At 44.3% G+C, this 72,089-nt stretch overlaps 1 protein-coding gene and 1 pseudogene across 2 annotated transcripts; both read left to right on the top strand.

Annotated features, from left to right (window-relative positions):
• The first annotated feature begins 35,229 nt into the window (after positions 1-35,229).
• Positions 35,230-45,863, top strand: LOC123110439 (probable serine/threonine-protein kinase PBL15). Of its 2 annotated transcripts, XM_044530944.1 has the most exons (10): positions 35,230-35,533; positions 35,666-35,734; positions 35,821-36,015; positions 36,195-36,323; positions 36,668-36,929; positions 37,035-37,260; positions 37,357-37,510; positions 38,567-38,752; positions 39,504-39,771; positions 45,445-45,863. In XM_044530944.1, the coding sequence occupies exons 4-10, from the start codon at positions 36,219-36,221 to the stop codon at positions 45,846-45,848; spliced, it is 1,605 nt and encodes a 534-aa protein (XP_044386879.1). In that variant the 5' UTR covers positions 35,230-35,533; positions 35,666-35,734; positions 35,821-36,015; positions 36,195-36,218; the 3' UTR covers positions 45,849-45,863. The 2 variants fall into 2 exon arrangements, with proteins under 2 accessions (XP_044386879.1, XP_044386880.1); XM_044530945.1 differs by lacking the exons at positions 39,504-39,771; positions 45,445-45,863 and adding an exon at positions 38,906-39,311 and having other exon boundaries at positions 35,232-35,533.
• A 4,120-nt stretch (positions 45,864-49,983) lies between these two features.
• Positions 49,984-51,821, top strand: LOC123114642 (disease resistance protein TAO1-like; annotated as a pseudogene).
• Positions 51,822-72,089: the final 20,268 nt, after the last annotated feature.

Raw genomic sequence — 72,089 nt, 5'->3', positions numbered from 1 at the left:
TCCTAAACTTGGCAAAACTAAACTCATGAGACGTACCTTCTATGCCAACAGTGACAACCTTTCTCTTACAATCAATCTTAGCACTAGCAGTGTTCAAGAAGGGTCTACCAAAAATAATGGGACAAAAGTTATCTTGTGGGTAAGCAAGAACAAGAAAATCAACAGGGTATTTAATCTTCACACACAAGACTTCAACATCTCTAACAATCCCAATAGGTTTAATGGTGTCCCTATTAGCAAGCTTAATAGTAACATCAATGTCTTCTAATTCAACAGGTGCAATATCGTGCATAATTTCTTTATAAAGATCATAAGGTATTGCATTAGCACTAGCACCCATATCACATAAACCATGATAACAATGATCTCCTATTTTGACAGAAATAACAGGCGTGCCTACAACAGGCCTACGTGTCTTAGTATCGGGTCTAGCAATATTAGCAGTTTCACCACAAAAAGAGATAACATGCCCATATAAGTCATCATCCAAAAGATCTTTAATCATAGCAATACCAGGTTCAACATTAATTTGCTCAGGAGGTGTATAAGTCCTAGTATTACTCTTACGAACAAAAGTCGAAGCTTTAACATGATCTTATCCTAACAGGAAAAGGGGGTTTTTCAACATAAGCGGTAGGAATGATAGGATCACTATATGTAATAATCTTTTCTTCGACTGTAATAGGTGCAACTACTTTTACTTCAAAAGGAGGATTATATTTAAATCACTTCTGTTTAGGGAGATCAACGTGAGTAGCAAAAGTTTCACAAAAAGTAGCTACTATTTCAGAGTCAACTCCATACTTAGAGATAAATCCACGGAAAGCATCGGTATCCATAAAAGATTTAACACAATCAAACTTAGGTGTCATACCTGACTCCTTACCATCGTTGGAACCCCAATCTTCAGAGTTGCATTTAATTCTTTCCAATAAGTCCCATTTGAAATCAATAGTCTTCAACATATAGGAACCGGCACAGGAAGTATCAAGCAGGTTGCAATTATCAAGAGAAAGCCGAGCATAAAAATTCTGAATAATCATTTCCCGAGAGAGCTCATGATTGGGGCATGAATACAACATTGACTTAAGCCTCCCCCAAGCTTGAGCGATGCTTTCTCCTTCGTGAGGCCAGAATTATATATGTAATTACGATCACGATGAACAAGATGCATAGGATAGAACTTCTGGTGAAATTCCAACTTCAATCGCTTATAATTCCAATATCTCGTATCATCACATAGCCTATACCATGTTATTGCATCTCCCTTCAAAGATAAAGGGAAGACCTTCCTTTTGACAACATCATCGGGAATACCTGCAAGCTTAAATAATCCACAAACTTCATCCGCAAAGATGAGGTGTAAGTCGGGATGCAATGTTCCGTCTCCTGCAAAAGGATTAGCTAGCAGTTTTTCTATCATACCCGAAGGAATCTCAAAGTGAATATTTTCATAAGGTTCAGTAGGTTCAGTAGGTTGAGGAGCATTTCTTTGCTCTTCTGGCTGGGGTGAAGATACCCCAAACAAGCCCCTTAAAGGATTAGTTTCCATAGTAACAAGTAACAGAAAATTTCAACACAGTATGTAAATGTTTCCTTACCAAGTTCCACTCACCAAGAGCGCTACACTCCCTGGCAACGGCGCCAGAAAAGAGTCTTGATGACCCATAAGTATAGGGGATCTATCGTAGTCCTTTCGATAAGTAAGAGTGTCGAACCCAACGAGGAGTAGAAGGAAATGATAAGCGGTTTTCGATAAGGTTTTCTATGCAAGCACTGAAATAGTAGATAATAGATAGTTTTGTGATAAGATAAATAGTAACGAGCAAAAGTAAATAAAGTAAATAAAGTGCAGCAAGGTGGCCCAATCCTTTATGTAGCAAAGGATAAGCCTGGACAAATTCTAATAATGAAGAAGGAGCTCCCGAGGACACATTGGGAATTATCGTCAAGCTAGTTTTCATCACGTACATAAGATTCGCGTTCGGTACTTTGATAATTTGATATGTGGGTGGACCGGCACTTGGGTACTGCCCTAACATGGACAAGAATCCCACTTATGATTAACCCCTATTGCAAGCATCCGCAACTACAAAAAGGAGTATTAAGGTAAACCTAACCACAACATTAAACATATGGGTCCATATCAACCCCTAACAAAGCAATGCATAAACTAGGGTTTAAGCTTCTGTCACTCTAGCAACCCATCATCTACTTATTACTTCCCTATTCCTTCCTCTAGGCCCAAATAATGGTGAAGTGTCATGTAGTCGACGTTCACATAACACCACTAGAGGAGAGACAACATACATCTCATCAAAACATTGAAGGAATACCAAATTCACATGACTACTAATAGCAAGACTTCACCCATGTCCTCAGGAACAAACGTAACTAGTCACAAAGCATATTCATGTTCATAATCAGAGGGGTAATAATATGCATAAAGGATCTGAACATATGATCTTCCACCAAGTAAACCAAATAGCATCAACTACAAGGAGTAATCAACACTACTAGCAACCCACAGGTACCAATTTGTGGTTTTGATATAAGATTGGATACAAGAGATGAACTAGGGTTTTGAGATGAGATGGTGCTGGTGAAGATGTTGATGGAGATTGACCCCCTCCCGATGAGAGGATCATTGGTGATGACGTTGGTGATGATTTCCCCCTCCCGGAGGGAAGTGTCCCCGGCAGAACAGCTCCGCCAGAGCCCTAGATTGATTCCGCCAAGGTTCCGCCTCGTGGCGGCGGAGTTTCGTCCCGTAAGCTTGTCCACGATTTTTTCCAGGTAAAAACCCTTCATACAGCAGAAGATGGCAGCCGGAAGCCCACCAGGGGCCCGGGAGATAGGGGGGCACGCCCTAGGGGGGGCGCCCCCTGTCTCCTGGACAGGGTGTGGGCCCCCTGGCCTATTTCTTTTGCCCAAAAATTGTTATTAAATCTAAAAAGTTGTTTCGTGGAGTCTCAGGTCTTTTGGAGTTGTGCAGAATAGGTTTCCAACGTTGGCTCCTTTTCCAACCAGAATTCCAGCTGCCGGCATTCCCCCTCTTCATGGTAAACCTTGTAAAATAAGAGAGAATAGCCATAATTATTGAGATATAATGTGTAATAACAGCCCATAATGCAATAAATATCGATATAAAAGCATGATGCAAAATGGACGTATCAACGATCAAGATCAAGGACTCACAGGAAGATATCACAACACAACTCTAGACACAAATTAAAATAATACAAGCTTTATATTACAAGCCAGGGGCCTCGAGGGCTCGAATACATAAGCTCGAATACACAAGAGTCGGCGAAAGCAACAATAGGTGAGTACAGACATGAGTTAGACAAGTTTGCCTTAAGAAGGCTAGCACAAAAGCAACATCGATCGAAAAGGCAAGGCCTCCTGCCTAGGAGCCTCCTAACTACTCCTGGTCATTGGCGGCCTCCACGTAGTAGTAAGCATCGACGGTGGCATCTGGCTCCTGGGCTCCGACATCTGGTTGCATCAACCAGAAAGAAGAAGAAAGGGGGAAAAGGGGGAGCAAAGCAACCATGAGTACTCATCCAAAGTACTCGCAAGCAAGGATATACACTACATATGCATTAGTATCAATGAAATGGGCTGTATCTGTGGACTGGACTGTAGAATGCTAGAAGAGAAGGGGGAAGCCTAGCCTATCAAAGACTAGCATCTTCTGGAAACCACCATCTTGCAGCAACAGGAGGGAGTAGAGTAGCATAAAGTAAAGTAGTAGTAGTGTTATCAACCTCGGCCAGAGATCCTTTCTCGACTCCCTGCAAGAAAGCAATCCCAGAGCCATACTATCCAGTTCTCATCACAATCCATTTCTCATCACAAGTATCCAGTTCTAGTTGTATCGATCAGGATACAACTCCAAGTGTCCGTTACTGTAGGACAGGCTATCGATAGATGTTTTCTTCCCTACAGGGGTGCACCAACTTACCCACCACGCTCGATTAACTCCGGCAGGACACACTTTCCTGGGTCATGCCCGGCCTCGGCCAAACAATATGCCGCAACCCGACCTAGGCTTAATAGAGAGGTCAAGCACGCCAGACTAAACCTATGCCCCGAGGGGTCATGGGCCATCTCCCCGGGAACTCCTGCATGTTGCGAACGCGGCCGGTGAGCAGACCTAGCTACCTCCTTCAAAAAGGCAGGTGCTTACGCAGTCCAACCCGGCGCGCGCCGCTCAGTCGCTGAAGTCTATTAAACTTTGGCTGATGCATACAATGCAGAACGCCCATACTATGCCCACGTGATGGTTAGTGCTATTAGGCCAGAGGCCCTTCGGATCAAATATCCAAATCGTAGTGGATTAGGAACGCGCGGTAACAAGCAGAGACTCACGAAAGATGTGACCCCGTTGCCCCGTCTCGAGGACTTGCGGCAAGGGCTAGGAATGCCCGGCCACGCCTCATAATTATCTCGCGGACACTCTCCATGTCAACCCGACTCCACATCATTCGCAATTAAGCTCGCGCGGGTACCCCTCAGAGCTGACCCGTCTTTAGTAACATGGTTCAGTGTAAAGTCATAGTAACCATAGTAACTATGTGTCTAACACCAAGGGGAAAACCTGAGGAATCACCCTTGACGAATTCCACTCGATGTAATCATCAAGGTGAACGTAAGAGGAACCACCCTCGAAGTTCACACTTGAGGGGTGATAACCCACAAGTGTAGGGGATCGCAACAGCTTTCAAGGGTAAAGTATTCAACCCAAATTTATTGATTCGACACAAGGGGAGCCAAAGAATATTCTTGAGTATTAGCAGTTGAGTTGTCAATTCAACCACACCTGGATAACTTAGTATTTGCAGCAAAGTATTTAGTAGCAAAGTAGTACGATAATAAAGGTAACGGTAGCTAAAGTAAAGATAAATGTTTTTGGGTTTTTGTAGTAGTTGTAACAGTAGCAACGGAAAAGTAAATAAGCGAAGAACAATATATGAAAAGCTCGTAGGCAATGGATCAGTGATGGATAATTATGCCGGATGCGATTCCTCATGTAATAGCTATAACATAGGGTGATATAGAACTATCTCCAATTCATCAATATAATGTAGGCATGTATTCCGTAAATAGTCATACATGCTTATGGAAAAGAACTTGTATGACATCTTTTGTCCTACCCTCCCGTGGCAGCGGGGTCCTAACGGAAACTAAGGGATATTAAGCCTCCTTTTAATAGAGAACCGGAACAAAGCATTAGCACATAGTGAATACATGAACTCCTCAAACTACGGTCATCACCGAGAAGTATCCCAATTATTGTCACTTCAGGGTTGTCGGATCATAACACATAATAGGTGACTATAGACTTGCAAGATAGGATCAAGAACACACATATATTCATGAAAACATAATAGGTTCAGATCTGAAATCATGGCACTCGGGCCCTAGTGACAAGCATTAAGCATAGCAAAGTCATAGCAACATCAATCTCAGAACATAGTGGATACTAGGGATCAAACCCTAACAAAACTAATTTGATTACATGATAAATCTCATCCAACCCATCATCGTCTAGCAAGCCTACGATGGAATTACTCACACACGGCGGTGAGCATCATGAAATTGGTGATGGAGGATGGTTGATGATGACGAGGGCGACGAATCCCCCTCTTCAGAGCCCCGAACGGACTCCAGATCTGCCCTCCCGAGAGAGATTAGGGCTTGGCGGCGGCTCCATGTCGTAAAACGCGATGAAACTTTCTCTCCGATTTTTTTCTCCCCGAACATGAATATATGGAGTTGGAGTTGAGGTCGGTGGAGGTCTAGGGGGCCGACGAGATAGGGGGGCGCGCCCCCTATCTTGTGGACAGGCCCTGGGCCCCCTGGTGTATTTCTTTCGCCAGAAATTCTTATTAATTCCAAAAAGTGCCTCCGTGGATTTTCAGGACATTCCGAGAACTTTTCTTTTCTACACATAAAACAACATCATGGCAGTTCTGCTGAAAACAGCGTCAGTCCGGTTTAGTTTCATTCAAATCATGCAAGTTAGAGTCCAAAACAAGGGCAAAAGTGTTTGGAAAAGTCGATATGTTGGAGACGTATCAACTCCCCCAAGCTTAAACCTTTGCTTCTCCTCAAGCAATTCAGTTGATAAACTGAAAGTGATAAAGAAAAACTTTTACAAACTCTGTTTGCTCTTGTTTTTGTAAACATGAAAAGCCAGCATTCAAGTTTCAGCAAATATTATGAACTAACCATACTAACAATAACACCTAGGTCTCACAATTACTCATATCAATATCATAATCAGCTAGCGAGCCATAATAATAAAACTCGGATGACAACACTTTCTCAAAATAATCATAACATGATATAAAGAAATGGTATCTTGCTAGCCCTTTCTGAGACCGCAAAACATAAATGCAGAGCACCTTTAAAGATCAAGGACTGACTAAACATTGTAATTCATGGCAAAAATGATCTAGTCAAGTCATACCCAGTATAAACCAATAGTAATGAATGCAAATGACAGTGTGCTCTCCAGCGGGTGCTTTTTAATAAGAAGGGTGATGACTCAACATAAAAGTAAATAGATAGGCCCTTCGCAGAGGGAAGCAGGGATTTGTAGAGGTGCCAGAGCTCGATTTTAGAATAGAGATTGGATAACATTTTGAGCAGCATACTTTCGCTGTCAACGCAACAACTATGAGATGGTTGTATCTTCCATACTACATGCATTATAGGCAGTTCCCAAACAGAATGGTAAAGGTTTATACTCCCCCAACCACCAACAAGCATCAATCCATGGCTTGCTCGAAACAACGAGTGCCTACAACATACAACAGCCCTGGGAGTTTTGTTTAATTATTTTGATTTGCTTTGATCTTTTTGGATCATGGGACTGGGCATCCCGGTTACCGACCCTTTCTCGTGAATGAGGAGCGGAATCCACTCCTCGTGAGAATAACCCACTGTCGGTGTCAAAACCGGCGGATCTCGGGTAGGGGGTCCCGAACTGTGCGTCTAGGCAGATGGTAACAGGAGACAAGGGACACGATGTTTTTTACCCAGGTTCGGGCCCTCTCGATGGAGGTAAAACCCTACTCCTGCTTGATTGATATTGATGATATGGTTAATACAAGAGTAGATGTACCACGAGATCAAGGAGGCTAAACCCTAGAAGCTAGCCTATGGTATGATTGTTGTAATGTATGTTGTCCTACGGACTAAAGCCCTCCGGTTTATATAGATACCGGAGAGGGCTAGGGTTACACAGAGTCGGTTACAATGGTAGGAGATCTACATATCCGTATTGCCAAGCTTGCCTTCCACGCCAAGGAAAGTCCCATCCGGACACGGGGCAGAGTCTTCAATCTTGTATCTTCATAGTCTTGATAGTCCGGCGGACATTGATAGTCCGGCTGTCCGGACACCCCCTAGTCCAGGACTCCCTCAGTAGCCCCCGAACCAGGCTTCAATGACGATAAGTCCAGCGCGTTTATAGTCTTCGGCGTTGCAAGGCGGGTTCTCCCTTCAAATTCCATGTACCTGCCGAACAGTGTCCGGCTTTATCTTGAATATTGTGCTCCTCGGCTTCTACGCCAAATAAAGGCCCTCTTCCACGCGTCGCACGAATGCGAAAAGCCAGGGTGTTTTTTCGCATTTCACCCCCCAATTGTGCTAGTCGACCACCTATAAAAGAGGCAATAATTCAGATCCAAACCACACCATCTTCCTCCCGCGAATACTCCATTGAAGCGCCTTTGACCTAGAAATCCATTCCACCATGGATCGTCACCACGGCTCTTCTTCGCGCGCTCCCAGCCCACCGCCGGGAGTTGGAGGAGGTGCTCTATTTCGCACAACGAGCTCGAGAAGCTCCAAACGGGGGGATTCCTCCCTCCGGCCATTATGATCCCAGTCCGGGACGGACTGGTTACTTATCAAGGTGGGAGACAGGCGGAGGACACTCCAAGCCCCAATAAGGGGGGGCGAGTATGTTTTGTCCCTTATCTGACGAGGGGGCTCGGATTTCCAATACATCCGTTCCTCCGCGGGCTCCTGAAGTTCTACAGACTCCAGCTCCACCACCTTACGCCCGCCTCTGTGCTGCATATCGCGGGCTACATAGCTCTTTGCGAGCTATTCCTGGGCATTGAGCCCCATTTCGCATTGTGGAAGAGGCTGTTTTGCCTCGTACCCCGTTCTTACCAGGGGTCCATATATCAAGTGGGCGGCGCCGAAATATGGCGCATCGCCGGGACCGGATACCTATCCGGCACTCCCAAGAGGGCGTCCGAAGACTGGCCCTCGGAATGGTTTTATATAGAAGACGCTCCGCTGCCAGACCCAGTCCGGATCGGCCTCCCGGAGTTTAGTGCTGCTCCCTTGAAGAAACGCCTCAGCTGGCGCCCGCGGAGCCCCCGATTGGAGGAAGACAAGAGCGTCCATTACTTGATGGCTGGATAAGATTAATGGCTCATTCCGGCTTGACCATGATCGGAGTCATGGCAACATGCATCAAGCGAGGGGTACAACCACTGCAATACAGAGGCCACCCCATGTGGGATTTTAACGGGGAAGACGATGCTACCCGGCAAGGCCGCAAAGGGCCGGATTCGACCGAGGATCTAGTGAAGATCCTGTCCAGTCTATACAAGGGGGATAAGGAGGATTTCCTTCGAACGAACCCTTTGAATGGGTTTTCCATGATCAACCCCAGAGGATGGGTAAGTGAACACCTTGAAGGGCCCAGCCCATGCTTTCGAAGTTTAAGCTTCTTACATTATGTCTTCGGCGCAGGGTCTACGCCGGATTGTGGAGGACATGGTAAGTCCTGCTCCGCAACCCAAGGATCCAGAAGGATCCCTGGGTCCGGCCTCCGAAGAGGACCCGGATATCGAGGTGGAGCTGATCGACGGGGTGTATCACCAGCTCAGCATAGACAATGCTTTGGTCGCCATTACGGCGGACTACCCCGGACTAAGTCCGGCTTCCCAGGTGACTGCGACCGAAGTCCGGACACCATTATCTCATCCCTGCCCATTTCTGACCTTCACGAACGATGGTATTTTGCAGGAAACGCCTTTACGGCAGGAAGCCGAGCCCGCGGCGGCCAACCAATAGAGGTCAGTCCGAACCAGCAGGCGGAAAAGGAGCGCAGTGCGGACGGAAACGTCGCCGCATAGGTATAGCTCATATTTAAGTTCTTAGAGCAACGTTCCGAGGAAACATCTAAGTGCCCATGATTTCTGTAGGAGCAAAAGCGCTCGCTGGACTGCGAGCGCAGGAATTGCCAATCCGACCAACACCGGCCAGGCCCCAGCGCCCGGCCTGGAGGGGGAGGCAAGCGCAAGACGCGAGCCGGATCCTTCTCCAACGGAGGATACCGACAGACTGTCCGCCACCAAGTCTGAGGTGGAGAGCGCCATGAACCATAGGCGCCGCCGGACAGTGTTTCAAGAAGCGTGCTTTTCCCCTGAGGCATTGGATGCTTTTAACGCAGGGGACACGCATCTCCGTGCTGCTCAAAATGGTTTTACCAGAGCCACGGAGCAGTATGTGAAAGACATACAGGTAAGGAAATTATAATGGTTGTATATACCAGTAGCCCCGAGACTTAAATTAGTTATGCTAACTGATTTAAGGATCATTGTAAATTTCAGGCACTTAACGAGAAGAACGCCCAGCTGTCTCGGGAGCTGCAAGATTGCAAGGCCCAACTTGAGGCCGCACTTGCTGCCGCAGGAGGAGACGGAAAGACCCCTCCTGGTAACACATTTTTATAAATATAAGCGCTGTGCGGCGTGCGCGCGAGTCTAATAATGACATTTGCAGGTACCGCCGGACAAGATCCGGACAGGCAAGCATTGCTACGCCAGCTAAAGGCCGGCGAGAGTGTGCTGAATAGAGTTCAGCAGGAAAGGAACAAGCTCCAAGATGCCAACGCCAAGCTCGGAGAAGAGCTAAAAGGCGTACAGGCCGAGCTGTCCGGCTCCGTTAAGGAGAACCAGCGGCTTCGTCGCAGCATTTATAGTAAGTGCTTGAGCGAACTCTTTTGAAAAGAAGAGTCCGGCGAGGAAGCGTTTTGACATGATATGTCTTGTAGGTATACTCACGGGTCGTCCTGCAGAGGAGATGCCCATATCAATGGGTGATCAACTTCCCGAACTGTTGCAACTACTCGAACGGGTTCGGCAGGCAATGAACGGCGTCGTTCAGGCTTTATGGCCAGCCCTCACCCTACCCGAGAGCCTCGGGGAGCTTGCGGAGAAGCTGCAGGGAGTGCGGCAGCGCTTCCGTTTGTGGAAGATTTCGGCTTGCCGTCAAGGTGCGAGGGAGGCTTGGGCCATGGTGAAGACGCGGTACAAGAAGGCAGATCCCGACCACATGGCCGAAGTTGGACCGGTGGGGCCCGACGGGAAGGAGATCCCTGTGAGTTTAGTGTATAGCCAAGTAGAGTTGGCTGCTAAATTTTCCCAACAGGACTGTAAATTAGACAGCCTGTTAGACGGGATTGAGGAGGAATACAATCAATAAATTTGACAATGTATGTTATCCTTTAAAGTGACATGTGAAATGCCTTCTAGCCGGATTGTAGATCGTTTGTCTTTGCCGACCTTTTCGCTTCGACCTCGGGACCCTAGAGTCCGGAGTGTGTCCGAATACCTTTTTGGTTAAGAAACAACCGTGGTATGCATGGAGACCAGGCGTAGGGGTCATTAGTGCTTTATCAGACAAGTGCCCAACTAGTTATGTTATATTACATGGTTAGTAAGAAACATCTTCCAGGGAGAATAGTTCCGTTAAGGGTTCCTTTCGCTGGGAGGCATGCCCTAAAGTGCATGTCCGGACTGCAAAGAAAGCAGTAAAACATCTGGGGGCAGATAGATAAATAGGTAAAAAGTCATCTTTTAAGTCACCGACCGAATATTCCCTTAAGAACGCTAGCTTTCGGCTTCATCCAGTCTGAGGTACACATCCGGCTGACCCGGCAGTAACAATCGCAGAGGTGCTCCCTTTACCTCCTAGCCGAACAATCGGGAACGTAGGGGTAAGCACAGGAGCCAGGCAACCCAGCTTGGCCAAAACTTAAGTCATATCGATGCATATAATGGCGAATAAAAGGTACATGTGGAAGCTTGACACATGTGATGGGTATAAACCCCGTATAATTAGGCTTCTGTAAAAGAAGCCCCCAGGAATAATGAGTGCGGATAGCACATCATGCGTATAATTGAGCTTCTGTAAAAGAAGCCCCCAGGAATAATGAGTGCGGATAGCACATCATGCGTATGCAAAGAATGCAAAAAATAGGCCCGGAAGGTTTTTTTTAAAAAAAAGGATAAAAAGAGAAACAAAAGACAGCCGAAGTGTAAAAGTTTGGACGGGGGAAGGGGACGAACTAATAGTCCGGCGCTAGGCATAGAATCGTCGGAGGCGGGCTGCGTTCCATGGGTTCGGCTCGAGTCGGTTATCCGACGCATTTCATAGACGGTACGCTCCGCCGGTCAGTACTTGATCGATGATGAAGGGACCCTCCCATTTGGGCTTGAGCTTGTCCTTTTTCTTGTCCAGCGGGCGTAGAACTAGTTCACCAATGTTGTAAGTCTTGGCCCGTACTTCTCTGCTTTGATATCTTCGGGCCTGCTGCTGATAGAATGCGGAATGAGCCTTCGCGACGTCGCGTTCTTCCTCCAATGTGTCCAAGCTGTCCTGCCGATCAAACTCGGCTTCTCTTTCCTCATACATGCGCACTCGAGGTGAGTCATGAATAATGTCACAGGGCAAGACTGCCTCTGCGCCGTATACCATAAAAAATGGTGTGAATCCGGTATTACGGTTAGGCGTTGTCCGCAGCCCCCAGAGTACGGAGTCGAGCTCCTCGACCCATTGTGTGTCGGATTTGGTGAGTGACCTCACTAGTCTGGGTTTAATGCCGCTCATTATTAGACCATTTGCTCTTTCCACTTGACCGTTGGTTTGAGGGTGATAAACTGACGCATAGTCGAGCTTGATGCCCATATTTTTGCACCATGACTTAACCTCGTCGGCTGTTAAGTTCGTGCCGTTGTCGGTGATGATGCTGTGGGGGACTCCGTAACGGTGTACCACCCCTGATATAAAGTCTATCACTGGTCCGGACTCTGCCGTTTTGACCGGTTTGGCCTCTATCCATTTGTTGAATTTATCCACCATGACCAATAGGTACTTTTTCTTGTGGGTTCCCCCTTTAAGGGGTCCAACCATGTCAAGCCCCCAGGCCGCGAACGGCCAGGTAATGGGTATGGTTTTGAGGGCGGTGGGTGGCATATGGCTCTGTTTAGCAAAGAGCTGACAACCAACGCATCGCTGGACCAAGTCCTGTGCGTCTTCCCGAGCCGTCGGCCAATAAAATCCTGTACGGAATGCCTTTCCTACAAGGGCCCGGGCTGCTGCGTGGTGTCCGCCTAGTCCGGCATGAATTTCGGCCAGGAGGTTTCGCCCTTATTCTTCGGAGATACACCTTTGAAGGACTCCGGTGGTACTTTTCTTATAAAGTTCTCCCTCATGGACCTTGTAGGCCTTCGATCGCCGGACTATGCAGCGGGCCTCATTTTGGTCTTCGGGAAGTTCCTGCCTAAGTAAGTAGGCTAGGAAAGGTTCTGTCCATGCGGCGATTACCGCCATTATGACGTGGGCGGAGGGTGTTATGTTGTCTGCCAAATCACCAGTTGGTGCGGTTTTCTCCGGTTTGTAGCTACCGGGCTCCTCTTCCCATAGTACGGATGGCTTGAAGAGCCGTTCCAGGAAGATATTTGGAGGGACAGCATCACGTTTTGCACCGATGCGTGCCAGGACGTCGGCCGCTTGGTTATTATCTCGGGCTATGTGATGGAATTCGAGTCCTTCAAACCGGGCTGACATTTTTAGGACAGCGTTACGATATGCTGCCATTTTCGGATCCTTGGCGTCGAAGTCTCCATTTATCTGGGATATTGCAAGGTTTGAGTCCCCGCGCACCTCTAGGCGTTGAATGCCCATGGAGACCGCCATCCGGAGACCATGTAATAGGGCCTCGTATTCGGCTGCATTGTTGGAGTCCGTGTACATTATTTGAAGTACATACTATATTGTATCTCCGGTGGGGGACGTCAGTACGACGCCAGCCCCCAGTCCGGCCAACATTTTGGAGCCGTCGAAATACATAGTCCAATTGGAGTATGCGCCGTACTCTTTAGGGAGTTCGGCTTCAGTCCATTCGGCGACGAAGTCAGCCAAAACTTGTGACTTTATGGCTCGTCGAGGTTTGTAAGTGATGTCGAATGGTAAGAGCTCAATGGCCCATTTTGCTATCCTGCCCGTTGCATCGCGGTTATTTATAATGTCATTGAGTGGTACCTTAGAGGCCACTGTTATCGAGCACTCTTGAAAGTAGTGCCGGAGCTTTCGAGACGCCATGAACACCGCATATGCTATCTTCTGATAGTGCGGGTAACGGGATTTGCAGGGGGTTAACACAGTGGATACATAATACACTAGTTTTTGAAGAGGGAATTTATGCCCTTCTGTCGCTCGTTCGACGACGAGCACTGCGCTTACAACTTGGTGTGTTGTTGCGATGTATAACAACATTGGTTTGCCCAGAGTGGGCGCAGCCAGGACCGGATTTGTTGCCAGTATGGCCTTTATTTCTTCGAGTCCGGCAGTGGCAGCATCCGTCCACTCAAAGTGTTCGGTGCGCCTGAGGAGGCGATAGAGGGGCAACGCCTTTTCTCCTAAACGGGAGATAAAGCGGCTTAATGTTGCCACGCATCCTGTTAATTTTTGTATTTGTTTGAGGTCTTTTGGAATATCCAACTGTGACAGAGCTCGGATTTTGGCTGGATTTTCTTCAATTCCTCTACCGGATACAATGAAGCCCAGCAGCTTTCCGGCTGGTACGCCGAACACGCATTTTTCCGGATTCAGCTTGATGTCATATGCTCTGAGGTTGTCGAATATGAGCCTCAAATCTTCTACTAAAGTTTTGACGTGTTTTGTTTTTTCGTTTTTGCATCTAGGGCCTGAGTGTAAGGCGCCCTTTTACTGCGGACTGGGTTTGGGGCCGGATTATCCCAAAATTGATTTTCGGTTTTCCGGAAACTCTCCATCGCACAGTACTTTCGTACTATGGACGCCAGATCGGTAAAGCGCGTAATTTTGCGACGATCAATGGCATTTAGTATTCCCTTGTTCGTGCAGTTATTGCGGAAGATTGATATTGCGTTTTCCTCTCGGCAGTCCTTTATCCTGTCCATAACCAGGAGGAATCTGGCCCAGTAGTGATGTACTGTTTCTGTAGGCTCTTGCCACATTAGAGATAGATCGCATATGTCTGGGCGGGTGGGTGGAATAAAATCCGGATCCTTGCCCATCTTGAGGCTCAAAGGCCAAGGGGTTTCCAAATTCGAAAGTGTGTTTTGCTGGGGACAATCCAGCGAGTCCGGGGCGATGCATGATTTTAAGTTCGATGCTCGATCGAAGTCCGTCCCTCCGCGGGAATCCGGCATGGAGGGTTCGGGAATCCAGACATGAATTGTTTTCAACACCAGCGAAGAGTTGCCGTATTGCTCTTCCACCACTGCGACGTGGTGGGTGGCCTGGGGAGAGTTAATCTCTCTCAGATCGATTTTAAGCCCAATCTGGTTGTAGTCCGTAGCGACTCCCAGGGCGGCGATGCGATCCAAGAGCTCGTTAACAGACGAGAGCTCCATTGGATCTAACTGTTTGGCAGCTTTAGGGCTGACGCGAAGATTGCTTTCGACGACTTGAGAAGTCATTGTCGAAGCGGCGGCCGGACAGGCGGTCATGAGAAAACCACCAAGCCGGATAGTTTGGCCGGCGGCCAAGGCCCCTCCGGCGAAAATATCGTCTTTGAAGACGGGGGAGGCATCTGCTCTATCGGTGACGACACAGAGGAACTCTCAATGAAAGCACCAATGTCGGTGTCAAAACCGGCGGATCTCGGGTAGGGGGTCCTGAACTGTGCGTCTAGGCGGATGGTAACAGGAGACAAGGGACACGATGTTTTTTACCCAGGTTCGGGCCCTCTAGATGGAGGTAAAACCCTACTCCTGCTTGATTGATATTGATGATATGGGTAATACAAGAGTAGATCTACCACGAGATCAAGGAGGCTAAACCCTAGAAGCTAGCCTATGGTATGATTGTTGTAATGTATGTTGTCCTACGGACTAAAGCCCTCCGGTTTATATAGATACCGGAGAGGGCTAGGGTTACACAGAGTCGGTTACAATGGTAGGAGATCTACATATCCGTATTGCCAAGCTTGCCTTCCACGCCAAGGAAAGTCCCATCCGGACACGGGGCAGAGTCTTCAATCTTGTATCTTCCTAGTCTTGATAGTCCGGCGGACATTGATAGTCCGGCTGTCCGGACACCCCCTAGTCCAGGACTCCCTCACCCACCTAGAATGGAAGATATAGGCAGCCTTAGTTGTAACATGAACTGCTCGAGCATACAAAACAGAATTTCATTTGAAGGTTTGGAGTTTGGCACATACAAAATTACTTGGAACGGCAGGTAAATACCGCATATAGGAAGGTGTAGTGGACTCATATGGAACAACTTTGGGGTTTAAGGAGTTTGGATGCACAAGCAGTATTCCCGCTTAGTACAAGTGAAGGCTAGCAAAAGACTGGGAAACGACCAACTGAGAGAGCGACAACAGTCATAAACATGCATTAAAATTAATTCACACCGAATACAAGCATGAGTAGGATATAATCCACCATGAACATAAATATCATGAAGGCTATGTTGATTTGATTCAACTACATGCGTGAACATGTGCCAAGTCGAGTCACTCAATTCATTCAAAGGAGGATACCATCCCATCATACCACATCATAATCATTCTAATAGCATGTTGGCACGCAAGATAAACCATTATAACTCATAGCTAATCAAGCACGACACAAGCAACTATAATCTCTAAATGTCATTGCAAATATGTTTACTTCATTATAGCTGACTCAGAAACGATGAACTCATCATATTTACAAAAACAAGAGAGGTCGAGTTCATACCAGCTTTTCTCATCCCAATAAGTCCATCATATATCGTCATTATTGCCTTTCACTTGCACGACCGAACGATGTGTATAATAATAAGAGTGCACGTGCATTGGACTAAGCTGGAATCTGCAAGCATTCAACTCAAGAGAGAAGACAGGATAATATGGGCTCTAAGTTAAATAAACAATCATGCATATAAGAGCAGCTAAGCATTTTCAATATGGTCTTCTCGACCCCCAAAGGAAAGAAAATAAAATAAAATTATTTACACGGGAAAGCTCCCAACAAGTAAGAAGAAGAACTAGAAATCTTTTTGGGTTTTCATTTTAACTTTTACTACAAGCATGGAATTTAAACTAACTAATTTTTTTTGGTTTTCTTAAGATTTATCAAGCACACAACAAGAAGAAAACTAGTAAAAGAAATTTAAACTAGCATGGATAATACAAAGAAAGAGTATGAGCACCAACAACTAGTGTGTGAACATGAATGTAAAGTCGGTGAGAAATACGTACTCCCCCAAGCTTAGGCTTTTGGCCTAAGTTGGTCTAATACCAAAGATCGCCTGGCTGATATCCATAAGTGAAACTGGGTTGTACTGAGATGCAGCGGCAAGCGCCTCCTGAGCTGCAGCGTGTTGGCGAGCTGTTTCCACTCCCCTCTCGTATTCAGCTGCTTCCTCCCTGGTGACAACATATCTTCCTCTTGCCTGATAATCAAAAAGGTAGGGAGCAGGAAGAGTAACAGGGACGACGTTGTGTCTATCATAGATTAGTCGATAATGGAGGAATTGTACATTCCTCTCAAGAAAATGATGATTAAACATAGCTTCTTTATCCAAATAAACAGGAGGTAAAATCATATCCCCCTCTCGTGGGGCTATATTAAGATAATTAGCCACACGGGTTGCATAAATTCCTCCAAATAAATATCCATTTCTACTATTATTCTGCAACCTACGTGCAACTATTGCCCCCAAGTTATAACCTTTATAACCTGAAACGACACTCTTGAGGACACACAGATCAGGGACACACATGTGACAAGCTTCGTCTTTACTGTTAATGCATCTACCAATAAAGAGAGCAAAATAATGTATTGCAGGAAAATGAATGCTCCCTATGGTAGCTTGTGTTATGTCCCTAGATTCTCCCATAGTAATACTAGCAAGAAAATCTCTAAATTCAGATTTGCGAGGATCATTAATATTACCCCACTATGGGAGTTTGCAAGCAGTTGTGAAATCCTCTAAATCCATGGTATAAGATGTATCATAAATATCAAACATGACACTAGGAGAATTACGCATACAGTTATATTGGAACCTCCGAACCAAGAAATTAGTCAATTGATAGTACTAAGGACACTTATCTTGTAAGAAGTCCTCCAGCTCGGCATTATGCACATACACGTCAAATTCCTCCTTGAAGCCTGCTTCGACCATAAAATCATCGGATGGCCACTCACAAGCTCGTACATTTGCGTCCCTCGACAATTCAACATCTTGCTCACGTATAGCAATCCTTGGCCCTTTCTTTGCCGAGGAACCACCTTGGTACATTCTTCTAAGCATAATTCTTTTTCTGAAAATTTCTGAAATTTTAGTAACTTCAAAATAAAAGTGAATAAAGCTAAACAAGATTGATAGCAACTACTCCTACAAGTGCCTAGAGCCTATATCATGCATTGGAATTGCTTGGGACCTCAAAAATTTAACATGCAAGCTCAAGAACATGATCACCTATGCAGCAAAAATTTACAATGAATAAAGCACTAGAACAAAAACTAATTGGACCAATGGAGGAGTCATATACCAAGCAACAACCTCCCAAAGCAGTTTTGTGAATGGAGCTTTGAGCAAGGAGATCGAAAATCGCAGCAAAACGAGCTAGAACTCGTGCTTGAGCTGGATGGGGATTTTTTTGGGTAGAAGATGAAGTGTGTGGGTGCTGGCATAAGTGGAGGGGGGCCACCAGGGCCCACGAGACAGGGGGCGCGTCCTATAGGGGAGGTGTGCCCTATAGGGGGGCGCGCCCTCCACTCTCGTGGCCTGGTGCTTGCCCCTCCCGCAGTGTTTTCAGTGCCTAAAATCCTCAAATATTCCATAAAAATCATACTAAATTTGCAGGGCATTTGGAGCACTTTTATTTTCGGACTATTTTTTATTGCACGGATAATTCAGAGAACAGACGGATAATACTATTTTTGCTTTATTTATTCCAAATAACAGAAAGTAAAAAGAGGGTGCAAGAGGTTGTGTCTTCTAGTTTCATCCTTCTCATGATCATCAAAATGAACCCACTAACAAGGTTGATCAAGTCTTGTTAACAAACTGATTCCGAATAACACGGAACCGGAGAAATTTTGAATAACACTAAGTTACCTCAACGGGGATATGGAAATCCCAACAATAAGAATATCATACTTTTTCTTGACAGTAGGGAGAGGAAATTCAAAACCTCCAATAATAATAGTTGGAACTTGTCCAATAGAATTGATGCTATGAACTTGAGATTGTTTCCTCGGAAAGTGTACCGTATGCTCATTACCATTAACATGAAAAGTGACATTACCTTTATTGCAATCAATAACAGCCCATGCAGTATTAAGAAAAGGTCTACCAAGGATAATAGACATACTATCGTCCTCGGGAATATCAAGAATAACAAAGTCCATTAAGATAGTGACATTTGCAACCACAACAGGCACATCCTCACAAATACCAACAGGTATATCAGTTGATTTATCAGCCATTTGCAAATATATTTCAGTAGGTGTCAACTTATTCAACTCAAGTCTACGATATAAAGAGAGAGGCATAACACTAACACCGGCTCCAAGATCACATAAAGCAGTTCTAACATAATTTCTTTTAATAGAGCATGGTATAGTTGGCACACCCGGATCTCCAAGTTTCTGAAGGAAATATGCCCTAGAGGCAATAATAAAGTTATTATTTATTTCCTTATATCATGATAAATGTTTATTATTCATGCTAGAATTGTATTAACCGGAAACATGATACATGTGTGAATACATAGACAAACATATAGTCACTAGTATGCCTCTATTTGACTAGCTCATTAATCAAAGATGGTTATCTTTCCTAACCATAGACATGTGTTGTCATTTGATTAGTGGGATCACATCATTAGAAGAATGATGTGATTGACATGACCCATTCCGTTAGCCTAGCACTTGATCGTTTAGTATACTGCTATTGCTTTCTTCATGACTTATACATGTTCCTGTAACTATGAGAATTATGCAACTCCCGTTTATCGGAGGAACACTTTGGGTACTACCAAACATCACAACGTAACTGGGTGATTATAAAGGAGTACTACAGGTATCTCCGAAGGTACATGTTGAGTTGGCGTATTTTGAGATTAGGTTTTGTCACTCCGATTGTCGGAGAGGTATCTCTGGGCCCTCTCGGTAATGCACATCACTATAAGCCTTGCAAGCAATGTGACCAATGAGTTGGTTACGGGATGATGCATTACGTAGCGAGTAAAGAGACTTGCCGGTAACAAGATTGAACTAGGTATTGGATACCAACGATCAAATCTCGGGCAAGTAACATACCGATGACAAAGGGAACAACGTATGTTGTTATGCGGTTTGACCGATAAAGATCTTCGTAGAATATGTAGGAACCAATATGGGCATCCAGGTCCCGCTATTGGTTATTGACCGAGAATAGTTCTAGGTCATGTCTACATAGTTCTCGAACCCGTAGGGTCCGCACGCTTAACGTTACGATGACAGTTTTATTATGAGTTTATAAGTTTTGATGTACTGAAGGAGTTCGGAGTCCCGGATGAGATCGGGGACATGACGAGGAGTCTCGAAATGATCGAGACATAAAGATCGATATATTGGAAGCCTATATTTGGACATCGGAATCGTTCCGGGTGAAATCGGCATTTTACCGGAGTACCGGGAGGTTACCGGCACCCCCCGAGGGGTTATTGGGCCTACATGGGCCTCGAGGGAGAAGAACGAAGGAGCCAGGAGGGGGCCGCGCGAGGAGGATTCCTCCTCCTTGGCGCGCCCCAAGGGGCCGGCCGGCCTCCCCCCCTTGCTCCTTTCTATACAGGGGCGGGGGGCCACCCCATAGACACACAAGTTGATCTACGGATCGTTCCTTAGCCGTGTGCGGTGCCCCCCTCCACCATATTCCACCTCGGTCATATCGTCGCGGAGTTTAGGCGAAGCCCTGCGCCGGTAGAACATTATCATCGTCACCACGCCGTCGTACTGACGGAACTCATCTCCGGAGCTTTGCTGGATCGGAGGCCGGAGATCGTCATCGAGCTGAACGTGTGCTGAACTCGGAGGTGCCGTACATTCGGTACTTGGATCGGTCGGATGATGAAGATGTACGACTACATCAACCGCATTGTGCTAACGCTTCTGCTTACGGTCTACGAGGGTACGTGGACGAACACTCTCCCCTCTCGTTGCTATACCATCACCATGATCTTGAGTGTGCGTAGGAATTTTTTTGAAATTACTATGTTCCCCAACAGTGGCATCCGAGCCTAGGTTTTATGCGTTGATGTTATATGCACGAGTAGAACACAAGTGAGTTGTGGGCGATACAAGTCATACTGCTTACCAGCATGTCATACTTTGGTTCGGCGGTATTGTTGGATGAAGCGGCCCGGACCGACATTACGCGTATGCTTACGTGAGACTGGTTTTACCGTCGCGCTTTGCACACAGGTGACTAGCGGGTGTCAGTTTCTCCAACTTTAGTTGAACCGAGTGTGGCTACGCCCGATCCTTGCGAAGGTTAAAACAACACCAACTTGACGAACTATCGTTGTGGTTTTGATGCGTAGGTAAGAACGGTTCTTGCTCAGCCCGTAGCAGCCACGTAAAACTTGCAACAACAAAGTAGAGGACGTCTAACTTATTTTTGCAGGGCATGTTGTGATGTGATATGGTCAAGACGTGATGAGATATAAGTTGTTGTATGAGATGATCATGTTTTGTTGAAGTTATCGGCAACTGGCAGAAGCCCTATGGTTGTCTCTCTGTTGCATAAAGATGCAAGTGCCAAATAATTGCTTTACTTTATCGCTATGCGATAGCAATAGTTGCAAGAGCAATAGTTGGCGAGACGACCATGTGACGACACATTGATATAGATCAAGATGATGAAGATCATGGTGTCATGCCGGTGACGATAGAGATCATGGCAGTACTTTGGAGATGGAGATCAAAGGCGCAAGATGTTCATGGCCATATCATATCTCATATTTTGATTGCATATGATGTTTATCTGTTATACATCTTATTCTGTTTTGTTTGACGGTAGCATTTTAAGATGATCTCTCACTAATTATCAAGAAGTGTTCTCCCTGATTATGCACCGTTGTGAAAGTTCTTTGTGCTGAGACACCACGTGATGATCGGGTGTGATAGGCTCTACGTTCAAATACAACGGGTGCAAAACAGTTGCACACGCGGAATACTCAGGTTAAACTTGACGAGCCTAGCATATACAGATATGGCCTCGGAACATGGAGACCGAAAGGTCGAGCGTGAATCATATAGTAGATATGATCAACATAGTGATGTTCACCATTGAAAACTACTCCATCTCACGTGATGATCGGACATGGTTTAGTTGATTTGGATCACGTGATCACTTAGATGACTAGAGAGATGTCTGTCTAAGTGGGAGTTCTTAAGTAATATGATTAATTGAACTTTAATTTATCATGAACTTAGTCCTGGTAGTATTTTGCAAATTATGTTGTAGATCAATAGCTCACGTTGTTGCTTTCATATGTTTATTTTGATATGTTCCTAGAGAAAACTGTGTTGAAAGATGTTAGTAGCAATGATGCGGATTGGATCCGTGATCTGAGGTTTATCCTCATTGCTGCACAGAAGAATTATGTCCTTGATGCACCGCTAGGTGACAGACCTATTGCAGGAGCAGATGTAGACATTATGAACGTTTGGCTAGCTCAATATGATGACTACTTGATAGTTTTGTGCACCATGCTTTATGGCTTAGAATCGGGACTTCAAAGACGTTTTGAACGTCATGGACCATATGAGATGTTCCGGGAATTGAAGTTAATATTTCAAGCAAATACCCGAGTTGAGAGATATGAAGTCTCCAACAAGTTCTATAGCTAAAAGATGGAGGAGAATCGCTCAACTAGTGAGCATGTGCCCAGATTGTCTGGATACTTCAATCGCTTGAATCAAGTGGGAGTTAATCTTCCAGATAAGATAGTGATTGACAGAATTCTCTAGTGACCATCACCAAGTTAGTAGAACTTCGTGATGAACTATAATATGCAAGGGATGACGAAAGTGATTCCCAAGCTCTTCGTGATGTTGAAATCGATGAAGGTAGAAATCAAGAAAGAGCATCAAGTGTTGACGATTGACAAGACCACTAGTTTCAAGAAAAGGGAAAAGGGAAAGAAAGGGAACTTCAAGTGGAAAGACAAGCAAGTTGTCACTCCCACGAAGAAGCCCAAAGCTGAACCAAAGCCTGAAACTGAGTGCTTACACTGCAAAGGAAATGGTCACTGGAAACGGAAATACCCTGAATATTTGGTGGATAAGAAGGATGGCAAAGTGAACAAGGGTATATTTGATATACAGGTTACTGATGTGTACCTTACTAGTGTTTATAGTAGCCCCTGAGTATTTGATACTTGTTCGGTTGCTAAAAATTAGCGACTCGAAACAGGAGTTGCAGAATAAACAGAGACTAGTTGAGGGTGAAGTGACGATGAGTGTTGGAAATAGTTCCAAGATTGATATGATCATCATCGCACACTCCCTATATTTTCGAGATTAGTGTTAAACATAAATAAATGTTATTTAGCATTTGCGTTGAGCATGAATATGATTTGATCATGTTTATTGCGATACGGTTATTCATTTAAAGTTAGAGAATAAATTGTTATTCTGTTTACATGAATAACACCTTCAATGGTCATACACCCAATGAACATAGTTTGTTGGATCTCGATCGTAGTGATACACATATTCATAATATTGATGCCAAAAGATGCAAAGTTAATAATGATAGTGCAACTTATTTGTGGCACTGCCATTTGGGTCATATCGGTGTAAAGCGCATGAAGAAACTCCATAAAGATGGATTTTCGGAATCACTTGGTTATGAATCATTTGATGCTTGCAAACCGTGCCTTTTGGGCAAGATGACTAAAACTCCGTTCTCCGGAACAATGGAACAAGCTACTGACTTATTGGAAATAATACATACCGATGTATGCGATCCGATGAGTGTTGATGCTCGTGGCAAGTATCGTTATTTTCTGACCTTCATAAGATGATTTGAGCAGATATGGGTATATCTACTTGATGAAACATAAGTCTGAAATAGTTGAAAGGTTCAAAGAATTTCAGAGTGAAGTGGAGAATCGTCGTAACAAGAAAATAAAGTTTCTGTGATTTGATCGCGGAGACAAATATTTGAGTTACGAGTTTGGTCTTCAATTAAACAATGTAAAATAGTTTCACAAACTCATGCCACCTGGAACACCACAATGTAATGGTGTGTCCGAACGTCGTAATCGTACTTTACTAGATATGGTGTGATCTATGATATCTCTTATCAGTTTACCACTATTGTTTTGGGGTTATGCATTAGAGACAGCTGCATTCACGTTTAATAGGGCACCATCTAAATCTGTTGAGACGACACCATATGAACTATGGTTTAGCAGTAAACCCAAGTTGTCGTTTCTTAAAGTTTGGGGCTACGATGCTTATGTGAAAAAGTTTCATCCTGATAAGCTCAAACCCAAATTGGAGAAGTGCGTCTTCATAGAATACCCAAAGGAAACTGTTGGGTACACCTTCTATCACAGATCCGAAGGCAAGATATTCGTTGCTAAAAATGGATCCTTTCTAGAGAAGGAGTTTTTCTCGAAAGAAGTGAGTGGTAGGAAAGTAGAACTTGATGAGGTAACTGTACCTTCTCCCGAATTGGAAAATAGTTCATCACTAAAATTAGTTCTAGTGATTCCTACACCAATTAATGAGGAAGCTAATGATGATCATGAAACTTCAGATCAAGTTACTACAGAACTTCGTAGGTCTTCCAGAGTACGGTCCGCACCAGAGTGGCACGGTAATCCTGTTCTGAAAATCATGTTACTAGACCATGATGAACCTATGAACTATGAGGAAGCGATGATGAGCCCAGATTCCGGAAAATGGTTTGAGGCCATGAAATCTGAGATGGGATCCATGTATGAGAACAAAGTGTGGACTTTGGTGGACTTGCCCGATGATCGGTAAGCCATAGAAAATAAATGGATCTTCAAGAGGAAGACGGACGCTGATAGTAGTGTTACTATCTACAAAGCTAGACTTGTCGAAAAAGGTTTTTGACAAAGTTCAAGGTGTTGAATACAATGAGACTTTCTCACTCGTATCGATGCTTAAGTCTGTCCGAATCATGTTAGCAATTGCCACATTTTATGAAATCTGGCAAATGGATGTCAAAACTGCATTCCTTAATAGATTTATTAAAGAAGAGTTGTATATGATGCAACCAGAAGGTTTTGTCAATCCTAAAGATGCTAACAAAGTGTGCAAGCTTCAACAATCCATCAATGGACTGGTGCAAGCATCTCGGAGTTGGAATATACGCTTTGATGAGTTGATCAAAGCATATGGTTTTATACAGACTTTTGGAAAGGCCTGTATTTACAAGAAAGTGAGTGGGAGCACTACAGCATTTCTGATAAGTATATGTGAATGACATATTGTTGATCAGAAATAATGTAGAATTATTCTGCAAAGCATAAAGGAGTGTTTTAAAGGAGTTCTTTAAAAGAAAGACCTCAGTAAAAGCTACTTACATATTGAGCATCAAGATCTATTGAGATAGATCAAGACGCTTGATAAGATTTTCAATGAGTACATACCTTGGCAAGATTTTGAAATAGTTCAAGATGGAACAGTCAAAGAAAGAGTTCTTGCCTATGTTGCAAAGGTGTGAAATTGAGTAAGACTCAAATCCCGACCACGGCAGAAAATAGAAAAGAGAATGAAAGTCATTCCCTATGCCTTAGTCATAGGTTCTATGAAGTATGCTATGTACCAGACCTATTGTATACCTTGCTCTGAATTTGGCAAGGGAGTACAATAGTGATCTAGGAGTAGATCACTGGACATTGGTCAAGAATATCCTTAGTGAGGACTAAGGAAATATTTCTCGGTTATGGAGGTGATAAAAGAGCCCGTCGTAAAGAGTTACATCGGTGCAAGCTTTTACACCGATCCAGATGACTCTAAGTCTCAATCTGGATACATATTGAAAGTGGGAGCAATTAGCTAGAGTAGCTCCGTACAGAGCATTGTAGACATAGAATATTTGTAAAATGCATACGGCTCTGAATGTGACAGACCCGTTGACTAAGCTTCTCTCACGAGCAAAACATGATCACACCTTAGTACTCTTTGGGTGTTAATCACATAAGCGATGTGAACTAGATTATTGACTCTAGTAAACCCTTTGGGTGTTGGTCACATGACGATGTGAACTATGGGTGTTAATCATATACAGATATGAATATTGGTGTTAAATCACATGGTGATGTGAACTAGATTATTGACTCTAGTGCAAGTGGGAGACTGAAGGAAATATGCCCTAGAGGCAATAATAAAGTTATTATTTATTTCCTTATTTCATGATAAATGTTTATTATTCATGCTAGAATTGTATTAACCGGAAACATGATACATGTGTGAATACATAGACAAACATATAGTCACTAGTATGCCTCCATTTGACTAGCTCATTAATCAAAGATGGTTATGTTTCCTAACCATAGACATGTGTTGTCATTTGATTAGTGGGATCACATCATTAGAAGAATGATGTGATTGACATGACCCATTCCATTAGCCTATCACTTGATCGTTTAGTATACTGCTATTGCTTTCTTCATGACTTATTCATGTTCCTGTAACTATGAGAATTATGCAACTCCCGTTTACCGGAGGAACACTTTGGGTACTACCAAACGTCACAACGTAACTGGGTGATTATAAAGGAGTACTACAGGTATCTCCGAAGGTACATGTTGAGTTGGCGTATTTCGAGATTAGGTTTTGTCACTCCGATTGTCGGAGAGGTATCTCTGGGCCCTCTCGGTAATGCACATCACTATAAGCCTTGCAAGCAATGTGACCAATGAGTTGGTAACGGGATGATGCATTACGGAACGAGTAAAGAGACTTGCCGGTAACGAGATTGAACTAGGTATTGGATACCGACGATCAAATCTCGGGCAAGTAACATACCGATGACAAAGGGAACAACGTATGTTGTTATGCGGTTTGACCGATAAAGATCTTCGTAGAATATGTAGGAACCAATATGGGCATCCAGGTCCCGCTATTGGTTATTGACCGAGAATAGTTCTAGGTCATGTCTACATAGTTCTCGAACCCGTAGGGTCCGCACGCTTAACGTTATGATGACAGTTTTATTATGAGTTTATAAGTTTTGATGTACCGAAGGAGTTCGGAGTCCCGGATGAGATTGGGGACATGACGAGGAGTCTCGAAATGATCGAGACATAAAGATCGATATATTGGAAGCCTATATTTGGACATCGGAATCGTTCCGGGTGAAATCGGCATTTTACCGGAGTACCGGGAGGTTACCGGAACCCCCCGGGGGGTTATTGGGCCTACATGGGCCTCGAGGGAGAAGAGGGAAGGAGCCAGGAGGGGGCCGCGCGCCCCTCCCCTTCCTAGTCCGAATAGGACAAGGGAAGGGGGGCGGCGCCCCCCCTTTCCTTCCTCTCTTCCTCCTCTTTCCCCCCTTCTCCTACTCCTACTAGGAGGAGGATTCCTCCTCCTTGGCGTGCCCCAAGGGGCCGACCGGCCTCCCCCCTTGCTCCTTTATATACGGGGGCGGGGGGGCACCCCATAGACACACAAGTTGATCTACGGATCGTTCCTTAGCCGTGTGCGGTGCCCCCCTCCACCATATTCCACCTCGGTCATATCGTCGCGGAGTTTAGGCGAAGCCCTGCGCCGGTAGAACATCATCGTCATCACCATGCCGTCGTACTGACGGAACTCATCTCCGGAGCTTTGCTGGATCGGAGGCCGGAGATCGTCATCGAGCTGAACGTGTGCTGAACTCGGAGGTGCCGTACGTTCGGTACTTGGATCGGTCGGATCGTAAAGATGTACGACTACATCAACCGCGTTGTACTAACGCTTCCGCTTACGGTCTACGAGGGTACGTGGACGAACACTCTCCCCTCTCATTGCTATACCATCACCATGATCTTGAGTGTGTGTAGGAATTTTTTTGAAATTACTACATTCCCCAACAATTTCTTCGATATTCCACCCTTAAGTATAGTTAGCAAGCATGATGGAAATTTCAGCTTCAGGTATCTTTCTTTTATTTCTGATGATATCCTTCTTATACTTAGCATAAGGATTTACTTTCAACATATCAGTTAAGCGCATACGTAAGAAAATAGGTCTAATCATTTCAGCAAAGCACTCAAATCCTCATCATCCTTTGACTTGGATGGTTTAGGAGGAAAGGACATGGGTTTCTGAACCCATGGTTCTCTTTCTTTACCGTGCTTCCTAGCAACAAAATCTCTCTTATCATAATGTTGATTCTTTGGTTGTGGGTCATCAAGATAAACAGCAGGTTCAATCTCTACATCATTTTTTTTGCTAGGTTGAGCATCAACATGAACATTATCATTAACATTATCACTAGGTTCATGTTCATCATCTGACTGTGTTTCAGCATCAGAAATAGAAATATCATTGGGATTCTCAGGTGTGTCTACAGTAGGTTCACTAGAAGCACGCAAAGTTCTATCGTTTTTCTTTTTTTTTCTTTTTAGAAGAACTAGGTGCCTCTAAATTATTTCTCTGAGAATCTTGCTCGATTCTCTTAGGGTGGCCTTCAGGATACAAAGGTTCCTGAGACATTCTACCAGTTCTAGTAGCCACTCTAACAGCAAAGTCATTTTTATTATTTAATTCATCAAGCAAATCATTTTGAGCTTTAAGTACTTGCTCAGCTTGAGTAGCAACCATAGAAGCATATTTGCTAACGAGGTGAAGTTCATCTTTAACTCTAGCCAGATTATCACTTACACGTCCTATCTCGAAAGCATTATTCTTTAACTCTCTACCAACATAAGCATTACAACTTTCTTATCTAGCCATAAAGTCATCAAATTCATCTAAGCGTGGGCTATGAAATTTAGTAGAGGGGATTTCAACTTTATCATATCTATAGAGAAAATTTACCTTTACTACCTATGTCGGGTTATCAAGACATTATGGTTCTTCAACAGGCGGTATATTAAGACCATGTATTTCTTCAATAGGTGGTAAATTCTTAACATATTCGGCTTTAATACCTTTTTCTTTCATTGATTTCTTTGCCTCTTGCATATCTTCAGGACTAAGAAATAAAACACCTCTCTTCTTCGGAGTGGGTTTAGGAATAGGCTCAGGAGTTGGCTCAATTGGTTCAGGAATTGCTTCAGGAATTGGCTCAGGAAGAGTCCAATTATTTTCATTAGTCAACATATTATTCAATAATATTTCAGCTTCGTCGACTGTTCTTTCCCTGAAAACACAACCAGCACAACTATCCAAGTAGTCCTTGGAAGCATCGGTTAGTCCACTATTAAAGATATCAAGTATTTCATTTTTCTTGAGAGGATGATCAGGCAAAGCATTAAGTAACCGGAGAAGGCTCCCCCAAGCTTATGGGAGACTCTCTTCTTTGATTTGCACAAAATTATATATTTCCCGCAAGGCAGCTTGTTTCTTATGAGCAGGGAAATATTTAGTAGAGAAGTAATAAATCATATCCTGGGGACTACGCACACAACAAGGAGCAAGAGAATTATACCAAGTCTTAGCATCACCCTTTAATGGGAACGGGAATATCTTAAGGATATAAAAATAGCGAGACTTCTCATCATGAGTAAACAGGGTAGCTATATCATTCAACTTGGTAAGATGTGTCACAACAGTTTCAGATTCAAGGCCATAAAAAGGATCAGATTCAACTAAAGTAATAATTTCAGGATCAACAGAGAATTCATAATCCTTATTAGTAACACAGATAGGTGAAGTAGCAAAAGCAGGGCCGGGTTTCATTCTAGCATTAAGAGACTGCTGCTTCCATTTAGCTAATAATTTCTTAAGATCATATCTATCATTGCAAGCAAAGATCTCCCTAGCAGCTTCTTCATTCATAACATAACCCTTAGGAACAACAGGCAATACATAATCATTGGGAGAATTTTCATCATCACTATCATCAATATTAGCATCTTCAATATTTTCATTCCCCTAACTCTAGCAAGTTGTTCATCAAGAAATTCACCTAATGGCAAAGAAGTATCACGCACAGAAGTAGTTTCATCATGCATAGCAGAAGTGGCATCATCAATAACATGCGGCATATCAGAATTCATAGCAGTAGCAGGTTTAGGTGTCGCAAGCCTACTAATAACGGAAGGAGAATCTAGTGCAGAGCTAGATGGTAGTTCCTTACCTCCCCTTGTAGTTGAGGGCAAAATAGTAGTTCGGTCGTCTTTCAAGTTCTTCATAGTGATCAACAGATATAAATCCCAAGTGACTCAGAGAATAGAGCTATGTTCCCCGGCAATGGCGCCAGAAATTAGTCTTGATAACCCACAAGTGTAGGGAATCGCAACAGTTTTCGAGGGTAAAGTATTCAACCCAAATTTATTGATTCGACACAAGGGGAGCCAAAGAATATTCTTGAGTATTAGCAGTTGAGTTGTCAATTCAACCACACCTGGATAACTTAGTATCTGCAGCAAAGTATTTAGTAGCAAAGTAGTATGATAATAAAGGTAACGGTAGCTAAAGTAAAGATACATGTTTTTGGGTTTTTGTAGTAGTTGTAACAGTAGCAACGGAAAGTAAATAAGCGAAGAACAATATATGAAAAGCTCGTAGGCAATGGATCAGTGATGGATAATTATGCCGGATGCGATTCCTCATCTAATAGCTATAACATAGGGTGATATAGAACTAGCTCCAATTCATCAATATAATGTAGGCATGTATTCCGTAAATAGTCATACGTGCTTATGGAAAAGAACTTGCATGACATCTTTTGTCCTACCCCCCCGTGGCAGCAGGGTCCTAACGGAAACTAAGGGATATTAAGGCCTCCTTTTAATAGAGAACTAGAACAAAGCATTAGCACATAGTGAATACATGAACTCCTCAAACTACGGTCATCACCGAGAAGTATCCCGATTATTGTCACTTCGGGGTTGTCGGATCATAACACATAATAGGTGACTATAGACTTGCAAGATAGGATCAAGAACACACATATATTCATGAAAACATAATAGGTTCAGATCTGAAATCATGGCACTCGGGTCCTAGTGACAAGCATTAAGCATAGCAAAGTCATAGCAACATCAATCTCAGAACATAGTGGATACTAGGGATCAAACCCTAACAAAACTAACTTGATTACATGGTAAATCTCATCCAACCCATCACCGTCCAGCAAGCCTACGATGGAATTACTCACACACGGTGGTGAGCATCATGAAATTGGTGATGGAGGATGGTTGATGATGACGACGACGACGAATCCCCCTCTCCGGAGCCCCGAACGGACTCCAGATCAGCCCTCCCGTGAGAGATTAGGGCTTGGCGGCGGCTCCGTGTCGTAAAACGCGATGAAACTTTCTCTCCGATTTTTTTCTCCCCGGACGTGAATATATGGAGTTGGAGTTGAGGTCGATGGAGTTCCAGGGGGCCCACGAGATAGGGGGCGCGCCCTACAGGGGGGCGCCCCCCTGTCTCGTGGACAGGCCCTGGGCCCCCTGGTGTATTTCTTTCGCCCAAAAATTCTTATTAATTCCAAAAAGTGCCTCAGTGGATTTTTAGGACATTCCGAGAACTTTTCTTTTCTACACATAAAACAACATCATGGCAGTTCTGTTGAAAACAGCGTCAGTCCGGGTTAGTTTCATTGAAATCATGCAAGTTGGAGTCCAAAACAAGGGCAAAAGTGTTTGGAAAAGTAGATGCGTTGTAGACGGATCAAGGGGTTGCACGACAGAGTCGTATCAGAAGTGGTTAAGTTGGAATCACCCTCGATGACCACGACCGAATAGCTACACTACAGGGTAACATCAGAAGTGCTGATGAGGTCTCACTCCCGGCACTCGATAGTAACCCAGTAGTGTCGAGCAACTAAGGGGAAAGTGATGTGCGGTGTCGGGGCCTGGTCTTCGATCCCATTGATCGGCTCTTCGATGATGAAGCAGGGGCAACAAGGACAAGGTGGGGGTCACTGATGGAACACTAACCAACCTATACTAAGCAGTTTAGGATAAGCAGGTAGGTAACAAAGAGCAGGTTACAAAAGCAGGCTATGCATCAGAATAGGAGCAAACAATAACAGTAGCAAAATCTAATGCAAGCATGAGAGAATGGAATGGGCGATATTGGGATGATCAAAGGGGGGGCTTGCCTAGAAGCTCTGCTGAAAAGGAAGAAGTGTCGTCGTCGACGTATTCGATCACAGGGCCAGCATCAGTCTCGGGGTCTATCGGAGAGAAGAGGGGGAAGAAACAATAAATACATAGCAAGCAAGTGCATAACAGGACAACATGCAGAGCTAGACGTGTTCTAACGTGGTGCTACACGATACCGGTGAAGGGGGAAGTCAATCGGGAATGTTTTCCCGGTTCCGGAGCTGTGTCAAACAGATGACCGGAGGGGAAAGTTCCATGTTCAAATAGTTAGAGGCATCTGGCAGGTAAACGGACCGCATATTCGGATTCGTCTCGTCGTTCTGAGCAACTTTCATGTAGAAAACATTTTCATTCGAGTTACGGTTTATTTTCTACGAATTTTCAAAGATTAAAGCCTTTTCTGGAATTATTATTATTAACAGAAATGGAATATGACGTCAGCATGACGTCAGCATGACGTCAGCAATGCGTCAGCATTAGGCTGACCTGCTGACTGGTCAAACTAACAGGTGGGGCCCACCTGTCAGCCTCTCTGGCTTAATCAGTGGGTTAAGCTAATCTAACATACTGATTAGAGGGGTGGGCCCCTAGTGTCGGTGACTAACTAACTACTATTTAAATAACAGAGGGGTGGCCGCAAGCTTTTGGGCACCTCGTGGCACATCCAACCCTAATTCCACATCTAAAAATACTCAAATATTCCCCTGACATCAGAGAGACACCCGAAATACTTTTTCCGCAGCCGCAAGTTCCAGAACCACGAGATCCCATCTGGAGGCCTTCTTCGGTACTCTGCCGGACAGGAAATCGATCACAGAGGGGCTCTACATCAACCTTGCCACCGTTTCGATGATGCGTGAGTATTTTACCATGGACCTACGGGTCCATAGTTAGTAGCTAGATGACTTCTTATCTCTATTTGATCTTCAATATAATGTTCTCCTTGATGTTCTTGGAGATCTATTCGATGTAATGACTTTTTGCGGTGTGTTTGTTGGGATCCGATGAATTGTGAGTTTATGATCAAATTTATCTATGAATATTATTTGAGTTTTCTCTGAACTCTTTTATGCATGATTACTATAGCCTCGTATTTCTTCTCTGATTTATTGGTTTGGTTTGGCTAACTAGATTGATTTATCTTGCAATGGGAAGGGATGCTTTGTAATGGGTTCGATCTTACGGTGCTCAATCCCAGTGAAAAAAGGGGACATAATACGTATCTATCGTTGCTATTAGGGGTAAAAAGTTTGGGTTTATTTATACATGAGTTTATCCTGTCTACATCATGTTATCTTGCTTAAGGCGTTATTCTGTTTTTCCATGAACTTAATACACTAAATGCATACTGGATAGCGGTCGATGTGTGGAGTAATAGTAGTAGATGTAGAATTGTTTCGGGCTACATGTCTTGAACGTGATGCCTATATATGATCATTGCCTTGGATATCATCATAATTATTTGCTTTTCCATCAATTCCCCAACAGTAATTTGTTTACCCACCGTATACTATTTTTAACAGAGAAGACTCTAGTGATAACTATGGTCCCCGAGTCTATCTTCTATCATATATTAAAACCAAAAATACATTGTTGCGTTATTTATTTATTTATTTTATTCTGTATTTTTGTCCGATCTATCTATCAAAAACTATACAATTTAATCTTGCTCGGCACCGTCAAGGGATTGACAATCCCTTTTTCGCGTTGGGTTGCAAAGATTTGTTGTTTGTTTGCGAGTTCTACTAACGAGTCATTGCTTGGATCTCCTACTGGATTGATAACCTTGGTTCTTAACTGAGGGAAATACTTATCTCTACTATACTGCATCATCCTTTCCTCCTCAGGGAAATCCCAACACAGATCACAAGTAGCAATAGGCATCACGTCCGAGACAAGTAGACCGACTCCTACTTGTATCTGCTACTGTTACTCCACCCATCGACGACTATCCAGCATGCATCTAGGGTATTAAGTTAATAAAAACAAAGTAACGCCTTAAGAGAAATGACATGATGTAGACAAAGTAAACTCAACTAATATGAATAAGCCCCATCATTTTATCCTTAATGACAACAATACAAATACATGTCTTATCCCTTTCTGCCATTGGGATAGAGAACCGCAATATTGAACCCATTACAAAGCATTTATCCCATTGAAGATAAATTAATCTAGTTGGCCAAACCAAACAGATCGATTGGAGAGAAGTACAAAACTATAATAATCATGCATAATAAAGTTTAAAAAAGACTCAATTATTTCTCATGAATATTCAAATCATAAACCCATAATTCATCAGATCCCTACAAACACATCGGAAAAGAAGATTACGTTAGATAGAACTCCAACAACACTGAGGAGAACATTATATTGAAGGTCAGAGAGAGAGAGAGAGAGAGGGGTCATCTAACTACTAGCTATGGACTCATAGGTCTGTGGTAAACTACTCACGCATCATCGAAAGGCAGCAAGGCTGATGTAGAAGCCCTCTATGATCAATTCCCCCTTCGGCAGAGTACCAAAAAAGGCCTCCAGATGGGATCATGGAAGAACAGAGACTTGCGGCAGCGAAAAATGTTCCGAGTGGCTCTTTATTTATTTCTCAATATTTGAATTTACAGAAGTGGAATTAGGTCAGACGGAGCCTTGAGGGGTCCATAAGGCAATAGGACGCGCCCCCAGGGCGCACCGGGTTGCCTTGTCGTCTCCTCGTATATCCTCTGGTCTCCTCCTGAAACTTCTAGGGTCTCTTACGTCCAGTAAAAAATTGTCAAAAAAATTCGTAGCCTTTGGACTCCATTTGGTACTGATTTTTTGAAAAACAAAAAACAAGCAGAAAACAACAACTAGCACTCGGCACTGGGTTAATAGGTTAGCCCAAAAATAATATAAAATAGTAAAAAATGCATATAAAGCATCCAAAATTGATAATATAATAGCATGAAGACATATCAATGGAGTGCAGAGCAACTTCAACGGGGCGACCTATTTCGTCCGCCCATGTCCGTTTGGGTCCCCGCGGACAAAAAACGCCAGCCCAAACCCAAAATGTGTCCGCTTCATGTCCGTGTCGACGCATTTCAAGCCCAAACACGAAGCAGACGCGTCGCGCGTCCGCTCGGTGTCCGCCGCGGCCCCACATGTCAGTAGGCCAATCCCCGCACACAGTCGTATTTAATGCGACCACCTACCGCAGGCCCACGCATCAGCGACTGGAAGCTACGCGGGGAGGGGGGGGGGGCTCATCCACTTCCACTGCCCGTCCACGTCTAGCTCCCTCGTTGGCGACAAGCGAACCCTAGCATGCGCCATGGGTTTCTTCATCGGATGTGGCAAAAACAAGGGGAAGACTCCGTCGGTAGCTCGTCCTCCGCCGTCGCGGGAGCTTGCCCGCCCTGTGAGGCAGCGTCTGAACATCCCCGTGCACCAGGCGCGATGACACTGGCAGTACAGATAGCCGCTGTCGTACCCAGATGTGACACATGACTAGCATCTGGATCGGCAGCGGAGCCCGATGTTGGCGGTGCCACGGTCATAGCGGGCGCGGTGCGCAGGCGTCGGGAAGTTTTGAGAAGGAACGCGAGCACGCCCTTAAAGCAGACTCGTGATGTGCTTTGTGAGACAAGGAGAAGACGTGACGAGACGTTGGCCCACGTCTCATGTGAACCCAGGAACTAGTAGTGCACAGTGGACTCGTCCGCTTCCCGTCAAGCAAAAAGAAAAAGAAAAGAACCACACCGCGCAAATTTCCTGTCCCTGGCCATGGTGCGGCATAGCTGAGGAGTGAAGAGAGATTGTGGTGGAGGCCGCGTCGGGCGCGGGGGGAAGGGGAAGAAGGCGAGGGCAAAGCGCGTCTCAAGGCGCTGGCGACGCCGCGGCTGGGGCATCTGCTGCTGTATAGAGCTCCATCGATCTCCACTCACGCAGCAGGTTAGCGATTTCTTTATGCCCCTCTCATTTCTGGTCTCCTCAGTTCTAAATGCAACTTTTGTACTTCCGAATCTCCATTAGCATTTGGAAATCCATAGAAAATAGATTCATCTGCTGCTATTGCTACATCAGAGTCGCCGCTGCCTGCCTTCTTTGGGTTTCATGTCGTTTCGATTTATGGCATTTACGGAGACATGATATGTAAGCCAATTTTCTTTAGAAGCAAGTTTCTATGGCAATCCCGTACAATATAAGAGTAGATAAGAACTGGATTTCGCATTGTACAGGCTAGCTCAGGGAGTTCAGATCCATATACAGGAGGCCCTAAGCAGGAAGCCTACTGGATCTACTGCTATCCAGCCCCGGTTGTGAGACCCTCACCTAGCTCGTCGCCGGCGGCTAGCCTAGCCCTGCCGGAGAGGAGAGGGGAGGAGCCGGTGTGGAAGGACTTGGATGGCGATGGTTCCTGGTTGAGGTTTCAGGTTGGTTCCCCCACTACTTGATATTACATATGCCACCGATGGTCAGATAACGCAAGGACCATGCCATGTTAAACTATTTCTTCTCACAATGATTTTGCCTTCTTTGCCATCGTTAGATTTTTTTTTCTTGTATTTAAACATACATATTTTTTTTACACTTTCCTTTTGTATATCTACAGAAGGTCCAAGCTAGCTGATATAACATGACTGCAGAAAAGCGTATACCATTACATATCTTACGTGAGATTACAAATGGATTCTCAGAGCACTCAAGGATTGGAAGGGGCGGGTATGGAGACGTTTACAAGGTAGACCTTATTACTTGGCATTTTTTCTTTCAATCAATATACTAGAGCTAACATCAAATGAACCAGTTATAAACAAATAATTGTGTAATAGGATAGGCGATTAGTTTACCTATCTTTATCTTTATTTTGCCAGCCGGTTGTGGCTTTTGGGCCTTTTGTTTTTGGCGTTGTGACTCTTGGTGAGCTAGCCATTTATTTGTTTTCAGACTTTCAGACCTTGTTGAACATCCTTTTTATTTATATAATTGTGGCCGTATGCATCGTTCTGATGCAGAGGCCGGGGAGTCCCCCCTTTTCGAAAAATAAAATAAAAAATAATTGTGTACAATGCTTATGTCAAGCAGGGAGTTTACAGTGGGAGAGAGATTGCTGTGAAGTTGCTTCATGTTGATACGGTGCTAGGACATGATGACAGACAATATATCAATGAAGTTGGTAACCTTTTGAGGGTTAAGCATCCAAATATTGTACAGTTACTTGGTTATTGTTATGAAATACAGAATGAACTAATTGAACACAATGGTGCAAATCATTTTACCCGACACGTATATAGAGTCCTCTTCTTCGAGTACTTGCAGGGTGGAAGCCTAGACAAGCATCTTTGTGGTATGATGGAACTTAAATTCAATACGTTCATGTTCTTTTGTGTTTAAGCAAAACCAAATTCTTAAATTCTCTTCTTTATAATGTTCTCTTTATCAACTTGTGTAGAAGAATCTTTTGCACCTGATTGGAGCACGCGTTACAAGATTATAAAGGGGATTTGTGAAGGATTAAATTTCCTTCACAGCTGTGAACCACCAATCTTTCATCTTGACCTGAAGCCTGCCAATATATTACTAGACAGTTCCATGGCGCCTAAACTGGCGGATTTTGGTTTGTCAAGGCTCTTCGGTGGATCACACACTCATGTCACAAACAGAGTTGTAGGAACCGAGTAAGTGCCTCACGGAAATCCTCATTTTCCAGTCTTCTCCCTTTTGTGATCAAATAAACAATATTTATGCTGACCGTGTCCTTTGATATCATGCAGGGCGTATATGCCACCAGAATTCATAAAAGACGCCTATATCGCCCATAAGAATGATGTCTTCAGTTTAGGTCTTGTGATGATAGAGATAATTAAAGGGTCTTCAGGTTACTCCGGTTATATAGAAACAGACGAAGTCGGGCAATTTACGCAAAAGGTAAAACATTTTCAGTTTGACACTAGTTCATATAACAAAGCACCACATGGATATTTTTGATGTCTGTACTTTATGCATTATGGTCGTCCAAGTAAGGAGTTGATAGCTTAGTTGAGCTATAATTTTTTAAACCTAATATATAAGCTTCTTTCCTTCTGTATTTTCGGAAAGAAAAAAAAGTGAGCTCCACCAGTCCAATAACTACCAGCATTGGATATCCACTATATGTATAAGGAACCTACATGGCACTGTTAGTCATCAACATAAACAACCAGTAGTCAAATTATTCATTTAATTAATCTGCTTGCTAGAAGAAAAATCTAGAGTATGATTAATTTTGTATACTACTTGTGAAGTGCCAAAAATGCATATGTGGAGATTCTAAAAATAGAAAGAAATGCGCACGTAGAACCTTGCTTCATGAGAGAGGTGATAAGGAGATATACATATAGTACATCTCTTTTATTTCAAGTTCCTTTTGATTGCGAAGAGCGTTTTCATCTGCATTTTGGAGCAAGTACATGGTAAAAAAAATACTTTGCTCTCCTAATTAGACATCTTATATTATCTATCTACGTTAGTTATCTGGGAAGTGGTATGCGACACCTTTGAACAATAATATGATGTATATATCAGAGCACCTCCAGAGTCGGATTAGCCACGTGGTGGCCTTTGCTTCATCCTTTGAGTTTTCTTTAGGGCTTGTTGAGCTGTGCCCTCAGCATAACCCCCTTTGAACCTGCGTGTTTGTGCTACCTTTATGTGTGTGTGTGTGTGTGTGTGTGTGTGTGTGTGTGCGTGCGCCGTGAACCATTGTGGGATGTTGTGGCTCGGTGGTTTGCTTTATATATAAAGCGGGGCGAAAGCCTTTTTCGGTATATATCAGAGCACATGCCACAACTTTTGACTTAGAATGTATATACACAGAAAAACTTATCTCCTGCATACAATGTATTGACCATGAAATTTGTGTGTCAAGAATACTTTTGAACAAGTATCGTATATCGTACTTTCGTATTTTTCATCCCAAATTATATCTCTCTACCTGTTTCATAGGTGCTTGGCAATTGGAAGAATAGGATAAAGGCTACTTCGGAGTACCCATTAGAGGAATCACATCAAGTGCAGATATGCATCGACACAGCAATGCATTGTGTTGAACCTGACAGAAACAATCGACCTAATATAGCAGAAGTTCTGGATATTCTGAGAAAGACAGAAACTCATATGCCCAAGAGACAGGTATGATCTGCGTACTTAACGCAAACAAAATGAAAGCAACAGAGCATCTAATTTACGATTGGCAGAAGACAGTTGTTTGTGTACATGGACTAGCTAGCAGTTGTAGATTTTGCAGCTCCTCATTTCCCAGTCATTTTGTTTTCCCGATCCAAGGGAGAACACCAACAGCTGCTGGAGGCTGCAGCTGTGGCTTCCAGAAACGGTGGTGGGAGAGAGGAGAGGCAGAGAGGTGTTGCTCAGTGGCTGGTGCAGTAGAGTGGTGGAGGAGAAACGAGCTAGTGGAGGAGATGAGTGTCCTCGGGGCGCCGCCGGAGGGGAAGAGGTGGTGGTGGAGAGCACTGGCTGCATGATGCTGCTCCGTAAGCATCAACCTAGCGTTAGAATCATGGCACGCACATTGTTTCTGCTTCAATCATGTCATCACGTCACCCTCTTTCAGGACTATGGCCTTGTTCGTGTAACGGTATTGTCTTAGTGAAGGTGGTGTGTTCATATGTTTGTTGTTTCAATGTGTTGGATTTTGCCATTCTAGTATATATGTTGAACTTTTATTCCAACATCTGGCATTACATCTTTTTCCTCGGCCGGTTTGCACGTTTTGTGAAGAGCAATCTAACTGAAAGATCAGTCAATAACTTAGCTTAAACACATGTAGCTTAATCATCCCAGAGAATTTACGAGACTGTGAGTTCATGATCATGATAATTCTATTGGTCTTCTCCATGCACTTACACATAAAAACTGGTTGCAGATGGCAGATGTGTTCCCGTGTCCAACAATTGGTCTCAAGAGCGAGTCTAATATGTTGGAGATGATGGTAGCTGAACTAAACAATAATGAACACAGACGTTGCAATTTGATGCCAACAGATAACTCTAACCGTACTGTGCAGCAACTTGCTGACAGGGAAACATCATCAGATGTGGAACAAGTAATCATCGGAAGGACCAAGGAAAAACAGAAAATATTGTCTATTTTATCCGAGAGCATCACAGAAGAAATGGTCATCCTTCCAATATGTTAGATAATAACGAGAAATAAACGAGACAGAGAGACACGGATTTTTACGTGGAAATCCTTGCGGGAGAAAACCACGGACGTACGAAGGCGCAATCACTATGATGGAGGAGTATTACAAGCACGAGACGACAGACCGTCTGAGGTGCGACTACATGGGGTATATAAGAGGGCAATACATGAGAGTCCTTGGAGGACAAGTAAACGAGTTATACTTGTACGTGTTGATACCAATGCAAAGGCCCACACCGTATGTACTACGTCTAGTCTAATACGGTACTAGAATTTAGATCATAATTTAACAATCTCCACCTTGATCCAAATTCCCTCCAGTAGTCGAAGAAAGCGAATAACTCCATCCAAATTAGCATAAACACTTTGTGCGTCAAAGTCCATAGGACTAGTGAGAAATACCAATTAAGCCTGAGCAAAGCACAAACTTATTGGTCGGAACTGGCTTTGTCATCATATCAGCAGGATTATCATGAGTACTTATCTTGCATACCTTCAAATTGCCTTCAGGAACAACATCTCGAATATAATGAAATCTGACATCAATGTGCTTTATCCTCTCATGATACATTGGATTCTTTGTAAGATATATGGCACTTTGACTGTTGGAAAATATGGTAGGGCAAGATGAATCTCCACAAAGCTCAGTGTATAAACCTCTCAACCAGATAGCTTCTTTGCATGCCTCGGAAATAGCCATATACTCGGCATCAGTAGTGGAACAAGCCACAATAGACAGCAAAGTTGCTCTCCAACTCACAGCACAACCACCAATGGTGAAAACATAACCTGTGAGCGATCTTCTCTTATCCAAATCACCAGCAAAATCAGAATCAACAAAACCAACAAGTCCATCTCTAGTTTTCCCAAACTGTAAATAAGCATTAGAAGTACCACGCAGGTATCTGAAAATCCACTGAACTGCTTTCCAATGCTCTTTTCCAGGATTAGCCATGTATCTACTGACAACACTCAATGCATATGATAAATCCGGACGAGAACAAACCATGGCATACATAAGTGAACCAACTGCACTCGAATAGGGAACTCTAGACATGTACTCAATATCTGCATCTGACTTAGGACATAAACCTGATGATAATTTGAAGTGTGCAGCTAACGGTGTACTCACCGGCTTGGCATTATGCATATTAAAACGACGAAGAACTTTATCAATATATCCCTTCTGACTTAGATATACTTTTCCAGACGGTCTATCTCTGGATATTTCCATGCCAAGAATTTTCTTTGCTGCACCCAAATCCTTCATCTCAAATTCATTACTCAATTGCTTCTTTAGTTCATTAATCTCGGACATACTCTTTGCAGCAATAAGCATATCATCAACATAAAGCAGCAAGTAAATAGTTGAACCATTGACAGTTTTCAAATAAACACAACTATTATAATTAGATCTTTTGAAACCTTGAGAGAGCATAAATGTGTCAAATCTCTTGTACCACTGTCTAGGGGATTGCTTCAATCCATAAAGAGATTTCTTTAACTTGCAGACAAGCTTTTCTTTTTCAGGAATAACAAAACCTTCATGTTGTTCCATATAAATATCCTCTTCTAATTCTCCATGTAAGAATGCAGTTTTAACATCCACTTGTTCAAGCTCAAGATTATGCATGGCAACAATACTGAGTAAAGTGCGAATATAGCTATGCTTCACAACAGGAGAAAAGACTTCGTTATAGTCAATATCTGGAATCTGGCTATAACCTTTAGCAACTAACCTTGCTTTATATCTTGTCTCATCATTAGGAGAAACACCTTCTTTCCTCTTGAAAACCCACTTGCAACGAATAGGTTTCTTCTTTCTAGGTAATTTTACTAAATCCCAAGTGGCATTCTTTTCAAGTGATTCCATCTCATCATGCACAGCGGTCCTCCACTTATTACTATAACCAGAAATAATAGCCTCGGAATATGAAGAAGGCTCAGAATTACCTTCAATTTTTTCGGCAACAGATAAAGCAAAAGAAACAATATTGCACTCTTCAATTAACCTGTCAAGTTTATTAGTACCCCGCCTAACTCTGTCACGTGCAAGATTCCAACTGGGTGGAACAATAGGCTGATTTGGAGTAGGAGTGACATGTTCATCATCAACGACGGGTTCATCATGTGCATCAACAATTTCATTACCAGATGTATCACCTGAATCAATAACATGCTCCACCTGAACAGTAGGCTGCTGAATAGTAGGCTGCTGTTCACTCTCAACAGGAGCATTAGTAGATGAAACATCATATAACATAGCAGTTTCATTAAAGATAACATTTCTGCTAATAACAACCTTCTGGGTTTTAGGATTCCACAATTTAAAACCTTTAACACCAGACTTATAACCAAGAAAGATGCACTTAACAGCCCTAGGCTCCAATTTTCCATTATCAACATGAGCATAAGCAGTGCAACCAAAAACTCTCAACTGTGAATAATCAGCAGGTGAACCAGACCATACCTCAATTGGAGTTTTCTTATTAAGAGCAATAGATGGTGAACGATTAATGAGATAACAAGCAGTGGAAGCGGCCTCAGTCCAAAAACGCCTATGCAAATCTGCATTGGACAACATGCAACGGGCTCTGAAAATAATGGTCCTGTTCATACGCTCAGCAACACCATTTTGTTGAGGAGTATAAGGAACGGTGTAGTGTCTGACAATGCCTTCAGACTTGCAATAATTTTTAAATTGCTTAGAACAGAATTCCATACCATTATCAGTGCGAAGTATTTTTACCTTCCTTTCAGTTTGTCTTTCAACCATAATTTTCCACTCCTTAAAAGCTGAGAATGCTTCATATTTATGATTCAAGAAATAAGGCCAAACTTTTCTCGAATAATCATCAATAATAGTCAGCATGTAACTAGCACCACCTAGTGACTTCTTGCGAGATGGTCCCCATAAATCAGATTGCACATAATCAAGAATACCTTCAGTTGTATGAGTCGAAGTGTTGAACTTCACCCTCTTGTTCTTGCCGAAGATACAATGCTCACAAAATTTCAATTTACCAGGTTCATATCCATCAAAAAGACCTCTCTTATTTAACTCTGCTAAACCAAGTTCACTCATATGTCCAAGACGCATATGCCAAAGGTTAGCAGCATCACAATCAGAATTCTTTGAAACAACTGGAGTAGCGTTACCTGAAACAGTAGAACCTCGAAGGTAATAAAGACCATTGGTCGAACTTAAGTCACCTTTCATCACAACAAGGGAGCCTTTGGTGACCTTCAAAACACTATCTCCACCTGAATACTTGTATCCCTTTGCATCAAGGGCACTCATAGAAATAAGATTTCTCTTCATCTTCGGAATATACCAAACATCTGTCAAAGTTCTGATTATGCCATCAAACATCTTGATTTGAATAGAACCTATGCCTTCAATCTTGCATGGTGAATTATCAAAACCCAAAATGGAACCAACAGAAGTAGTGGAATCAAAAGTGTTAAACCAATCTCTATGTGGACACATATGAAAAGTGCATGCAGTGTCAAGTACCCACTCATCATTGGTCTCAGCACATCCAGCAATAACAACAAGAGCATCATCAGAACTATCATCACGAGCAACGTTAGCAAAATTTTCACCTTGTTTGTTACCTTTCCTCTTTTCCTTGTTCTGCAACTTGAAACACTCAGAGATGTCATGCCCGTCTCTCTTGCAATACCTGCAATACTTGTCTCTGGATTGCGACCGGCCCTTGTAGCCATTCTTACTTTTGCCTCTGTTTCCATTATATGAGTTCTTCTCCTTTCTCCTGCCACGAACAGATAATCCCTCGGCTTGGGATGAACTCGAACCATCATGAGGCACCATTAATTTCATCTTCTCCTTAGAGTTCAAAGCTTCATAAACTTCATTAAGTGTGAGAGTATCACGACTGTATAATATGGTGTCTCTAAAGTTGGTAAAAGAACTTGGCAGTGAACAAAGTAACATTAAAGCAGTATCTTCCTCTTCATACTTAACCTCCATTGCAGCTAGATCGGATATGATCTCTTTAAATTCTGAAATATGATTCAAAATGCTACCTCCCTCGGGTAACCTGTGTAGGAATAATTTTTGCTTCAGATGCATCTTGCTAGTGAGATCTTTAGTCATGCAAATCCCTTCCAGCTTTAACCATAGAGCGGCGGCAGTTTTCTCACTCAAAACTTCCTGCCAAATATTATTATGCAAATGGGGTTGAATTTGTGACAAAACCTTACAATCAATTCTTTTCTCCTCGTCAGTCCAGTCATGAATTCTGTTCTTCTCAAAACTATCCAGTGCTTCATCATAGTCGGACTGTGCCAACAATGCCCGCATCTTGACTTGCCATAGGGTAAACCTTGTGTCACGGTCCAGCAGTGGAAGATCGTACTTCATGGATGCCATGAGTCGATTAAATCTGTGTACACAAAGTAGTACAAGCCCGTAGAAAAATTCTTGATAGAATTAAAGTTGCGGATCAAACAAAATAGAATAAATAGCACCTGGTAGATATTGGGCAGTGGACATAGCAAACAAAAGGACGAAGCAAGGATCAACTAACTGGGAAAATATCTGGTGCACCGGAGCTTGTGGTGCTACCGGTGCACCGAACTCACATTGTGCTTTTAAAATGTTCAAAAAATTCTGAAAAAAATTTAGCACACTCACACAACATCAATGTAGGTTCCCACAAAATTTCGAGTCAAAATTCAAAACATAACTCGAAAAATAAAAATGACAAATTTCAACCCTGAATAGTACATAACATAATTTGGGCTTTAGATTTAGCCCATTATCATACTGATGTCAACTTTGTCATTTTTATATCTCAAAAAATATTTCAATTTTTTTATACGAAATTTTGTGACATCGTACATTGATGTTGGGTTAACATGCTAAATTTTTTGCAAAATATTTTAAATATTTTAGGGCATCCGGTGCACCGGTAGCACCACAAGTTCGGGTGCACCAGATACATTCCCTCAACCAACTAGTACTAGTACTCCTGTAGCCGTCACGTGAGCAAGCAATCAACAAGTAGTAGTAGTACTCGAGTAGATTAACTTCAAGTAGCAGCAGCAGCAACGCGATCCACTCCACGCAAAGAAAACGCTAGCGGCTGCCTCGGGACTTGAGCAATACGTGGAGAAGCACCGGAACTTGGCGACTTGCGATTTGACAGCAGCGTTGCAGCCTTGACTTGGGCCCGTACGGAGTTCCTGTCGGTCTCGGCCTGGTACGGCGCTGCAGCGAAAATCGATCCGAAGCCGGATCGCCTGGTCACGTACGGGCGGCGGCGCATGTAACCCTAATTCTCCCGATCTCTGATCTCGTATCTATAACCTCAGCTCTGTATACCATTTGTTAGATAATAACGAGAAATAAACGAGACACAGAGATATGGATTTTTACGTGGAAACCCTTGCGGGAGAAAACCACGGACGCACGAAGGCGCAATCATTATGATGGAGGAGTATTATAAGCACGAGACGACAGACCGTCTGAGGTGCGACTACATGAGGTATATAAGAGGGCAATACATGAAAGTCCTCGAAGGACAAGTAAACGAGTTGTACTCGTACGCGTCGGTACCAATGCAAAGGCCCACACCGTATGTACTACATCTAGTCCAATACGGTACTAGAATTTAGATCATAATTTAACACAATATATGGCATTGGAGGCATTGGCAAGACAATCTTGGCACAATTGGTATTCAATGACCCAAAGTTCCAAGACTACACTCGGGTGTGGGTATATGTTTCCCAGGAATTCAACTTGAACAAGATTGGCAACTCCATAATAACACAGTTAACAGACAAGATCAGCAATATACCTACCAAACAGATGCTTCATAAATGCCTCAAAGAGCTATTTGATGGTAAGAGCATCCTTATTGTTTTAGATGACCCGTGGGAGGAGAACCCAAAAGAGTTAGATAAAATGAAGGTTATGCTAGGGCTTGGCCTAGGAAGAAAGGTGATTATAGTAACTACACGTGATGGAGGTCTAGCAAGGAAATTTTGTAGTCCTGCAGTTGCACCATACAAGTTGGAGACTTTGACCGTTAATTAGTGTTGGACTATAATAAAACAAAAAGCTGACTTTGAAGACCGAATTGACCAAGAACAATTGGAGCATATAAGAAGGGAGATTGCCACCAAGTGTGGAGGAGTGGCCTTAGCGGCCCAATCACTTGGATACATGTTGAACGGCATGAGGTCAGATGAATGGGAGTCGATGAGAGACAGTCATATTTGGAATCTATCTACTTCTATGGGCCATGAAGTGCTTGCGTCCTTACAGCTAAGCTACAGCCACATGTCTGCTTGGTTGAAGTTGTGCTTTTCCTATTGTGCAATCTTTCCAAAAGGTCACAAAATAGCCAAGTATGATCTAATTCACCAATGGATTGCTCTTGGATTCGTCGAGCAATCTAGGATATTTGATTCTATGCAGCTCTGCGAGAATTATGTCACTCAACTTTTGGGGATGTCCTTCCTTCAATATTCAGAGGCACCTTGGGTGAGTTACAACATAATTTTACTCTTACTTTCAACCTTAGATATTCCAGCTCACATATAGTATGTTTTCACGATGACTCCTGGAGCAGAAGCATTGTAGTGCACATGCTCCTGTTGCAATTATTTTTTTCACATTTTATTGGAAAGTTAAGAAATGTGTATGTTGTACAAATGTACGGTGTTATGCTCACTAACAAAAAAACGTGAATGAATATACATTCATGGATTGTACGAAGTTAAATTTATGCACACATCATTTCTCCATTTTGGCCAAATTTTGTCGGATAACAAATATGAATAGTTTAAAATATTTGTAATAGTGGTCATACCCTAATACAATACACAATAAGTGTGTGCCAAATATATATTTGCACTCTGAAACTCCCTCGGATAACGAAGGCGCCGTAGGATAGAGGGACAGAGTTGAATCGGATTAGATCTGGCGGGCTGCCAGTTGGTACGTCTACTGGGCAGCAGTGGCCAAATTAGCAACACAATTCTCTTCTGAATAATTTAGGTAATCAACCACTCAACGTAGCTAAAATATAATCAATCACTCAACGTTTAGGACGACTACCCTTCTTAAATTTACGTATAGGAAGGCGGAGGGATTGCCACCGTTAGTCGGAGGGCACCCATGATGCTTTAGTTAACACAGGTGCTCGAGTGGCGACATTTTGGCTGCTATCAGCGTGCACGGGATTGCGAGTTCATCCACCAGGTAGATATCATGGAGGCCCTTTGGCGAGGATGGGTTCATTTGGAACCTCTCGGCCTTTACATTATATATTCTGTGTAGTCGGCCTTTCCACGTTCTCGGTCCAGCAGATCGCCTCTGAGCCGGACGAAGACTTCCCGCTGGTTCCTATTCGGCGCCTTAAGCGCCCGTTACAGGCATTCCTGCTAACGGGCGCACACCCCTCTCCCCCTCCTATCGCTACTAACGGGCCGGCCCATCTCCCCATTGTTATATGGTTTCTATACCGCAAAAAAGGAACCCCAGATAGAATCGAACACAAGACCTCCTGCACCAATGGATACTGCACTAACCACCACGCCACCCAACCCGCGCGGACAAGTAATATCTTTTGTTTCCTTTATTCTTTCGTATTTCCTTTTTCCATTACTTTTTTTCCTTTTTTCCTTTTTCTATTTTCTGTTTTTTTCTCTTCTTCCTTTTTCAAATGGATTAACGTTTTACAATTTTTCTATGCAACCTTTCGAAAATCAATAAACCATTTTTCAAATTTGATAAACTTTTCTCAAAATTGGTGAACTGTTCATTTTTTTGATGAACTTTTTTTTGGAAATTGATAAACTGTTTTCAAATTTGATGACTTTTTCAAAACCAATGAACTTTTTCCAAAATTGGTGAACTTTTTACAAATTCGATGATCTTTTTTCAAATTTTTGATGAACTTCTTTGAAATTCCATGAACTTTTTTCCAATTTCGATGAACTTTTTTCAAATTCATTTGTTTTCAAATTCGGTGAACTTTTTTTCATTTTTGATGTTTTTTTTTCAAATTTTGATGAACTTTTTTCATATTCCATGAACTTTTATTGAAATTCGATGAACTTTTTTCAAAATCAATGAAGTTTTCACAAATTTGATGAACTTTTTTTCAAATTCGATGAACTTTTTTCAAATTCAATGAACTTTTCCCAAAGTCGATGATTTTTTTTTCAAAAACGATGAACTTTTCCAAAGTCGATGAATGTTTTTTCAGAATTCGTGAATTTTTTTGAAAATTGATGAACTTTTTCCAATTTTTATGAACTTTTTGAATTCGTCAATGTTTTTCGAATACATGAATTTTTTTTTTCTAATTTGTGATGTTTATTAAATTCTGTGGACATTCAAAATTTGTTCAGATTTCTTTTCCAAAGAAATACTATTTTTCTAAAGTAGTTCTTAAACCTTTCGCGTTGCAAGATTTTCGTAAGGGCTGTATTGGTCTACTGGTTAGCTGACCATGCACAGGACCTTAATGGTGCCGGTTCGATTCCTTATGGAAGCAGCAGTTGCGTTTCTTTTTTCTCCGATGTGAATACATTTTTGCACTGCCCCTGCTGTTCATGGGCCGGCCCATTCGCGAGCTGCAGTGCGCGCCGGTTGCGCCAACCGGCGCATAAGGCGCCGAAGAGGAGGTCTCAGACTTCCCATCCTGGGGAAATCCTATTTGGCGCTGCAGGCGCCGGTTAACGTGCATTTCGTTAACGGGCGCCTGCAGCGCACACCACCTACCGCAAGCTGGGCCGGCCCGTTTACTTGTTTTCTCATTTTGATAAATCGGAAAAAACAGCGCTCTAGGTAGGATTCGAACAAGCGATCTCCTGGTTTCGAGAACACCGCGATAACCACCGACACACTCCTTCGGATCTGACTGATTACCTTCTTTTGAGAGTAAATACTTACTGTTTTTTCGAACGATTTTGTTTGATTTTTTCTTTTTACTTTCTTTTTATTCTTACATTTCTTGATAATTAATAAATGCGCGAACTTTTGTAATTTTCGCTACTTTGTTTTGGTAAAATCGATGAACTATTTTTCAGTTCGTAAACCTTTTTTGAATTCGATAAACTTTTTTTAAATTGATGAACTATATTTTCAAAATCAATGAACTTTTTTCAAAAGTTGTGAATTTTTTTTCAAAACTCGTGAACTTTCATGAAAATGGGTGAACTTTTTTTCAAAACCGATGAATTTTTTTCAATTGTATGAACTCTTTGTGAAAATCGATGAACTTTTTCAATTTTCTTGAACTATTTTGTATTTGATGAACTTTTCCAAAATTTTCATGAACTTTTTTCAAACTCACGAACTTTTTTAATTTCGCTAACTTTTCTGGAATTAGTGAACTTTTTCAAATTTATGAAAAAAAATCTGGAAATAGTGAACTTTTTTCAATTTTCGTTAGCTTTCTTGAATAAGTGAACCTTTTCTTTTTGAAACAAATTCGTGAACCTTTTTTAAATCTGTGAACATGTAATTTTGGAACAGCGCGGCTGCAATTGTCCTTAAACCCTTCGCGGTAATGTTAGCCAGTCTTATGAGCGGGTCTAGTGGTAAGCCAACTGCGTACTGCAAGGCAACGACACATGTTTGAATCCTCGGCGCGACAAGTTTTTTAGGTATTTTTTCGCTGTTGTTGCTTGTTCGTGGGCCGGCCCACTAAGGCGGCGCAGCGAGCGCCAGTTTGGTTCAGCGGCGCTGAACGCGCTGAATAGGAGGTCCCTCCCCATCTTTGGCTGATTTGTTTTTTCTTTTCTTCCGTTTTTGCCTATTGTTCACGGTGCTCTCTCTCTCTCTGCTTTTCTCACGCATTCAACTTTGACTAGTGTTTGTTTAGTCCACTGCACTAACTAACTTCGTCTTAACCTCTATGGATTTAGCGTTGACCCTTTTCTCGCTTGATCTAATAGGCACAACTTTGACCACTGCATGTCTTCCAATAACTTTTCAGCTGATACTATACTCACAACGACAAAATATTGTTCCATATTAATGGCCATGAAAATATCATACCCACACGGAAGTACTTCCATGGATATACTGCTATGTTTACGTACATTTTTTTTACGGTTATATGGCAGCATTTCCATGGATAAATTTACCACTACAAAATGAAATCAAATCAAAATTCTAACAACATTATTTTTTCAAATTTTTTTTGCTGCAGGGTTATAGACAAGAAGACAAATATATTACATTCTTCACGATGCATGACCTAGTGCATGATCTCGCAAGAGAGATTTTGGCCCATCAACTTAACATGGAGGGAAACAAATGCTGCTATGCATTGCTCACAGATTGTACCAAGTCATTGCAGCTGTCTTTTCCTGCAAATATATATTCGCTGCACTTTAGGGGCTGTTACGGACAAGAACTTTGTGATGGTGCATTTTCGTCAGCTAAGTGCCTCCGTGTTTTGGATTTAAGTGAATGCTTAATTAAGAAGTTACCTGACTGTATTGGTCAATTGAAGCAGTTGAGATTTCTTCATGCTCCACAAATCCGATATGAAATGGTTCCCAATTGTATTACTGAGCTCTCACAGTTAAATTACCTGAACCTTAGAGACTCTGGTAAAATCTCAGCACTGCCGGAGTCAATTGGTGATATGAAAGCTATGATGCATCTTGATTTATCAGGCTGTGTTGAAATACGTGAACTCCCAATATCATTTGCAGAGCTCAAGCAGCTGGTTCATCTGAATTTATCACACTGTAGTATGTCTGAAGCAGAAGCTTTGGGTGGCTGTACCAAACTTCAGTATCTGAATTTATCAGGTAACGAGGAACATATCAGAAGGTTGTCAAAGGTCATTAGCAATCTAATTAAGCTCAGGTATTTAAATCTATCGGGGTGCATGAACGCCATGGTGCCGGCATCAGAAAACGACATTGTCAGATTGCTTGACACTATATGTACTCTTTCTAATCTAGAACAGCTGGACCTGTCTAAGAATCAAGTGTCTTTTTGTATACCAGAAATTATTGGCAACCTCGCGAAGCTTCATACATTGGACCTGTTAGGCTGCTACAGATTGAAGCTTCCTGCTGACTTTGTGGTGCGTATTTCAAGATGTAACTCTGGAAGGATTTTCTGCTTGCATATGTGTACAAATCCTTATGCGCTGACGATATATAGACTTGAAAATGTGAAGTCTGCAGAAGAGGCACACAGTATAAAACTGATAATGAAACAAAAGACTAAAGAGCTAAGATTTGAATGGACTGTAGCAGCTTCAAGGTTTGTGGAAGACAAGGAGGTGTTGGAAAAACTAGTGCCACCAAGCAGTGTAAGGGTATTGCATATAACTGGTTACAGTAGTGTCAGCGTTCCTGATTGGCTTATGGGTATCAGGCAGTATCTCCCTAATCTTTCTGAGTTATATTTCTGTGATTTTCCTAATTGCAATGACCTACCATCACTTGGTCAACTACCATACCTACGAGAGCTAGGTCTGTGCCGCATGGAGAGCTTGGAAGAGTGGCACACGGCATATACCAGTGGCGAGCCTAAGCTTGGGGCATTGACCATAGATCAATGTGCCAAGTTGACGATAAAACCATGTGCACCAAGAGCTACGGTTTTGCGGATAATAGATTCTGATAATGTGCTATCACACAGTGGTGCTTCCTCTTCTCCAATAACAAAACTGACTGTCAAAAACAGCAAGGTGCCCTTGCATCAGTGGAGGTTGCTTCACCGACTCCCTGTACTCCGAGTTTAACTATCACTGGTTGCAGTGATCTGACCACCTCACCTAAGATTATCCAGCAGCTCTCCTCCCTTCTATCATTATGCTTCGACCAGGCAGAATTGCCGAGATGGTTAACTGAGCTGACATCTCTGCGGGACCTAAGGCTGTCTGAGTGCAGAAGCATGACATCACTACCTCAGTGGTTAGGAAAACTTACCTTTCTCAAGGAATTGCATATCATGCGCCGTGAGGAGATCAGGTCTTTGCCGAACAGCATACAACAACTGACTAGGCTTGAAAATCAGATGGTGTGAATCAGAGGAGAACAACATGAAGCTTGCTCACATCAGAGGAGTATGTGTGCCCGCCAAGCTATCTGTTGTATTGTTTTTATTCTTGGCATTGACTAGTACTACCTCGGTCTTGGTTTATTGGTCCTCATTGTAATTTGTGCCAAATTTTGACCATAAATTTAACTAACAAAATGTTCATGCATGTCATAAAAAATTATATCATTGAAAACTATGTTCAAATGTGAATCCAACGATATAATTTTTGTTGACATGCACTAACATTTTGTCAGTTAAATCTTTGATCAAAATTTAGCACAAATTACATAGGGGACTAATAAACCAGGACGAAGGTAGCGATAGTTAATTAAAGCCAGAGGTAGTACTAAGTTTTTTTTTTTTTTTGAAATAAGGTAGTACTAAGTTTTAACTGTTGCTGGTTGGCCGTAATTATTTTGCAGCGTTATGTGACTGTAAACATACTGTATGATTTTTGCTGTCGTACGTGAAGATAGATGATATTTACAGACTGCAAGTTTCGGTGCAACACCTACTGTTTTGTTGCAGAATCGTTTTGTGAAAATTGAGAAGACAAATCTCAATTGTTTATCCAGTTCTCTATCCCACTCCCTTACTGTCGTTAACAAAGAGGGGAAATGGGTGTAGATGATGTGCAGTTAGCAGAAAGATGGAATATACTGCATTTTATAGCTAATGTGGAGAATCTTACTGGATTTATCCCGTTTCACAAGTGATGGTATGGCAAACTGTGATGTGAGTATATACATTTTGCAGTAGATACTCTGTGCTACATTTTATTTTTTATTTTTTTAGAGAAAAGGCAAGAGCCCGACTTTATAAATAAGCCACCAGACAGAGTTACACCACTAGAACCAAATAACCAAACAAGTTTAGCGGCCAAGGGACATAAGTAGCAATACAAGGCCACCAGCCTAACATGGCACGCAGGCCAGCAAAACACCAGAAAACACCAGCAGGGAGATCAGGAAGCCGTCCTCGAAGTACGCCGAAGAAGGGAAGACGCCGTAGATTTCATTTTGGATAGCATGTCGTCGAAAGCCTGAAGGTCCCCTTCCTTAGTCAATAATCTCCACTGCTGCAAAAAGACATTGGCTTTAAATAAGCAGCTGACAGGGTTAGTCGGAAAAATATGTTCAATCGAGAACTTGTTCCTAGTGGTCCACAGCGACCACCCTATCGCAGCCCAGCCCACTAAGAAGACCCTTTTGGACTGCCCTGATAAGGAGTTAGTATATTGCCTCAGGTCTTCAAAGGAGGAGGGAGACCAGTTAACATGAAGCCAAAGTCTGATGCAGCACCACATGAATTTCGCTAAGGAGCAATGGAAGAAAATATGATCAGTGTTCTCAAGTGCCCCACACAGCACACATCTATCAGAGCCCGGCCCGTTCCTCTTCTTAATTTGATCAGCCACCGGAAGCTTACGGCGGACAGCTTGCCAGAGAAAGATTTTTAATCTTAGGGGGGATTCGAGCTGACCAAATGTCTTTAAACTTCACCGAACGGCCACCAGAGATAAGCTTAGAATAAGCCGATTTAACAGAGAAGCGCCCCGAAGAGGAAAGGGGCCAAACCACGGAGTCCTCTTCCTCCGAGAGCAGGGGGAAGCAAGCAGTAAGGCGCTGCCAATCTTCCAACTCTACAGGGGAAAGAGAGCGTCGGAAATCTAAAACCCAACCCTGAACCGAGAGCTCAAAGATAGAGATCTCAGGATCATCACAGTAAGAGAACAAGGCCGGAAAAGGCAGCCGCAAGCGTGGTGTCCCCGACCCACCAGTCTAACCAAAAACGAGTGGACTTACCGTTCCTGACAACAAATTTGACGAGGGACCGAAAAATCGGCCGAACTTTAACCAATTGATGCCAAAATTGAGACCCACCAAAAGCAGAGGCGAACATAGGGCTCGAGAAAGGGAAATATTTAGCTTTAAGAATCGAGAGCCAGATTGGGCGCTCCTCAAGTGTCATTATCTTCCACCACCATTTAATCAAGAGGCAATTATTCATGACTCTCGTATTAATAATGCCGAGGCCCCCTTTGTCCTTAGGACGACAAATGATGTTCCATCTGACCATTCTATATTTGCATTTATTATCCGCGGCGTTCCAGTGAAAAGCACCCCTATGCTTTGTCGAAACCAGAATGAGTCCCGTTAGATAGAAGATAGAAACCCATCAAGTACATTGGGAGGGAAGAGAGGCAAGAGTTGGTAAGGGCAACCTTGCCCGCTTGCGTGTTATATCGTCCTCTCCAAGGAAGGACTCTATTGCCAACTTTGGCGACCACCGGGGCAAAATCTTTCGCCAAGAGCTTATACGGGGAGATAGGTAATCCTAAATATTTGAGAGGATAAGACCCAAGGGAACAATTCAGAAGGTGAGCCACCCGTTGCGCCTCCAAGTCCGAAACCCCAGTCACAATGACCTCGCTCTTGGAAAAGTTAATTTTAAGGCCCGAGAGAGCTTCGAAGCAAAGCAGAAGGAATTTCAGATTGGTGAGACTGGTCTCATTGAGCTCTATCATAATGATGGTGTCGTCCGCATATTGGAGATGAGTAATGCCATGAGGAATAAGGTGAGAGCTCACCGGGGAAATATGCCCAGTCAACGCGGCCCGAGAGAGGATGCGAGATAAAGCATCAGCCACAAAATTGAAAAGCAGAGGGGACACCGGATCCCCTTGTCTGAGGCCCCTACCGTTAGCAAAAAAATTACTAGTTTGACCATTCACAACCACATCCGTGTGCCCACCAGAAACAAGCTGCATCAAACGATGCATCACAGGACCCTCAAAGCCCTTAGCCAGAAGGACTTGCCGAAGAAAATTCCAACTCACCGAGTCGTATGCCTTCTCAAAGTCAAGCTTAAGGACCACAACCTTGGTCCCCTTAATCCGCAGGTCATGGATTATCTCATGTAAGCACAACACCCCATCCAAGATGAATCTCCCTTTAATGAAAGCAGATTGGAAAGGGATAATGACCCGGTGAGCTATCGGGGACAGCCTAGTAGCCATGCCCTTAGCTGGCATCTTGGCAAAATTGTTAATTAAAGCAATGGGCCTAAATTGCGAAATGAGGTCAGCACCTTTGATTTTAGGGATAAGGGTGAGTACGGCGTAATTGAGCCTTGAAATGTCAACAGTGCCCAGCCAAAAGCCTTGAATGATAGCAGTAATAAGGCCCTTTAATTGAGGCCAGAAATGCTGAAAGAAAGGAATGGAGAAGCCATCAGGGCCTGAAGCCGCATTAGAGTTGGTGGTCCGAATAGTATCAAAAATTTCCTCATCAGAGGGGGGAATAAGCAGGAGATCATTATGTGCGTTCGACACCAGCTCAAGGGGAGCCCAGAAGCCCGGAGCAAGCGAAAAGCCGAGCTCCGGTTTAGCCGCTAGCAAGTTAGAAAAGAATTGAACCACATGGCGAAGAATGACCGAAGGATCGGAGACCCTAACACCATCAATCAGAAGACTATCAATCAGGCATCTACGCCGTCTACCATTCGCAATGGCGAAGAAGTAAGCCGTGGGCGCATCACTCTTAAGGGTCCAGTTAATCGTGCCTCTTTGCTTCCAATAAACTTCCTCTTGGCGGTGAATATCCAAAAGCGCCTTCTCTAGGCCATAACGGAGCTGCCATTCAGCCTCCGAAAGACCAACACTGTCCGCACGACTATCAAGATCGCCTATTTGGGCACCCAGCCTAGCTTTGTCACGCCTAGCCTCAGCAAAATGATTCTTAGACCACCCTCTGAGGAATTTGCGCAGGTAGTAGGAGACATGGTGCCAGTCATCCATAGGGCCAAAAGAGCGATGAGGAGATGAGAGACAATCCGAGATCTTCCGGGCCAACATGGTGGGGAACCCCTCCACTAAGAGCCAAGACGCATCAAATTGAAACCTTTGGCAACCACTTGGACAAGACCCATCGTCGAGGATTAGGGAAGCGTGGTCAGAACCCACAATGGGCAGGGCACGGAGAGAAACCCGAGGAAAAAGGCCGTCCCAAGCAGGGCAGAGAAAAACCCTGTCAAGAACAGAGCGGATAGGGGAAGCCTGTCGGTTAGTCCAAGTGAAGCGGGCCCCAACCCTAGGAATTTCACGAATGGCCGCATCCCTGATGAAAGCATTAAAGGCCTCAGCCAGAACCCAAGAGAAATTAGCAGAGCTCTTATCAGAGGGATATCTTAACAGGTTAAAATCACCCCCAATCAAGAGGGGGAGCTGGCAGGAGTCTATTTTATTATAAATCTCGTCCAAGAAATTGTAAGACAAGGAGTGATCTGCCAGGCCATAAACCACCATGAACTCAAGAAGGGAATTGCGGGAACGATGGGAAACTACCGTACTAGCCCAGTATATGCCATGATCAAAAGCAACAAAATCAAAAGTATCATTATTGGTGCCGAGAAGAAAGCCACCCAACTGACCAACAGAGGCCACAGAATTCCACCTGAATCTGTCTATCCCAGCAACAGCCAAAAGTTCATTAGGGGAGAAGGAGGGTTTGAGAGTCTCAACAAGGCCAATAAAATCAACTTTTTCAGACCGCACTATATCTTTGAGTTGGTCCCTGCGCCCCCTAGCGCAGAAACCTCTGATGTTCCAAAATAAGGCCTTCATCTGAAGGAGAGGTTTTTAATTCTAAGACTCGACCTGCATGGAGCCTTGCAGGTTTTAGCGCGTTTCCCAGCCCCACGTTTCTGAACCGGGGAGGCCTGACACCTGTCAGCCTCCCCCACTGCCCCCCCCCCGGCCACAACCAGAGGGGCGGACGCCCCAACCCCAGCCTCCTTGGCTTTCGCAATGTCAGCCTGAGCTAGCTCGTTAGCTCTAATCACCTCAAGTAAGTAAGAAGGGGAACCCAAACTAGAGTCTAAACAAATCCCAACATCATCTAAAATCTTAAAAAGCTGCTCGTCAGACTGGGAAGGTAAAACTAATCTAACAGGAGACGAAACCAAAAGAGGGGAAGGCGACGGAGTAGAGCCCGAACCTGAGGGGGGGAGATCCCGCGCCGCCGCACGCCGAGCCGCCCGGTCAACCACACGTTCGCCACTGTTGGAGACACGACCACTCTTGCGGGCGGTAGAAGCAGGGGACCGAACAGGCACAGGGGGGCCCGGCCAGGAGAAGTAGCCGCCGAAGACGGGCTCGAGGCCGCCCCCAAATCCACCTCCAGCCGGCGGCAAAGCCCAGCCGCGGACTGCCTGGAATCCCCAGATGCCCTGCTCTTCGCAGAGAACTTCTTCATCGACGATTTCTTCCTCTTCTTGGCCGCCGACGGGCCAGCCGGGGGTAGGTCTTCGATGCCTGACAGCGAGGGGGAGGTGGGGCGAGCGGAAAGGTTAGAACACGCCACCGAAAGAGAGGTGCCCTTCGACCCACCCGCGGCCGCAGCCCCACCCTCCAATCCTTGAACGGAGCCCTGGACCCCACCGCCCGCCGGAGTCGGAGCACAATCTTTCATCAGCTCTTGCTCAGCAGGGGACATCCCATCCCAAGCGGACTGGGTGAAGCGAGGATCCGTGCCATGCATCGAGTCTTCAAGGCCCCCATCACCATCCTTGCTTTTATCATCGTCGCCAGAGGCCGGGGGTGGAGGGGGAGGAGGAGGAGAACCAGGGCCAGGAGCACCCTCCACCCGGACCCGAAGACGAAAACCACCCGCCGTCGGAAAAACGTCAACAGAGCCACTGATGCAGATCGGATCCACGCACCAGACACGAAGCCGAGCTGGGCCAAGAACAGACAACGAGTCTTGATCAACCTCGATGGGTTTCCCAAGGAGCACCCCAAAAGCCATCAGAAAGGTCGAGGTGCGCATGTTGGGAGGAACGTCATCCACTAACACCCACACATCAGAGAGAGAAGCAATGGCATTTGACCCATTGGAGGCGGCTTTGACCGAAACCACAAGATGATTCAGAGGGGACAAATCCCGATAGGAGCTGCACATATCTCGTTCTCAGGGCACAACTAATAGGTCAGCCTACGAGTAAAACCAGACCTCGAGTTGCCCCGTGGTGGCCCCGCAGTCTGCCCAGTTTGGACCAGCACTTAGAGAAGCACTGGCCTGGGGGGGGTTAAAATAAAGATGACCCTCGGGTTAATTACTCCCAAGGGAAAGGTTATAGGTTGTTAGGCAAATGTAAAACCAAGGTTGGGCCTTGTTGGAGGAGTTTTATTCAAAGCAAACTGTCAAGGGGTTCCCATAAACCCAGCCGTGTAAGGAACGCAAAATCAAGGAACATAACACCGGTATGACGAAAACTAAGGCGGCAAGAGTGGAACAAAATACCAGGCATAAGGCCGAGCCTTCCACCCTTTACCAAGTATATAGATGCATTAATTAAAATAAGAGATATTGTAACATCCCAACATAATTTTGTTCCAACATGGAGCAATCTTCAACTTCACCTGCAACTAACAACGCTATAAGAGGGGCTGAGCAAAAGCGGTAACGTAGCCAAACAACGGTTTGCTAGGAAGTGTAAAAAGTTAGATGCTGACATGGCAATTTGGGAGGCTTGAAAAACAAGTGATAGGTAGCGCAACATAGCGATAGAACGAAGCAACTACCATATCAATGATAGTAGTGAGATCCAGGGTAACAGTCATCTTGCCTGAAATCCTGCTAGGAAGAAGAACGAGTCCATGAAGAAGATGAAAGGGCATAGGCGAACCAAGCGTAGACGAACAAATCCTCACGATCGCAACGAAATAGGAACTATCGAGAAGAAGCACAACTGAAAAAAGCAAACAACATGGTAAACACACAACACATAAACATGGCATGATGCACAACTAAGCATGATGCTTTACAAAGGCTATATGATGCTACTCATGGCAAGAGATGATGCATACAATAACAACACATCAAAGCAATTTTAAATGAGGCCGGAACAACATATAACAAATCCGGTAAGTCCTCAAATGCAAATTTTGAAATTGATCCAGATCTGAATAAACCTTATGTTCAAGTTGTTGAACAACAAGTTAATATGCACCATGATGATCTACACGAAATTCTAGTCAAGTTACATATAAATTTATTTAATTCAGAGCTATGGCCTAGAAGATATGAGCAAAACAAATTAAACATGGCATTGATGCAAAATGCATTCAAACATCAAGCAAACACTATCAAAATACGGATTCAACATGACATGATGAAACTACATGCAAAATCGAGAAAGTTTCATATAGAGCATGCTCAAAACGGAGCAACGGTGCAACACATACACTCCAAACAAGATAAAACAACAATCTTCCCAAACAGGAAGTAGTCACTTTGCAATCATCCAAACAACATGCTAAAGGAATCATATGAGCACAGACTTGACATGCTATTCATGTAAAGATAACATACTTCAAATATCATTAAGGTTCAGGTTCATAGGCATCAAGATTAAACCAATATGATCAATGCAAAATGCAACTTTATAACACATGAGCATATGCATGAGCAGAGTTAATATGATGGCAACTTGAGAGCAGGAAAGAGACAAGCTAAAGCAAGTTTATTTAGCAACAAGTGGGATGGATCCAAAGTACACATAACAAAGAGCAAATAACATCAAGACATCATATACATATGGCTCATGGATTAATAGGAACCAACAAGACAAGATTGAATGTCGAAACAGTTCCAGCAAGTGCAAAATAGCAACATTATGATAGCATGTTTGCAAGCATGGAATAGAGGCATATGTTATCCAAAATTAACAACCATGACATTTGAACAAAGTAATCATAGCATACTTCACAACATGTAATTGGAGCATCTCCAAAAGAGGCATAAATTAATTAATAACAATCTGACAACATAGCATCATGAAGTTAACAGAAATCTGGAACAACACATAGGCATGTTCATGGCAATGAAAGCATATTCTATAGGACATAAATAAGGCATCAAAATACATGGCATCATAGAGCATAACATAGACAACAAAACATCTCCACTAAGCATCTCCATATTATGCGTGGATTAATTGGTAGAATCAAGCAAACATGACAACATGGTATGACAGATTCAGAAATGACAGAACACTAACAGCAAGTAACCCACTTGACAAGTTTGATGCACTCACTACAGGGTATAACAACATACACGGATTGCACACCTGTAAATATGGCATGATTATCCTCCTAAAACATGTAGACATGATGCTCAAAAGAAAATCGCACAAAAATATATAAAAATGACAAATAGGCAAGTTATAACAGTTTTCAGTAGTTAACAGCAACATGCACTTTTGCAACACGGATTAAGATATCAAGATGCACCCTAGCGTGAATGCAAATCACACTAACTTGTAGAGCATTAAGAGCACAACATGTGCCTATCAAGATCGTCGTAATACGATCAATAGAGACAATGTCACACCACTCACAAGATGCATAAATGATGTTAACAATCAGCAGATTCCAGCAGTTTATAACACATAGCAGTTTTGCAACGAAGATTAAGGCATCAATATGAACAGTAACATGCATGCAAATGCAACTAGCATGTAGAGCACTCTGAGATGAACATTTTGACATATCATACATGCAAAACAGAGCAATATGCATGGAAATATGGCATGGCAAAGATGGTCACATGAAGTGGATTTCCTTGGGACTTGGTGGAATTTCACCTCGCGGAAAAGTCAACGGGCGGAGTGGATCGGGTCGGACGAGGTGGATCCGGGCGCGGGTCCATGCGCGGATCGGGTCGGGCGCGGACGTGAAGGCAGAGGAGCCCCGGGCGGCGAGGCGGCGGCTCCGGCGAGGTCGTCGCCAGGGGGGATCCGGCGACGGGGGCCTCCTCTGGCCGGGATCCCGCCGGATCTGGGCGGAGGCGGGTCGGCGAGGCGGCGAGCAGGCGAGGCGTCGCGCCATGCCTGCGGGGCGGCGCCAGCGGAGGCGGGCGGTGCGCGGCACGGCGGAGGAAGCCGGGCGGCAGCGAGCGCACGCAGAGGAGACGGCAAGCGGCGGCGGGCGGTCGGCGGCGGAGCTCGGGGGATGCGCGTGGGAGTCGGGGCGCTCAGGCCAGCGGTGGTGGCGGACGGGCCTGCGCGAGCCAGATCTGGGCCTAACGGGCCCGCGGTGGCTGACGGCGGCGGTTTCTGATTGGTCCGGGCGACGTGGCTGGCGGCGGCGGACTCGTCCGGCGGCGGGCGGACATGTTCGGTGGCGAGGAGTCTAGGCTAGGGTTTCATCCGTGAAAATGGAAGGGGAGGGCCTATTTATAGATAGAGGGAGGTAGGAGAGTCCAAATGAGGTGCGGTTTTTGCCCACACGATCATGATCCAACGACGGAGAGCATGGAGGAGGGTTAGATGGGCTAGGGGGCTGTGTGGAGCGATGCTGCGCTGCAAAGAGAAAGGGGGTTTCGGTTAACTCGGTTAACCGTTGGGGCATCAAACGACCTCCAAATGGAACGAAATTTGACCGGTGGTCTACCAGTGACATACCAAAACCACTCGTCAACTCTCGGCCCATTCCGAGAATGTTTTTCTGTGGCTCACAAAACAAGGACTGAGAGGTGCAACGGGAGCCTGCGAGTGCATTTGTGCTCAGAACGGACAACAGAGAGAACCGGGGGAACCTGAACGGATGCAATTTTGAAAAACATGCAGATGAAACGCATATGATGACATGTCAAGATACAACACGCAAGCAAATGACATGGCAATGACAGCGAATAACTGGAAAACACCTAGCGCATCAGTCTCGGGGCGTTACAGTCCATTGCTGAGTTGGTAGAGCACAAGGCTCTTAACATTGTGGACGTGTGTTCGAGCCCCATGGCGGGGTTACATTATATGATGTTATTTTCAATGAAGTACATATAAAGTCCCAACTCAGTATTATCTTACTGAGCCGGCCCTTGGGGGCTACAAGTCGCTGCTCAAGTCTACATGATCATATTTACAAAGTCCCTGATCATTATTGCATAAATGACCCGGCCCTTAGGGGCTACACTGGTTGAAGCTTTTATGAGCGTAAGGCAATTACAAGTCCCAGGCTACTGCAGGCATGACAACCTGGCACTTGGGGGCTACATATGTGGAATATTCAGTTTTGACAAGTGATTGAGATGAACAACTTGGATTTCTTCAAGGTTTTGACATTTATATTGAAGCAAGTCTTAAGCTGCTTCTACACTCCATTCTTAAGACTTGGGGGCTACAAGTGATATGCATATAAGGGAGGTACACTTTCAATCTTGGTGTTAAACAACAATTGTGACCCGGTGCTATCAATATTTACAAGCCGGATAATTTGGCAATGATAAACCGGCAAGTTCTACATATTTAAGCCGGCTGAAAATCAGACAAGTATTTCAAGACCAATATTTTTGTTAAGCATTGGGAGAGGAATCAGATGAATTATTCTTCACAATATTTTTCTGGAAGAAACCAATTCCAGCAAATTGATTATGAAGCTGGCCTATTGACCTGGACTTTCCAGAAGGAGGAAATGACAAGGACTTAAGGATGATCGGGTGCCGGCTCAAAAATTTTTTAATCCAGAGCACAACCTGTCAAATTTGTTCTTGAGGTATTTTGTAGGATCAGCTTAACATGGACAAATCCAAATTAAACTAGGGGCTAATGTCGGGGATATACCCCGCGGTATGACCCGGCCGGATATATGACCCGGCTGGGACTTGGTGTTTCATTGGTAACCCGCCGGAGGTTTGGCGACTCACGAATCTGGCGGTTCACTGGTCTGACGACTCACGAGCCTAGCGACTCAATGATGGCCCCGACGACGGGTCAGATAGAGGACTAGGCCCAAGGCCCAGAAGGCCGACTCATGTTATGGTGGGCCGGCTTAAGAGGAAAGCGTAAGGAATATTCCCTTACAAAGGAAGCAAGACTAGGACTCCACTTGTAATAGAGTAATCCTAATCCTACTAGGACTAGTCATGTAACCCACCCCTTCAACTTATATAAGGAGGGGCAGGGCACCCCAAGAGGGACAGGTTGAATAATCTCTATGGCTAGACAGAATTAAGAGGAGAGCCGATTTATGCGGCGACTCCCTCATAAGGATAACGAGACCTAGCCACAAACAGCATGTAGGGCTATTACCGGATGATGTTTCCCGGGGCCTGAAGCTGTCTAAATCCTTGTCTTATATGTTGATCCGCCTCACGTCTCTCATCCCGATCAACCCCTATCAAGCTACCACATAGATGCGTTGGCCTCACGACTAAGTACTCACACTAGGACATCTGCCGTGACAAATCCACGATAGGAATCCACGGCGCTCGGCCTCTAGAGCAAGTCAGAATCGTCTGATGACACGGAGGACTGTCAGACCACCTCGAAGGAGGCCTCCTAGTTCGGAGCTCCACCAGCCATCTTACTACAACAAGTAATGATGACAAAACCGGTGGGTACCTCCACAGACACAACCACCCAAGTACCACCCATGACGAGAACGGTAGGGCTCATAACCCCACACCCTCCAGTCAAGACCGCAGGTTGTCACAGCGCAAGCGCCAACATCGCCCATTACCACTATCCAGCAACAAGGCAACACAGGTGCCCTAGGATTTACACCCCTGGCTTCCCCGCACCCGCGGCAGCACACATAAACCCCACATGTGCTACTACAATGTTGCCTCCCATCACCGCACACGGCACAAACAATCTCATAGCACCAATCCCAAGAAACTACCCCACGTCAAGGACACGGGAGGCCCTCTGCATGTCGCAACTGAATGCGCAATTGGAATTACAGTAGCTCACCCTAGAGGCCGCCACACGTGATGCGCGGTAGAATGAGACAATGACCCATGAGCGACTGTGCCGAGCTTCCCGTCTCCCAAGAGCCATCATTGTCGACCTCGTGGCTCTCGGCCGGGAATATGGCATCAGACTCAATAAGCCAATGGAGAATGCACTGGCACCAACGCTAGCCCGAGGTCTCTAGGCCACCATAGCATTAGTGGACATGCTACAAGCTACACAGGAGATCCCAGACTCCTGGCCGACCTCACACAGGTACTCCAATAGGACAATGTGTCACGCTCGAGGGACATGCTTGCGGGCACTAACCGTGTCCTCTCTGCAGCCAAGAACCCAACCTGCGAGCGAAGACAAGAATCAGTACAGCGACTGGAGGCCGCACCAGAGCCAGAGGTCGCAAACCTGACGCGCCCAATTTCAGCTATAGCAGTACAACAACGAGCAACACTACCATTAAGAGGCTCGATAATGGGAGGATGCAGAGCTCACCTTCCTGATCCTGAGACACGGGTGAAGGAATACTATGGGCAGAGTCACGGAGCCCCCCCCCCCCCATGCTTCAACTCGCTCACATCAAGCATCGCACCAGCATGTTTCGGCCACATGGTGATAACACCCCCATTCCCCCAACCATTCACTATTCGTGGCGTCTAGAAGTACTCATGGTACACAAAGCTCGATTACTAGCTGAATGACTACCTCACAGCGGTCGATGTGGACAACGGAGACATCAACAACACCCTACGACACATATCACTATGTCTCACTGGACACGTGTGCTCCTGGCTCAGCAGCCTCCTTCCCAACTCCATCCTCAATTGGGAATATTTGGAGCACGCATTCCTCAACAATTTTGAAGGGACCTACAAGCATCCAGGGAGAGGCGCCGACCTCCACATTATCATGCAAGGCGACAACGAGTTCGACCGCGACTTCGTGGTGCGATGGCTCAAAAAGAAGAACACACTACCAAACATCTCAGACGAAATAGCCATCAGCGCATTAGTGAGCGGGGTGCAGGAGAATTTATTTCTCCACAAGGTCGGCAAGAAGCGAGGTGAGGGCAAGCTAATGACCATGGAAGCAATAATGAAGGTAGAAAATGACTTCACCGCAGGGGAAGAAACCGCTTTGGAAAGCCGCCGCTCCATGGCAGGGCTAAATATCTAGGAGCCTACCGGTGGAGACTCCCCCAAAATACGCAACAATAAGGGAAAGGAGGGCCATAAATGGAAGGAGGAACGAGACTCTGAACAGATCGTTGCAGCAAATGAGGCAGAAGAGACCGAAGCCAAAAAGCAGCAGTAGGGAGGAAAGCCGCGGCGCCCTCCCCGCACATATCAGGCAATCATGAGCGGACCATGCATATACCATAGCTAGAAACTCATAAGGCACAAGACTCCACGAAGGAATGCCAGCTCAACGAACATCCCATCAAGGAGAAGGGAAATAAACTCGACGGAGGTCATAATGCAACCCCGCCAGTCCTTGTCGCCCACCAAGACCAGCTGCCCTGCAACATAGGGTAGCGAGCGTTTTGCAAGGACAAACGCCGAGTTAACATGATTATAGTTGAGATGAGGCCAACGAGGCACATGTGCCGACATCTTTACACACGCACGAGGCGTCATAGTAGGTTTCTCGAATGGCCATAACAAACCATCTCCTTCCACCAAGAAGACCACCCAAATGGCATAGTACTCAAATGAGGTTGCAATTTTCCCAAAGTACTCATGGATGGAGGCTCCGACATCAACATCCTATACGTCAGCACACTAAATAGAATAGATGTACCACTAGAAGCCCTCTGACTTTCATCAACAGAATTCCATGGCATAGTACTAGGAAATAGGTGGCACCAATTGGCCAAAAAACACCAGAGGTTACCTTTGTTTTCAAGTCATCCCATTTTCAGGAGGATACAATGCAGTCCTCGGAAGGACAGCATTTGTCAAGTTCATGGCAATACGATGCTACGCCTACATGAAGTTGAAGATGCCAGGGCCATAGGAAGTAATCATAGCCAATGGCAATCCCTTGCATGCCCTCTAGGCAGAGGTTGTGAACGTGGAGGAGGCCGACGCGTGCATCGCCCATGCCAACAGTAGCACAGGACAAGGCACAGTCGCAGGGCCTCCCCGGGCACAAAAGACAAGGCTCCTCCTGCATGATTGGGGGTGGAGGCCCTCAGAATAGAAGACAACTCGAAGGCTACAAACCTACAGGTAGAACCACTTATTCCCTAATCACCCTGGAGGTCAGGAAGAAGAAAGAGATCGTGGGGCCATCCACGACCCACTATTTTAATAATTTTAAATTCTTTTTTCCTACTTAAGCATAAGTTTTAATCGTAAGACTTTGTGGAATAATCATATTATCTCGATCATGTATTAGACAGTGAATAAAAAGTGCTTTGCCACGCAGTCACTTCATTATGTTTCAATACCACATATATGATTGCTAAATGGAAATGTTTGTGGATTGGTTCAACAGACCTTCCTATTTACCAGACTCGAGGGTTGCATCATTTTTTGGACCTCCCCGCAGTTAGTATCGGGGATGCATCCAGTAACCCTACAAATACAGACCCGGGGCTGCATTCGTGGCACACCAACCTCCATCGTCCAATAAACAGGACAACTTGTCAAAGGCTTACGACCAACCTTGTCATTCGAGTTGCCACACATAGTCTTAACAAATGTTGAGGACCTACCCAGAGCCCACCGCCAAGTCTGTGCAAAGGGCACATGCAAACATATTGAGTTCCTAAGGGGCTCCTATTCTAGAAAACCAATGCTAGAACGCGAATTACTTGGTTGACCAGCGCCGTTCTCACATTGAATGTAAAAGACGTTGCACGACACGAACATGACAGGTCACAAACAAAGTAAAAGAAGCAATGTTAATCCATAGTATGGTAAGGTTTTTTAGGCAAGAAGTTAACTTGCAGGATCATCGGGCTTGGGGCGCGATCTTAACTATGTCTTGCAGGGCACAAACTCCAGCAGTGCACTCAACTTCTTTTGCGACCTTTGCAAAGAATTGTCGCGGATTGTGACCTCTGGGCAGGGGACGCACCAAGGGCCAGAAGTACATGTTGGGGTGATGTGCCTTCATGCTAGCAAAAACCTAGCAGGCTCCCTCAAAGGCCGCAGAGTAGATCCGGTCTTCCAACTTATCAGTGGACTGCCTACGTAAAGTTAGGACAATCTCGATGTTAGTCTTCAGCCTGGGGTCCCCACGGAAGAGCATACTGTCACACCCTGATTTTCATGCCACAACACTTGAGCTAATAAATCATGATAAAATGTGGTTTGATAAAAACTTTAGAGTGTTTTGGACTTTGCTTGATTGGATTTTTGTTTGCTGTTTCAAAGTGCTCTAAAAATAAAATAAATCCTCCAACTCCTGTACTTCATCTGCTTGATCCAAAACTTTACCCAATGATTATGCCATGTGTGTAGGTCAGAATAGTATTTTCTTGTAATAATAATTTGGCCAAAAATTATTTTCTAAATTAGGTTTTCCAAAAACCCCTGAGTTAAGGCTTGAACTACAAGTACTTAATATGGGATGTGAAAAATGTTTCAAAAAATATATTTGAATCCTATTAGATATAGGACTCCCTAAAACCACAAAATTATAATTTTAAAATTTATTTTGCTATTTATTTAAAGGCTTTTTCTTAAGGCCGGAAATGGTCTTTAATAGGTTAAAATTATTTTAAAGCTTCAAAAATATTTGAGAAAATTTAAGGAAACTCAGTGGACATATAGTTTCCATATATATGAGTTTCAACACATGGTCATGTTCAAAATATTGGACAGAACCTCCAAAACCATTTCTGCATAATTCAAGTATTTGAAATATTTTCGAAAGAAATATTGTCAAATAAATCAAGGAAAATTCTAGATAGTCACATATGCATAATGTGATGATGTTGCAAAGTTTCATCTCAATCAAATTCATTTTGGTTCGCAAAAGTGTCCCAAAACCCTCACTGTCCAGAACCAAACTTGAACAGCTTTACATTGCCAACTTTCTCCATTTGATCCCAAACTTTGCGGACATGCTAAAGTACCCAAATGATGACACTACACCAAGTCGTGCATCAAGGAAAAGATATTAGCCTAGCTAGATCTAAGAAATTTCATTTCTGTTGATTTCTAGGGTTTGCCAAAGTTACATTGTAAACTTTGTCCAAATGAGCTCAAATTTCTACCACAATGCCAATTGGTCATGAGCATCACCCCCATCAAGTGGCACAAGAAGGAGATAAGTGCAAGTGACTCAAACTTGCATCAAACACCTTCTGCCATTGTTCCAAAATCATCATTTTGACCTCTTCCACTATTCTCCATGAGCTCAAAATTTCACCACAGCTAACCCTAGTCACCTTCTACCTTTGGTAAGATTTGCAAGGCCATGGATCAATGATTGAGGGGTAGAAACCCCCATTTACCTCTCTGGATAAGTTGAACCTCTCTCTCTCTCTCTCTCTCACCACCCTTCTCTCAAAAGGCCAGTCCAGGGCATCCAATGCCCCTCCCCACTTCTTTACTTCCCCCTAGAGCTGCTCGACACTAGAGGATAGTCCCAGAGCACCAAAAAAATAGCCATGCCAGCTAAGACCACGCTCTGGAGCATGCTACAGTGCGCTCCCACACTTTAGCCGCACCCTGCCCAACGCCTCCGACAACCTCAGCCCTCCCTCTCGTGTCTCCGGAGGCTGCCTCGACGTCCACAGCATGCTATGCAGTCGGGCCCCTCCTCTCTCTCCCCTGGCTGCCCCGAGGGCGACAGAACACCGCCCAGCTCCGCCACTCATTGTCCTTGCTCTGGACCCGCCTCGAGGTCGCCTCGCTCCTTCTATCCCTTCCCAGCGCCCTACACCACCCCCACAAACACCCCTGACTCGAAGCCGAGCCCTCCCGTGGCCTCCCATGACGGCTAGGACATCACCGGCGCACGGGCTCACGGTGCACTTCGCCCCCTCTTATTTAAGCTGCCCCGAGCCCTCCTTTGGCCTCCATCCTCACTCCCTCGCCTTTAATTAACCACCAGTAGAGCCCCAACTCCTCTCCCCCTTTCTGTGCTCGGGATCGAGGCGAGTGCCGCCGCCTTGGGTCGCCGGAGCACACATGGTACAGGCCTCCCCTGCCCCTGTTAGCCTTGATATGGAACCGCTGTAGGCCACTAACGCATTCCCCTCTCTCCTACACTCTGGGTGCAGCAAGGGGCGACCCCAACGATCACCTCCCGAAGCACCTCCCCTGCGGGATCTCGTCACTGGTGGACCGCGGCTCCCCTCTATCCAACTCAGGCACCCACCGAATGGCGACTCGACGTTGAGTTCAGCGGTGCCCTCCGCTAGCCTCGCCGTGCCCTGCATCATCGCTGGTGAGCTCGCTGACCCCTCGGGTCGAGAGGTTGGAGATGACAGCTGGGCCCCACCTGTCATCCTCACCTCTCCCTTGCTTCTCCATCTCTCTCTCTCTCTCTCTCTCTCTCTCGATGACGCCCGGGCCCCGACCGCCAGGTTTGAAACCTGGCACGCACGCTGCTCCAGCTCGCCTGGGCCTCTTTTCCCTTTGGGCCGCTGCACTATAGCCGTTTTAGCACAGTGGCACAGTGCCCTTTTCCCTTTTTCTTTTATGTCTATTTTCTAAAAATTCCAAAGCCCACATTATTTATCCAAATTAAATAATTCCAACTCCAAAAATCTTGTAATAATCCCACCTATTTAATGGTGTAACTTTCATGAAAATCCATCACAATTTTCCATATAGTTCAAATTTAAATTCAAATTTGAACATTTAACTCCTCCTTTAGAAATCCATCTCTCTGTTTCTAAAGCCCCAAACCCAAAACAAAGAATTTTTTCGTTCTTAGTTTTCACCCTAGTATTTAACAAAAATGAGTTGACTTTTTTCTGTGCACTTTGATTTTTCTGTTTTTGCTATTGCCTTATGTTTTTCCCATTGTTTCTTTGCGTTGAATAGATACCGTATTTGGTGAAGTAGTTGGAGAAGAAGAAGAAGAAGGACTTGAAGACTTCGAAGACCAAGCCAACCAAGGCAAGCAACCCTTCAACCATGATATCTCTCTTATTCATCGGTACCTTCTTTCGATTGCATGATGATGAAAGTGACGGCGATGAACTTGTTGTGAACCACCAAATGATGCATGCCCATACTCGTAGGTCTACCTTGTGTTTAGAGATACAATGTCAAAAGTTTAGTTATTGATGCATAATGTTGCATGTAGGCCATGATCACCTTGTGGTTGCATTCTTTCGAAAACCCCCATCGGGTGCCCCTAATGCCCGTGGGTGATGTTGAACTAAGGTCACCACTTGAGGAAGAAGTGGTGTACCGAAGCAAGCATTTGTGTGTGCGTAAAATGATGGATTATATTTAAGGTGTGATCACCATCCCAACCAAACATACGCAACCACTCTACCCCTTATGGGACAGGGCATTATTAATTACCTAGTCCGATACTAGCATGGTGCCCACATTACTAGTGACGGGGGTGACTGAGGTCACTCTCGGGACGGGGTCGTGCTTGGATAGGCGGCCTTGACTGTTTTCACAGGACACCGGACACACCGTTGGTCCCTTCGTGTATATGTGATAATTAAAAGGGCAGCGTCCCAAAATCTTATGCTTATACACAAGGGCTGTGTACCAACGAGTGGACCCTATGTTAGTGTCAGCAAGGGAAAGATAATGATTGGGTGCTTCCCCCAAGTACTTGAGGTACTGTGGGATCGTGGGTGACATGAAAGCTTCCCGGATCTTGTGGGTAAAGTGCGCAACCTCTGTAGAGTGTCAAACTATTCGAATAGCCGTGTCCACGGTCATGGATTGTTGGGTGGTGCTACTTAAACCATGTCCAGTATTTTACAATCTTGGTACATGTGTGTGTGGAAGAGAATTAAGTGAATCAAGGCAAGTGACTTGACGTGTTGATTAAGCTAGAATCGAACCAAACTCTATTTAAGTTGATATCTGCAACCTGTTCACATGGTTACTAGAGTTCATTCATGCATGTTTTACAAGTTGATAGGATATGTTGTAGAAATTCCAACTGGCTTGATGCTAGGTTGCCTACTTGTTGTTACATCATACATTGTTACCTTGATCCAAAAACATGGGTTGCTTGCGAGTACATTCAAAGTACCCATTGGCTTGCCACTGGTTATTTAATTGGCCAGGCATGGAAGAGCAGGAGTTCGAAGAAGAGTTCTTTGGTGACGAACGTGTGAACAAGGACGCTTTCCCAGTCAGAATGTCTGTATGGTTAAGGCAGATGGTATGGGTTCTACTTATCAACGAAGATTCCCGCCGCTTATGATTTATTTGATGTTAGCCCTTAAGGCTCTATATATGTAAGACTTGACCATAATGGTCATAATTTGTGTAAGACGGTATATATGGATGTAAGACACTTGTTATTTAGCTTGTGTGTGGTCACTGAGCATTGATCTCTGGGATCACTGTACACATGCATTTGATGATCTTGACTTATGAGTCGGGGTCCCCACAGAGCTGGTATCAGAGCCATCCTGACTGTAGGAAGCCTTAGTTAGCATGGTCATTAGTTAGGGCAAAACAAATTTTCAAACTATCTATAGCTGGCCCCTTTTCTGAGATTTCCCAAACCTAAGGAATATTTCCCTTATTGACCTCTCCTATTCAACTTTTGTAGATGGTCGTCGCCCCCTTGAGACTTCTTATGACAGGATTTCCATCACTCTTAAGAGACTTTCTCAAACAATGCCACTATCATTTGCTGCCCATGTACACCCTGCATGAACTGGAAAATGATGTGTTCGAGAAGGAGTTCTACGCCAAGATTTTTGTGCCTGCCAAGATCTCAACCCAGGGATGGTTCTTCATTGGACCGCCCATGCCAACAAGAGACCTGGCCATTCAGCAGGTGTCATACGAAGCGCTCCTCCGTCTTCGAGACCTCCTTCCAGAAATGAAGGAAGAACACACCACCCGCTACCTACCTGGCAAGAGCAGATTTGGAGCCCCAAATCAAGTGATGATTTCCCAGAAGACGAGGATCCAACCCTCAAGTACCAGATCTATTTCATCAACGCAGGAGACTACCTTCTACATCACCATACCGAAGCATTCCTTAGGGCTCGGCAAGACGTCCCTTCACTTCTACACCTCCACTGCCTCGAGAAGAAGAAGGTGGTCGAGTAAGAACAACATATCACTGCCCTACAAGTCCACATCGCCAATCAGAAGCGGCAAATTGAGGGACTTCAGAAAGCCCACAACCGAACCCCTTGGAGGAGGCATAGGAATGGATTTCCATATCCACCTCAAAGAGGATCATCGTCAGGCCCCCGACAATATAACCCAAGACTGAATAACAACCTTTTTGCTTCCATCACCTGTCACGGATTTGGTGAACTTGGGCATATTAACAGGATGTGTCCCAACAAGCAGCCGACTATGGCATACCCACTGGTACCAT

The sequence above is a fragment of the Triticum aestivum genome, chromosome 5B (assembly GCF_018294505.1).
Source record: "Triticum aestivum cultivar Chinese Spring chromosome 5B, IWGSC CS RefSeq v2.1, whole genome shotgun sequence".
Taxonomy (NCBI): Eukaryota; Viridiplantae; Streptophyta; class Magnoliopsida; order Poales; family Poaceae; genus Triticum; species Triticum aestivum.
The sequence above is the reverse complement of the archived record's forward strand: the minus strand, read 5'-3'. Positions and strand labels throughout refer to the sequence as shown.

Bases quoted from the DNA above. Each gene is read 5' to 3' on its own strand.
- LOC123110439 (XM_044530944.1), top strand. From the start codon at position 36,219: ATGACTGCAGAAAAGCGTATACCATTACATATCTTACGTGAGATTACA. The intron at 36,930-37,034 runs GTATGATGGAAC...CAACTTGTGTAG, and splicing joins CCTAGACAAGCATCTTTGTG to AAGAATCTTTTGCACCTGAT. The intron at 37,511-38,566 runs GTAAAACATTTT...CCTGTTTCATAG, and splicing joins TCGGGCAATTTACGCAAAAG to GTGCTTGGCAATTGGAAGAA.